Here is a 65,271-nt window from a genome sequence, read left to right on the forward strand (position 1 = left end):
AAATGTCGAAACAAATCTGGCAACGCGAACGGAAACTTCGTTAGAAGTCCCGAATAGAAAAAGTCTTCATCCATCGCTCGAATCTAGGGTTTCGAAGCAAGGAAATTAGCGTCGTCGGACTTCCGAAAAGTGAATACTATCGTGCGTACAGTCTAGAGTTCCGAAATGAAACGCTGGTCGAAGGAAAAATAAAGAAAATCTTTAAATTTTCCAAGGATTCGAAATCTCACTTAAAACGTTGCTCTAAAGCGAAATTAGCCTATTCTGGACACGCTTGCCATAAGGCGGGTGTGCAGACGACTCGCTCTAATTCCTAAAATGACTACGCAACATTCCTCAAGCAATTCCTGAACTTTCTTCTTCATTAATCTTTCTCAAATATCAAACTCCTGTCACGCTTACACTGATTCTACGCGTGAGTCGGAAATTAGCTTGTTTTGAAAATCCAGGTCTTACAGGCCCTCGCCGAGAGGGACTCGCATATCAAGACTTCTCAGGCTAGGTCCGTGGCTGGCGCTGCTATTGAAATTTTGGAGGAGTGAGGTCGTGGTTTCTTCCTTGCCAAAGCTCAAGTTCAACATCTCTACAAAGGAATCAACCTTGATGGCATGGGAGCTTTCAAGAAGATTACCCCGCATGGGCTTGTTGGTCGAGATGATCCCCCAGGCTATTCCGCCGAGCACTTTGCTGAAATTGAGGAAGAAAAGATGAGGGAGAAAAGTTAATGAAACACAGTTATATTCGTACTAATTGTATGTACTTTGCTTTCTTGGTAATTGAATTTTATCTTTGTATTCATTTAACTTGTTTCGTGCATGGTTTTATTCTCGAGTTTTTCGTCGCCGTTTTAGGCTCTGCCTTAAATTCCATCACTTCGTGTTCTCCGTTCGCCTTTTAGGCTTAGCTTTTCCTTTTTCTCATTCGTGTAGCGATTTTGAAGGTGTGCCAAAGAAACTAGGACTTTTGCTCAGCTTTTGAACCGAGGCTTTTCTTCGCACCAATATTTCCCATAAGAGCAGGTGCGGCCTCGATGGTTTTTTCCCGCCAAGGGCTTACACTGCTGGGGGCCCAATGGCCATATGGGTTTACCCAGACTTACGCCTAGTTTATATTCTCACCACATATTTCGGGGAGGTCTCTTAATCCCAGATTTCGGGGAGACTAAGGGGATAAGGGACTTGCCCCATTTTGGGGATAAGTCGCTTTCCCGCACACATCGCCAACGAGAAATCAGCGTTTCGCACTGGACTTCCCTGGAGCAATCCCCAGACATCAAGGTCGTGTTGGGATTGCCACCTTCGGAGAATTTTTCTCACCAGGCGAACGTGATATAATGATCGAATTTTTGCTATCTGGGTAGCGTCGGTTCGCGCCGGACTTTCTTGGAGCAATCCCCAGACATCAAGGTCGTGTTGGGATTGCCGCCTTCGGAGAATTTTTCTCACCGGGCGAACAGAGTTGAATGATTTGAGCTAGGAGTATTTTTGGCGAATGTCCTTTTGTATTTGATTTCTTTGAATTTTTACATCGAGGGATGCCTCATTAAAAAACTCCTGTGTCGGAGAAAAAGAGTGCATCTTTATTTTTTAGTCCTACTTCGTGGCTAACCCCAATCGCCATCCTATTTTCCGCGCCCCTGCTTGCCTAGCTCGTCCCTCAAAGTATGGTGCCCAGCACTTCCTCTTTCGTCCCCGAGGTACTCGCTATCCATTCACTCGCAGAATGCCCATTCACCTCTAGTTCTTTCTTTTGCCTGTTACCCTTGACCTTCTTGTTCCTGGAGGCTATTTCCCTCGCCACGGATTTCCCTTTGTTCCTACCACCGTGTGCCGAGCCTTTCTTCTTCCGAAAGCGGTCAGCACTTTGCTCAACCCTTGTCCATAATCTTCTCGCCGAGATGCTTCCAAGTCCATGCTTCGACCCATCGCCACTTTCCTCTTCTAGTCGCCTGGTCCCATGCTCAAAAGAGCTGACGCTTTGAACCGCAGAAAGTTCCAAAGTGTAGCGTCCTTCAGACTCCAGCTGAAGAGGTCAAAATTTTCCTCTACCAGCTTTTCCAACCATCTTTCTTGCTCAAGGGTGAGCCTAGGATCAATCGCCAACACTCCCCTACTGAACTTATACCTTTCTAGGTCATCCATGATGCCTGCCAGCGTTCTTCCGCTGAAATGTCTGTGAACGGTCCGTCCCATTCTGTCTTCCCGACTTCTTCTTCAACTCGCCTCTGGTTACTCCTCTGCCTTTTCGCCCTCCCATGGTCTATCTTCCGTGTCTCAACCCTTGACCTACTCTGCTCGTTCTGACCTTCCTGTTGGATCTCAATTTCGTGACACTGGTGCCCCTCGCATGCTCCTTTTTTCCCGTACATGCTGAGACAATTATTGTAGCATTCCCTCGCCCTTCTTTGATCCACCACAATTTTCCCCACCTTCCCACAAAGCAGCGGGTACTTTACTGCAAGATGGGCTGTTTAAATGACGGCGCACAAACGGTTTAAGGTATTCCTCCCAATGATAACGTTGTACGAGGCTACAACTTGTATCACCAGGTACCTTACACAAAGGAGCTTGGCATTGTCCTCTACTCCAAAAACGGTGTCTAGATCTATATAACCTCGCACCCACACTTGCTCGCCCGAGAACCCTACTAGCGTTCCTGTATAGGGCATCAAATCCTTATCGGTTAAAAACAGCTTATCAAACGCATCCCTGTAGATGATATCGGCGGAGCTACCTTGATCCAAAAGTACCCGGCGAACATTAAAACTGTTGATCCGAACCATAACGACCACTGGATCATCTTTATGCATTTTGACTCCCTCAAAATCCGCTGATGAGATTACTATATCCGGATGCTGGAAACCAAAAGGAGCTTGGTATTGTTGCACCGAGGTTACTGCCCTGACATGTCTTCTTCTTGCCGAAGCTGTATCTCCCCCTCCGCCGAAACCACCTGCAATTGTATTAATTGTGCCCACTGGTGGGTCGAGATCTTTATTAAATGTTTCTTCTGCGTTCTTTTTCTTGGTAGCCAGTGTTTCCTTCTTTTCTGCACTCGGCGTGCGGCGGCGATCCTCCCGTCGGCGATCATCCTGCTGGCGAGAGTTCCTATACCTATTTCCCTGTTGTCGCTCGCCATTCCAACGCTCATTGCGGTCATTTAGCTGCGCTCACCCTGCTCTTATGAGCTTTTCTATCTCATTCTTTAAAGTGAAACAATTCCCTGTATCATGTCCTGCTGACCGATGATACTCACATCACTTAGTCTTATCTGATTTTGGTCGCGGCGGGTCTACTTCCCTTTCGCCCTCTTCAACGGCATGGGTCGCCTTGACCTCACGCAGCAGCTCCGTTAGATGAGCACTGAGACTCTTTCCCGACTCTCCACGCCGACGAGAGTCAGCTTGGTGCCAGGGTCGGCGATGCTCAGCATTGTCCCTTCTTGGATACAAAGGGTCTCTCGTTGTCTTCTCCGCTGCCCGGTCTTTCCTGTCTCGCCTATTACTCCCTTCAACCTTGTCTTTGCTTGCTTTATCCTCTGGCGACGCGTCCCCCTGATCACCATCCTTTTCCACCTTCGCCCTTCGTCGCTTGAAAGCGTCGTCCTCCTCATCAAGGATGTACGTGTTCGCCCGCGCGCGTACCTCCGCCATCGATTTGGCCGGCTTACGACTCAGTTTGCTGTTTAGCTTTCCAGGTTGTAGACCATTTTTGAAGGCCCGGGCACAGGCATTCGGCTCTGATTCCTCAATCTTTACCGACGCAGCACTGAATCGTTTCACGTGTTGTTTCAGAGTCTCCCCTGCAGATTGTTGCACGTTGTACAAGTCCTCGATCGTCACTTGCTTAGTCTTGCTCGCTGAGAACGAGGAATTTGGACGAAAAATCTCGGAAGTTGGTGATGGATCCTCACGGAAGAGTTGTGAACCACGCCATTGCTGTTTCTTTGAAAGTCGCTGGAAACTTTCTGCACTTGACTGCGTCTGAAGCGGCGCTAATCACCATCTTTGTATTGAAATACAGTAGGTGTTCCTTTGGATCTGCTTTTCCACTGTATGTTTCGAGGACTATATTCTTCATGTTATCTGGAATGGCCACCTCCCTTACCACCGCTGAAAATGGCTCAAATTCAGCCACAGCCTCTGCCTCGCGCTCTCCTTCGTCCTGTTGCTCGTAACGATAGTACTCTAGCTGCTCCTGAAGATAGTCGTTCCGCTGCCTTATCTCGTCGATGTTGCTGATCAAGCGTCTCCAATCTTGTCCGGAGATCGGAGCTTGAGGTGCCTGCGTCTCTCCTCCTGAGTCCTCAGGTGACTGTTCTGGCGACCTTCTTTGTTCTGGTGACGTTGGCGGTGAAGGCAGCGGAGGTGTTGGAGACGGAGGAGGCGGGGGCGGAGCCGGAGGGGTTACTAGAATTGCCTCCTCGCGATGAATCGTCTGGCGGCGCGGTCGGCCCCGAACGCGACGCGGCGGTGAAGTACGTCTTTGCACGGGGTCTTCTTCCCGTCGTCTGCGACGTGTTTCCATCGACACCTACGAATGCTCACCAAAACTCAAGAACTAACGAAATGTCTCACAGAAAACCAGAGAATTTCTCCTTCAATTCACGATCCACGTAGTCTGGGAATCAAAATTTATCGTCCCCACAGACGGCGCCAATGTTCCGGTCTAGAACATAGAATCAAGGCATGGTGCCTAGAGTGAGTGGAGTGTGATCGGAAATCTTAGAGAGATGAACTCCTAACTATTTAGAGAGAGAAAATATAACTGAATTTCAATGTTGTTATTGCCAAATGAGCTAAGAGTCCCTTACAATTGGTAACCGTCCCCTATTTATAGATTTGGGGTTGGGCCTTCGTGCCTTTAATCTGTCTAAATGGGCCGGTTGGGCCTTGGGGAGAGCGGCCCAAGGTCCAGGCATGTTCCGCGCCTAAGGCTGAGTCCCCTGGGCGAGGGACCCTGTGGTCTCGCCCAGTCCACTTGATATGTTTTTTGTTTTGTGAAATGTTTAAGTTTTCATGTTAGAGAAATTTAAGTTGGCTTTTGAACTATCTTTTACTAAAGTTTTAGTCTTGCAAAAGAGATTTTGAACCAGATGTTTTATACTAAAAAAGCTCAAGTTTTGATGGTTTAGAAGTTTTTAAAGTTGAGCTTTTGAAGTTGAATATTTTTTTAATATTGTTGTTGAGCTCTTGAGCTCTGGAAAAATGTGTTTGATGTTGAGAAAACTTAAGCTTTGAAATGAGATTTAAGGAGTAGAAGAAATACTCTAAGTGTTTCGAAAAAAAGTTATTCACACTAAAAGGACTTAAGGAAAAATGAAAGTAGTTTCAAAAGAATGAGTTTTCCTATCATTAAAATTTGAGGGGTTTTTGTTCTTGAGTGAGTATTTTCAGCAAGTTGTTGTCTTGAATTTAGACTCTCCAATCTTCAAGCTTGTTACCCTTAGAGTTAGGACCTTGAGACTTATCATTGACCTAGAGTCTTGCTGGGGCTAGAAACCTTGTGTAGTTGCTTAAGTTGGTGTAGCCATGTGGGTATGCTATTGAATTGAATATGTGATTTTTGTGAAGGTGTGAAACCCTTGATCATTTCTACTTTGGGAGTTCTAAGCGGATAGGAAAGCGAACGAGGTAAGGTTGTCTTGTTGGAAATCATGTTATTCTATATGTTGTTCGGAGTGTTGTTAGGGCACTTCAGTCTTAGAGTTTTTTGCGTGACATATTTCTTGATATATTCTATGTAATGTAGGCCATGTGTTTTGTAAGAAATCATGTTATGCTTTATGTTGTTTGAAGTGTCGTAAGGGAACTTCGAGTTTTCGACCATATTGTGCAAATTGATTGTTAGGGTTGTATGATTTTGAATGATTAATGACTTAAGCATTTTAAAATGTATGGAATTGTTTTTTAGAAGCATTGTATGAGATATGAAACTTGTATGTTGTTTTGGGTTTAAAAATGAAGTCAAATGGGTGAAAAGTATGAAGTTCGGAGCTGGGAATGAAGTCCCCGCGCACATGGGTGAGGCCATGAGTGGGGCTGAGGGGGCACACATGTGTTGGCTTGCTTCCCTGAGGGCGCATGTGCGTGAGGAGGATGGCGCACAGGGGCCAACCAGCCCTCTATGTTCTCAGCACCAATTGACGTTTTGAGCCATGTTTTGGGCTGTTTTAGAGGTACTTTTAATTATGGGTTGTAAACTTGAACATTATTCATGATGATGTACATGAAACATATGAGTTAAGAATATATGATTTTCATGAAAAAATTAAATATAAATGTAACGACTTATGAGTTGATTATGTGTTCTTGAAGTTATTACTAAAATGAAGCTTGATGATATGATTGGCTGAGATTGAATGATCGATTGAGATCATATATGATCGTGTAAGTATGGACTTGTTGTTGGAACCATGGTTGATTGTGTTCATATGTATATGTTGTGCTTGTAATGTTGATGTTATGGACTTTCATGTTATGCTTTACGGAGTGAAAGTTAGCACTAGTCGAGCGAGAAGTCGTTTCGTACTTCTATATAAGGGTTTGTTTGGAACGTAAACATAAGGTTTTGGAAATATTATGAAGAGAGAGTTTTAATTATAAAACCTAATAAACATTTTCAAAAACTGTTTTCAAGAGTAACAACGACTATGGCTGAGAACCTTTCAAAAAGAAACAAATTTGTCCTAAGACTTTCTCGAACTGAAACTCAGAATGCACTAAAGGAATACATCAACCTATTTTATAAACTAAGGACAAATATACGATCTTCGTAATGCAAGTCACGTCTTTCTTAAGACACAACTTTGGAAAAAAGAATTAAAGATTTTCCTGAAAGGAATCATAAGACATGTTTTCCAAAAAGAATCACAAAGCTTTTATGAAGAGAATTATACTTTTTTAAAAAAAAAACTTGGATCATAACAGAATACATGATTTAGAAAATAAGCCGCTGCATGAAGAGTACGTTTCAGTGTTTATCCTATCGAGTCTTAATAATATATGTGTAGGGCTTATACTGTGCTCTTACTTTTTGAACAAAAAAATCTTTCCAACCAACTCTTTTCTTAGGACAAGACAAAATACCATATATTTGTAAACAAAAATATTCACCGTAGAAGATGTTGAGGTAAGATTTTCAATATGTACCAAGCTATCAATGAGCTTCAAAAAGAGATTCAAGCAGTGAGAGACTCAAAATTGTTCTCATACCACAACTACATAATTAGTCGCATTATCTGTGACAATATGAACAATGTCCTTAAGTCCAACCCGCTCAATTGTTTTTTATAAGCATTCAACCCACTCAATAAATTCAAAAAAAATTTTGAAAAATGGTAATCATATTTTACAATATCAAATGCATCCACAAATTTCATAAGTGGCATGCCAATACCATAATAAACAAGTGAATTAATCAAAGTTTCAACATTATAACAATATTAAGTAATTCATTAACAAGTTTTATAAATTTTATACCAGCAGGATATTAAAACATAAAGTTTGCCGAAGTTTTATGTGATTGATCACTCCATCCTCCATGATTGTACATCTAAAACTATCTCAATTGGCCCGATGTCTTTCGATAAGTAATTGGCATTTTTCTTGAAATATCATAACAAGATAATCCAGTGGCGGAGCTTGAATGAAAACTTTGGGGGAGCTTTTGTACACAAACTAAGAGCAAATTTAATACTTTCATAATAATTTTTCATCTCATTCTCACTTACTTTTTATTCTCATTTCTTTTTCAATCATATTACTCACTATAATTTACTTCTCTTTTCAAGTGATTAGAAGTTTAGAACGAGTAATAGATGTGATACTGTGTGCATTACATGGTGGATGATAAAAATATACCTACAGCAAGAGAAAGATAAGAAAAGAAGATAGAGAAATAAGAGATATGCTAAAAAATATATTGTAAAAAAGTAAGTGAGATATTACAAGATAAAACGAGTGAAAATTAGTTGGAAGGATAAAGAATATTTTGAGATATCAAAATCTTTTTTAAGACTTTATATTGATTGAAGCAATATCAAATTAACAATAAAAGATAATTAGATAAATGACATGAACACTCTTCAGATTTCTTTTCACCCATACCTAATATATGAGGTCACTTGTTAGTAGTTCAGTAAATGGCTAACAATAAGCGTAGAATTGACCAAAACAACTAGTAAGTAGTAACATTTCTTGAACTTCACATACATTCTTCTACCCACATATGTAATAGTTAATAACTTTAGAAATGTTTGGGGGAGCCAAGGCTCCCGTTTTTTATATACAAGCTCCGCCACTGAGTTAATCCTTAAATCATCATAAGGTGGACATTTCAAACTAGGGCCAATAGTAGCAATTGCATATAAGTCTTACTAAAAATATGGTTGCATGAAATGGAGTGCAAGCATCATAAAACCATCTACATTATCCATCTTAGCTTTGTGTATGGCTTTCTTGCTAGACATAACACTTCTAAGAGTTGGTTGGAAGACATAAGTTGTTCTTCGAGCAAAGTAATTGCCAATTTTAACACTAGCTCTCACTTTTCTTTGAGTAGATGTTGGTGTTGTACTTGGGAAACCATCAAATTGATGACCTTCTTTAGGATTAAATGAAAAAACTCTTGCTCCTCACTTTTATGTTGAGTATTCGAAGCCGTTTGAATCTTTCATTATGAAGCTTTTATCTTCAAAGTTAAATTTGAAGCCTTTCTCAAGCAATTGTGCAACTCTAAGCAAACTTTGAGTAATTTCAAGTACCCACAAAGCATCAGAGACATGGTTTTTCACCTGTATAGCTTGATATAGCTATTGTTCCCATGCCCTTTATTGGAATATTTTCACCATTCCCAATTTTGACCTATTTAACTTCACTGTTGTCCAAACACTAGAACAATTCTTTGTCATAGATCATTTGATTAGTGCAAACACTATCGATCAGCCAAGATTCAGTTGAATTGTTGTTAGAGAAACAAGCAGCAACAAAGAGGATATCTTCCTCCTCTTCTTGTGCATTTTCCACTTCAACTGTAATTTCTTGGATTTTGGCTCTGCAAATCACAGCTTCATGACCCATCTCATTGTTGGATTTAGAAATGATCATCCTCTAGTATTAACGATAAAACTTCCAGTGATATCAAAGCTAATATCAAAGTTTTGAAGAAATTATGTTGAACTATTTTGCTGTAACATCCTAAAAGAAACAAGGTCAATTAAGAGAAAAAGAAGATGTTGTTCGGAAGTGCAAATAATGGGATCATGAAGAACACTTTACAACATTGAAAAAATAAGAAGACGTTGTTCTAGATGAAGAATCTTCTAATAAAGGAAGATTATCAAAAAGAACTTGGTCTTTCAATCCTCAACTCAACATTTACTTAATGCTTGAAGATTGAAGAAGAAATTTAGAGTAGAAGTTTTGATCGACGGAAACTCTTAGATTAAGAAGAAAATCTTAATGAAGATATGATCAAAGTTCAGAAAAAAGTCTCAATTGAAAGGAAACCTTAGTGCTGGAATCGCTTTAAGAAGAAGACCTGCTTGGAAGCCGACCAAATCATCCATGCCAATAGTAAGATCAGTATCAGCTAAAGAAAACCTACTTTGAATCCTTTTTCTTGCTTTTACTTTATCGCAATTGAGTTACAAACCAACAATCAATCATCGTCTATTTTATTCTTATTTTTACGTCTTATCATTACAAATTCAGATAACTTAGAGCATAAACGTACACAATCATTGTGGTACGATCTTTTTATTACTTCATACAACTATGTACACTTACAGAGAGACTCTCACTCATGTTGTAAGGAAAACTCCTCACATGAGGCACTTCATGTTCCGGCGGCACCTACACCAACTAACCCATTCAACATGATAATTATGCGTTCATGAATTTAAAAAACACCTCATTTGAGGCGACGTCTGATGTGAAGAAGGTACTCCATGTGAAGAGCTTTCCAAAGATCAGGTCAACTCAACGGTCTACATGCATCCCAAGTTGGCAAGTTTTTCGAAAGAGTAATGATACATACACAACCTATTTTCTCTTCCATCTCATTTTCACACATTTTCTTCATACTCTCTCTGCATTTTCTGTCACATTACAAATTATATCACTCATTTTTCTCTCATTTCTACCTTATCTCATAAGGTGGAGGTGGAATTTGTTTGCAGACTAAACATTATTCTTATCAGAATGCACTTTTTTTTGCATTATTTAATAAGAAGCCATTTTTCCTACTTCTTTCATACGGTGCCAACTGCCAAGTGAAACTTTTTCCTTGTTTTTTTTTTTGTTAGGATGTCATAGTTGGAGGAGGGCCCATAAAAATCTACCAATAAAATAACTGAAGTTTCTTATATTAGAGGGAAGAAGAAATACCACTAGCTATAATCTTCCCTTAAGATTACGGCAGACACATCATAATCATTGCCTAATCAATAACCACTCCGCAAAACATCACATCCAACAAGAATGAATGACACTGTTTTTGTTTATACACTACTATTATCAACTACTTTCATTATTTCATTATTCATCACCAAAATAAAACCACTTTCATTATTGATTGGGCCCGCTTCCATTTAGCTAGATTCTATCACGAGGGAGATAATCGAGGTGCTATACACAGTTTAGATTTTTCCAGAATAGATAGGTGACTGAAAATAATAATTAAATAAAATTTGCTAACAATTTCAGTATGATTTACATATAGCATAATAAATATGAAGTCTTCTCTCATTCAGAAAAATCGAACTTAGTAATTTAATAGTTAAAATATAGTTTTCTAAAGGTGGTATTTAGACAAACTAAAATAGAAAATGGCATAACCAAATTCATATCACTTACCAATAAACGCGTAGATCAATATCTTACAATTTATTTTGATTGAAAACATTTTCTAAAGTCATTTAGAAAACTCCATAAAAATGAATTACATATGACTCTCATCTTAGTCAACTTATTTTATTAAAACATGTGTCTCAATGTTAATCTTCTTCCTTACTCTTTAAGGCTCTTATAAGTAAGTATAATTTTCAACTTGAATCTCGTTTTAGACAGTTTTTGTGGAGGGAAGTTAATTTAAAGCTTGTCGGTATAGAAGGTCAAAAGACGTCGATTATGAATCATTTGAAACAGCTTACTGACGATCACATCACTGATGATAAACACTTTATCAGTAAAAATTATTGACGGGTTTTACAAATGGCCCATATCGTCACTACTTATGGCTTTATCTTACTTACTAGAAGCTTTGTCTGTCCGTAACTTATTGACAGTCATCGTCAATAAGTGTGAGACTTACTGACAATAAGTCGTTGGTAACTGATTTGGCTTGAATGAGAGAAACTTCATCTGCTGCTAATGAAAATTATCACTGACCTTCATGGAAAGAATGTTCATATTTTAATCTGTTAAGTCATTCAAGTAAATACTGTGATCCTCACTCCTCTAGGTTCCATATTTTCATATATATATATATATATATATATATATATATATATATATATATATATGTGTGTGTGTGTGTGCGCGCGCGCACATGTGAGTTAAAAATATAATCATTCGTGTCTTTTCCCAAATAGCATAAACTTTTAAGATAATTGGTTTTTGCATGTCAAGCTTAAGTTGTTAGATAAATACCACAGTACCTAGGTTCCATACTTACACGTTATTCTCAAATACAAATTCATTAATTATTTAAACGCAATTCTATCAAACTTAATTTCATTCAAGTGTAATTTTATTCAGCGGGAAACCAATCATATAGGGAATTGGATTTGCCACCCCAGAGAAGAGATTTGGCACCCTAGATATTTTTAAAAAATGCTAGAAGCACCCTTTGGAAACTTAGATTTCAAAGTACGTGGGAAGTACTTCGCAAACTTAGATTCCAAAGTACTTCGGAAACTCAAATTCCAAAGTACCCTTCTTTCAATTTTCTCTAAAAAAAAAATGTTTCCCTATTTACGTGTTTAAGTACTTTGGAAAGTCAAGTTCCGAAGTACTTAAAATTCTGGGGTATCAATTCTAGTTGCAATTACTTCGGGAACTGAGTTCCCTAACTAGCCATCCTCCTTGTTCGGAAACTAAGTTTCATAATTACTTCGGAAACCGAGTTTCCAAAGTGCTTTGGAAGAACTTTGGAAAGTGAGATTCCAAAGTACTTTAGAAAGTGAGATTCTGAATGTGCTCGAGTCAGTAACCAACAATGGGGCGAAAAAAAAACCACAATATACTGAAACTTAAACACATTGAGTATATTGTGCAAAAAAAACTTACCAACAAAAGGAAGTAGTGGTGATGCAAGCAAATGGTGGACGGTGGTGCAATATAGTGGGAAGAAGAAGAAAAGTGAAGGAAGAGTAACGGTGGAGGAAGGAAATGAATCAGAGGGCGTAATGAGGTTGGTGGTGGGATTGGTAGTGGAGGAGTAATGGTGGAGATATTGGTGGTGGAGGTGTAATGAAGGAGTAAAGGTGGCGGTGTGTGACCCGATGGCTTTAAAAAGTGAGTTTTTTAGGTACTTTGGAAACTCAGATTGCGAAGTACTTATAGGTTTTAGATTTTAAATACTAAAGTATTTAAGTGCAAGGCATTCCTGGATGAGTAATGATATATACACACCTCATTTTTAAAACACTTCATTTCCACCTCTTTTTGTTTCTATCTCTCTCCTCTTACCATCTATCACATCTCATACTTTCTCTCCCTTACTTTTTCTTTTCTTCCTATCTTTCTCATCATTCCACCTCACACACCTCAAAAGAGAGGTGTGTGAGTAACATTATTCTTCCTGGATTTCCCCACTTTATCTCAATCTCGTTTTCAGTGTGTTCTAGAGGATATAATTATATTCGTGCGATGTAAAAAATTAAATGAGTACTTTATGCAGTATATAGTTAGTAGTAGTACTATACTAGTATGAAACATGCAACTTTGTCTTTTCTTTTGGCCACGTTTTGCCAGATTAGTAAAAAATTAAGATTGAATGGTGTGCATTAAACCAGATAGCGACGCAAGATGAATGAGTGTCAGCTTATCCTATTTATTACAGATATGGCAGGATATAGAATGACGACTCCAGTTCAGATTTCACAAGATTTTTGTCTCCTGCACGCACGTGTATGAAGACTGAAGTTGTGTATTGTCATTTTACCCGAGTCACTCTTTTCCCCCTTCCTGTATTTTATTTCAGTAACTTTTTTCCCGTTCCTGTATTTTATATTACATCCTCCGGTTACTATTATAAGCAAAAAACAACATTTAGATTCATTGAATAAATGATGTATTTTGTCATTATTATAGACTAGATACATCATTTATTGAATGAATTTCAAAACTTGTGTTTTGCTTATAATAGTGACCGGAGGGTGTATATTTTAGTATCTAACATAATAAGCTTTTAAATTATAGGTTTTTTTACCTTTAAATTGATACTTATATTAATGAAAATGAGTTTCCAACCAAAGCAAGTGCTTGCTTGCTTGATGTGGTACTTTAAATCGGATTAAAATAATGTATCTAAAATGAGTTGCAATAGTTATAATGACTCATGTATTACACGAGTCACCAATTGTATTTTTTCAATAATGTAACTTAAGATTAATGCATCGATTAGATTCGTGTTAGGTCTCTCCCTTAACCGAAACTATGTCGCTAAGGCTGAATGCTAGGAGGATTGAGATTTCCGGCAATCGCTTCAAGGTCGTAGTGGACGCCAACATAGGTCGCCTGAGGATAATTGAGTTGCCCAGTGAATGAGAGCACTATTGCACCAGAATTATAACTTTCAGAATTATAATTTCAATTACCATATGTCTTTAATCTACTGAACCACCCAATGTGGGTATCACACATAAAAAAAATGCAGGTACTACAAAATTCACCATAATAGAATCTCTTGTGAAATCTCTTTAGGCTACACATATCCGTTAATAGTAAACGATAATTTAGGACATTTTACCTGACCAAAAAGTATGCATAGGAGCATTCATCATAAGAACATTTTGAATGACTCAGGAGAAAATATTCTGCTTGTCTGGTGTCAACTCGGTCACATGATGACTGAGACACAACGAACTGAGGGGGATGACAAAAGGCCATTTGCCCGCTTGGGGTCCAACTTTAAGGGTCGTTCTATATGCTAGCAAAGATAGCTACCATGAACCCGGAGCCTATAAACACAAATTATCGTTCATATACATAATATGTTACTCATTCTTAGCATTTACACTTGAGTTCTAACTAAGCCTTTGAGATTCTCCACTCTACCTTCTTGGGAGGTAGAAACATGTTGGACAACGTGGTGATTGTGAATGAAGTAATCCATAAGGCTAAGTTTATGGAGAAACTTATTGTAGTGTTCAAAGTGGTGTATATATATATATGAATACATGTACGACTCAGTCAAGTGAGAGTTTTTGTTTTAAATGATGAAGGTAAATTATGCAGTTTATTAATGATACACTCTTCATAGGGGAGGCATCATTACTAAACATTGTGGTGCTTAAGGGCTTTGTACTTTTATTAGGCCGTCTATTAACACAGAAAAGTTACTTTGTCTGACATTATCATTCAGATGTTTTCCAAGATTTTTTAATTTAGGAAAAATGTTCAGTTTATCTGAGTTTTACTTGAGATAGTTGAAATTCAAAAAATAACAATATTTCCACTTGTTAATAGATTAATACGTCTTGTTTTGACACTTCCTGACTCAACCACATCCATAGAGCGATCATTTTTCTGCAAAGTCGTTAAGACTCGACTTTACAACAAGATTAAAGAGACCTTCTCATAAATTTATTAGTTGTAAATATAGATAGGGAAATTGTTGAGAAAATAATTATTGATACAATAATAAATTAATTTAGTACTATGAAAGAATGAAGAGTTGTATTTAAACAAATTTTTAATTATTTAAAGTTGATATAATATTTAATGATAATATTTTCAGTATTTTATTTCGACCCCAACAAATAAATCCTGAATACGCCGTATTGTAATTAAATAATACGAGTAGACAATCTCAATTGTCCTTGTTGTTCAGGAAATGTCTATTATCCCTATCTTTTAGGAAATAGAAAATGTTTTCTTCACACCTCATTTTGAGGTGGAAGGAGGTGGAGGAGGAGAGAGATAGGAAGAAAAGAAAAAGTAAGAGAGAGAAAATATGAGATGTGATAGATGATAAGAGGAGAGAGGTAGAAACAAAAATAGGTGAAAATGAAGTGTTTAAAAGATGAGGTATGTATATATCATTACTCTTAGGAAATATCTATTTTCCCTGTCCTATGGTAAATTTCTATATATTATCCTTGTCACTTTGCAAAACTATGACTGATTATAAGTTTAATAATAATTGACTTCATGTCCAAATGGATATACACCTCCTGGTCTCAACTGTGCAAGTTAATTCTGCTTAAGTGTTTGTCATGAACATGCTCACCTAGTAAGTATTATAATTTTAGTGTGTGAAATTTTCACCTCTCTTACTGATTTTTTCTAGTTTTGTCCTGCAACAGTTGGTATGACAAATAATCGTAGATTAGTCAAAAATACACTTTCAATTCATCTGAGTGAAGTAAAATACACACAAAGGCGAAGAAAAGAAATCTCAAATTTTGTCTTCATGCAATATTGTCAAATCCCGGAAATATCAAGCGTGCAACAAATGTAGGACAAGAACAGGAGGAGCACACACGTGCAGGAGTATAGTGGCTGCAATAATTTAAGAGCATTAATATTTTAACAATAAGGGAGTAGCTATAGCTATCTAACAAGAACCAATATTCTAGGGACATGCATCTAATAATGTCTTTTTCCTTTCATTTTTGCTATTTTCGTTTTGGCTTCTAGTGAGCAATGTCTTGACTTGCATGCAGCTGCGTGTGTGGTTCATTTATTCACCGTCATAGCCACAATGACATAAGAATTGGACATGATGATATATAATAACCACAGGGAAATGAAAGCAAAACCCAGAATCTGCGGATTTTATGCTACTATCATGTTTTTATTGCTGTCGGTACATTGTGTATTAATGTATTATGTTCAAACTGCCTGTGTGGTCCAAAATTACCAGTGACAAGGTCCTCCATTGCGGCTCGTATGTAGACATCCAACATACGAATATCTTTTGGATTGTATTATGTCTGTGACTGTGCTAAATCTTTGCTTTGTGACTAGACCATGCTAATCAGCATTTTCTTTTCAGCTTTATCTTTACTGTAATTGATTTTTTTTAGAGGAATTAAAACAACTTTAACAAGCTCATTTAAATGAGATAGATTAAAATAAGATTATAACACCAACCAATCTTATAAAACGCCAACAAACGCCCTGCCTCTGTAGGCGTCCTTATCGGCCTCTTTAGGCGTCAGTGCGTCGCTCTGTAACTTTCTCTTTCCCCAATGGTAGCCGGAGCTCAGACAGGTGCATGCAAGTAACTTGAGTGCCTTACCCGTCACTGAAACAAAAGCGAAAGATGGTGATTTATCGTATAGAAGAAAAGATCGGCAAACCAATTGATTACATCAGATGAGAATACTACTGCAGTGGCGGAGGCTGTGGTAGTATGGAGGAATTCTATCCTCGAGATAGTTAGTATAGAGTTCATTGTCACCCACTCGAGTAATTCGTGCAATTTTTATTTTTTGAGGAGATACAATAGAAGCAAAGAGTGTCATCCTACGAACTCTATCATTGATGATATATATTTAGCTAATTATATAATATGATTAGGATTGTAACGTGGAAAACGAGGAATTGGCAAGGCTAGCTGCAACTCTTGATGTAGAAGTAGGGTTCCTTCCTATTCAATACCTCGGAGCACCTTTAGGGGGGAATCCGAAGAGGAAGGACTTTTGGAAGCCTACTCTGGAGCGGCTGAGAGTTAAATTAAACTCATGGGACTCTAAATACCTCTCATTAGCTGGCATAATGGTCTTACTGAAATCAATACTCAGTGCAATTCTAGTTTACATCATGTCCGTGTTCTTGGCCCCAGTTGGTGTGGTAGGGGAGATGGAGAAATTGATGCGAACCTTTTTGTGGGGGAATATTGCTGGATCAAGAAAGATACACTGGTGCTCATGGGAACAAGTGTGCAAGAACCACAAGCTAGGGGGCCTTGGATTAGGATTCTTGAGCTGGCATAATAAAGCTTTACTCTTAAAATGGCTTTGGAGATTTGGGAATGAAAGGCAAGCTCTATGGAGAAGAGTCATGTGTGAGAAATACTGCTTAAATGACAAACTCTTATTCTTACACTCCCAAGTCGATGGTATGAGACGTCTCTCTCCGACCTTACAAGATATCCTCAAAGTTTCTATGGAAGACACACTAATTGCAAAGGCCTTTAGAGACTCTTGCTTCTGCAGCCTGGGTTCAGGACACAATATACGCTTCTGGAAAGACTCTTGGGCTGATTTTGAGCCGCTACATCTTCAGTTCCCGAGGTTGTTTGCTCTTGCTGTGGACAAAGACTCTATGGTAAACTCATGTGGATCTTTTAGCAACGGAGCTTGGGCCTGAAATATTGATTTTAGAAGGAATTTTTTTGGCTGGGAACTAGATGTCCTAGCTACCATGTATGCTTTGATCAACAAGGTGATCCCAAACCGCACATAGGATAAATTAATTTGGACTGGAGACGTATCAGGTCTATTCTCAATGAAAGAACTACTTTGGGCTGCGGAATCTAAGATATACGAAGCAAGCTCCAGCTTGGTCCATCCCACCCAGAATTCGAAAAATCGCCCCTGCCAAGGTAACTCAATTCTACTGGCAATTACTGGAGAATCGAATCGCTACTCGTGCAAATTTGATGTCTAGAGGGGTCCTTATTGAGAATGGGGGACTATGCACTTTTTGTGGATTAGAAGTGGAAACCGCAAGTCATCTGATGCTTCTTTGCCCTATATCTTGGAGGATTTTCAACTCAGTAATGACTAGAGAAGGCCTACAGGGGTGATGTCCAAAAGGGGTTCAAGAACTGATGAATGAATGGCCAGAACTGAGGAAGAAGACTGATAACCTTTTGTGGGATTTAACCCCTTTCTCAATTTTCTGGTCCATCTGGCTGGAACGAAATCAAGCCATGTTCAACAACGCATCCTTCTCGTTCGATACTATATGGGATTACCATCTTTCTCGGATTTCTTCATGGATCCATGGATGGTGGAAAGAATGCCCATTCTCTTCCTACGATTTTGACCAACACTTTAGGGACATTAGAATCAAACCACCTACTCCAAAAATTCGTTCAAGTATCTGGATTGCTCCAGAAAGAGGGATGCTTAAAATTAATGTAGATGGTTTTCATCAATGGGCAACTCTGGCCCTAGCGGGGCAGGGGGTGTGATCAGGAACCATGTCAAGGAGTTTGTAGGTTGCTTTTCGGAAGCAATTGGCCACAAATGGGCTTTCGAAGCAGAGGTAATTGCGATCCTAAAAGCTCTACAATTCTGCAAGGTTCATTCTCTTCGCCGTCTCATGATAGAGTGTGATTCCACATTGGCTGTGGGCTGGACTAATAACGATTTTAATAGATCATGGAAACTAAGTAATGAACTGAATTTGATTGATATATTAAGAGAGGAGTTGGAAGTTGTGGTTGTGAACCATATCTTCAGAGAAGCCAATCCCATTGCTGACCATCTTGCCAAATCGGGAGTGGAGAGAACGCGACCTCTTCAAGTTTTCTTTGGTCTTGGCTCGTCTTGATTTTTTTAGCCCTTGTTTTGCTCTGTTGGCTTCAGTGTATGTTTTAACTGTTGCCTGTGTGCCTTTTTCAGCATGGCATTGTGTTTGAATCTTTTGTTTGCTTTTCTAGTCGTACCTTCTTTGCCTACTTGAGAGAGCTGGTCTCAAGTTTCTTATTATCAATATATTATATTTCTCCTTTAGAAAAAAATAATTAATAGAGAAAGGGAAGAGAGAAATCAGAGGGAAATGATCCTACTTATGTTTGGTTAGGGAGGAGAGGAGTTGCAAAGGAGGTGGGTCCACCACCTTTTGGGTATATTTGGCATATAGAAGAAAAGTAAGAAAAGAAAATGAAATGAAAGAAATGGAAAAGAAAGAAAGAGAGAGTATAAAATAAGATGACTTTTTAGGTTGTTTGGTTGAAGAGAAAGTGATAAGAAACGCGAAAGAAAAGAAAATTGTATTTTTATAAAATAACATAAATATAAACTAAAAATCAGATATAAATTTTTTTAAAAAAAATAATTACTAATACTATTTTTTATAAGCACTATTTTTTTTACTAATACTATTAATAGCAAAAAAGTATAATTGTTGATATCCTTAATATTTATTACTTTTATTATTATTATTATTTATAACTATTTTTATTATTTTATTATTATTTAATAGAGATGGCATTTTGATAAATATATAACCTCCCTCACGTTTTCTTGCTAATATGGTAGAGAAAATGTTAGGTGTGAGCACCTTGGATTGTGTGTTTTCTTTGCTCAATTTTCTTACGTTCCAAACAAAGCCTTTTGGTTTAGGAGAGAAAGAGAGCAGAGCGCATTTTCTCTACATTTTCATTAATATCTACAAGTAGATTAGTAAATCTCAGAATATAACACAACTATATAACATAGATCAGTGGGTGAGAGCAGAGCGCAGTTAGTGAATTTTTCTTTGTCTAATTGCTTGTTCCTTTCGGTTGGTATGTATGCACGGTTGGGGAAAACAAAAATAAATTGCAGTTGATAACACTGAAACTCAATTGGTGTTGGTGACCACTCACCACACGAATATTAAAGATCTGCACCGAAATTCCTTTGATTATAACACCATACATACGACGTCACAGGGAGGTTAAATTAGGCAGGGTTGTTGATGTTCTTAGAAATTCTGTCTTTTGCTGACCAAACTCTCAAATCTTTTTTGTGTTATATTAGCAAAGAATATATATAAAAATTAAAAGAAATGAATTATGGGATTTACAATTCATGCCTTTGGTGCTATGGTCAAGTATAATGCTACGTGCCTTATTGGGAAACCACTGCTGCTTCACCCCACATAAAACCAAGACTTTAATGGGGAAAGACAGGTTAGAAAGTGAAACTGTCATATAAAGGGTTCCATACGGTGGCTTATAGGGTGTAAGTTGCACCCTGAGTTTTGCACCATACACTATAAATGACCCATAATAGTGGGTAAGATGACTTATTGATAAAAAAATTAAAAAACAGAGTTTATAAAAACACTCTTCAAACTCTCCTTTCTCTCTTTGGTGAAAATTTTGATTTAAGACATAGCGACGGAATATTTTCATCCCTGACATGTGACGGATAATTTGGTCGCAATAGGGACGGATTTGAAAGTCACTACTTGTGTGAACGATACAAGGGGATGATGTTGATGCTTGATAGGGATTCTCTTGGTTTTGAACACCTCAGCTTGCTTCTCTTCGGCCTTTCTTTCTCTTTGCTTATCACGTGCATTTCTACTTTTTCATGTTGATTTTCAGTAGCTACTTTCTTATTTTGTTATCATTGAAACGCATCTTCTCCTTATGTGGAGAAACGCTTTAGACCTTTCAATACATACATTTCTTACCTGAGGTATGTTATCTTGAATTCTTGATCATCCCACTGTGGAATTGATTGTGAACACTCTGCATACTGGATACGTTTTTCCCTGTTTTGATTATAGGTACTTCTATCATGCTGTTGGCTGTTTGTAATTTACAAGCTTCATAAGTTTGGGAGATTTATAAACATACTAACCTTAATCATTTAAAATTGAATGATGAGATTAATGTTTTGTTTCTTTACGTAGATGGTATATGATGTTCTGTTTAATTCTGTCTGCGGGTAGTTGATTGATGAGATTAACCACAATTTACCCAAGGCAAGTTGGTATTTAACTTCAAAGCAATATCAATACCTAAATATATTTAGAGTTTATTTCAAAAGACTTCTTAAATTAGCTTATGAATAAATGTTTATGCGATGATTATTTTTTGTTATAAGTGCTTAATTAAGTTGTTACTCAAACTATGTTACTATACGTTAAAAAAACTCAATTTATAGTCCTTAAAAGCTCACAATTAAAGCCACTGCCACAGCCACTGCAATTCTTGAAAGATTAAAAAAAAAATACAATCCATTTCGATTCTTACAAGACTTAATAGCACTTTTCGTCCCTCACTTATCATGATTTGGCAGTTCTGGTCCTTCATGAAATTTATTAGCCTACAACGTCCCTCACATTTACTAACTGATGCAGTTTTGATTTTTCTTTAACTTTCATCCAATATATAACGGTTTTTAATAAAAAAAATTAATTAAAAATAAGGCTTGAATGACAGTTTTATGTTTTATTATTAACAATTTTGTGGTTTCTAGTTTTTTTAATTAATTTTTTAATCAAAACCCATTAAATATTGGATGGAAGTTGACGGAAAACCAAAACTGCAATAATTAGTAAACGTAAGGGACGTTGTAGACTAATAAATTTCATGAGAAACCAGAACTGCCAAATCGTGATAAGTGGGGACCAAAAGTGCTATTAAACCATCTTATAATGACTATATTTAATTATTTATAGAACATTTTTTTTTCATTTTCAGGTACTATTTTATGTAAGGTTCACATGAGTTCTCACTCTAGAAGAACATATAATCTTATATGTTTTAATGATGACAAAAACAATGGAGACTGACAAAAAGTCATGAAGACCATAGCAATGCTATGGAGACCACGAGAAGTAAATGAAGACAAGAAGACCGATTCAAAGGAAAATGAGAAAGTTTAAGCTTCAGGACAAGATAATATACCAATGAGGAGGGCATAAAATATTCAATTGAAACTACTCATAATAACAAGATGCATCTTCTTTTCGGGAGTCCAACTCATAAAAACTCTAAGTTTAAGTGTGCTTTCTTGTAGCAATATTCGGATGGATGACCTCCTTGGAAATTTTATTGGGAAGCGCGTAAGCGGAGACAAAACGTGCTGGAATTTAACTCGTGTTGTTACTGTGAAGTCAACTGTCAGATCGGGATGCCAAACTCTCCCAGTACGGTGTGGTTCAAGAACGAACCAAGCAGAAGCTGGTGGGCATATAACACATGGGGCCAACAAGGGCGGGGAGTGTACCTCGGTGCATTGAGGTATAGACAAGGAGAGGCTCCTAGCAAGGCTTCTAGGTGCAGGGGTGCTGGAATGAACTGATCGCGCACCCGAACAAGAGGTATTCTAAGACTGTATATGTATGAGACTATACGGGTGAGGAGAGCATAACAGATTTGATTGGAACTACTCAAGACAATAAGATGCATATTGTTTTTGGGAGCCCAACTCATAAAAAAACTCAAAGGTTAAGTGTGTTTGCCTTGCCCCAAAAATGGGATGGATGACCTCCTGAGAAGTTTTCATGGGAAGCGCGGGACTGAGGACAAAACATGACGGAAAGACTCGTGTTGTTACTTTGAGGCACCATCTTTTCTCCTTTTACTCAGAACTTTTCATCTGAGATGCAATGCTCAAGAAATATCCCTAGAGCTGCACCTCTCCTCTTTTTTTATGTCGGCAACTCTTGGGTCCACATGATGAGAGTAACACTGAATTTCCGCTTATCACAAATGAGTTCATAGTAGCGAACCATCATCACCTGCTGATATTCCATTAGGGTTTCAACTATCACAAGTTCCCTCACGGATTCCATGGGTGGCCATCCATCTTGTTTCACTACGATGGATGGGTCACAAATTTCGCATCTTCCTGGGGAGACGATTGGAAACAATGGGGCATATATGACATGATAAGGTATCCCCGCGAGGACGTTCCTTTTCACCCGAAACTCCTAATCATTTTACTGGCTTTTGGTCAACGACTTCATCTTCCCTGCCTACTTGATAACCTCACTCTCCTCAACGTGGTCAACATCCTCAAATTGCCAATGAACGGGATAAAGCTTCTTCCTATTGCGCATAACTTTGAAGGAAATCCTGCCATGCTAGGAATTATTTACTTAGAGGAAAATAGTCGCTTCATCACTTTCTTGGGGGTCAATACTTTAAAGTTCTCTCCAATTGTTATGACAATGATCTCGTCGATGTTCAGGGAAAGCATGTGATACAATTCTTGGTAAGATAAGATCTCGTCAATCCGGGTGAAGTCTGTAGTTCAAAAGAAGGCTAAAACTTCATAACTAGATAAGAAAGAAAAGATTATTTTCCTCTTCTTATGATTAATACATTCATATGAGTAAGACTTGTTGACTTTCTCTTTTTGGGAATGACATGTTTGGCACTCAGAAAGAGCCTAACCCAACCTCGGGGATGTTGGCGATGAGACTAATATCCGAGCTATCAACTAAGTTTTCTCCTATCATGGGCTTAGAAGAATCTAGATAGGGAATTGAGGCTTGGGTAGAAGAACGGTGCGGAAGGCTACTATTAACAAGGCTGTTATCATCCTTTTCACTCGGCTCAGGTGACATCGACCGGGGAGAGTATTTTTTTAGGTCAATAACCATCTTTGTTTGTCGGTTTAGGGTAGTGAAGTTTCCTTCCAAGCGTCTACAGACGTTGGAAATGTCGCGTCGAAGTTCACATGTATTTAAGCCAATTTGATTTGCCATTTCATCAAAGTTTATGGAGAGGAAGTAAAAAGGAAAACCAAAATAATATGGAAAGAGATCCATTGAAACGAGAAACTACTTAGATGACGAATCGATTTCCCAAAAAGAGCTTGAAGCAATACTTGGCAGGGAAAGTACTTTTTCATCTCTTGAACAAACTTCAAGATTAATTCAAGATAAGTGTCTTTACTCTTTAGGCTTAAGCTCGCCTTCAACAATCAAATCATTAGCCTGCCTCCAGTTTCAAGGGATAACATTTATCCCGTCCTTGCGACCTTGTCCCTTCAAAATGGAAGGATATATGAAACTACATTGGAGGTTGAATTTAATAAAAATAAACTCGTCCATGGACCACCTATCTTCGAGATACTGTTCCAAGATCTTCTTAAATTTTCATATCTTGAGACAGGGGGATCCTTTCTCACTTGGTCATCTGATTTGATAAGCTGAAAGTGGTGAACGAACAAAGAATGGGAAGTCATAATTCCAAGGAAATCACACATCACTTAACAAGACTCCAAGAGGTTGGATAAATTTCAAAAGGTGAAACGCGGAGTTAGGAAAGAGTATGACATTCAAATTCAGTAAAGGAGATATTTTGAGCCCTAATTCGGAAAAAAAAATAAAGGTGTGCACAAAAAACTCGTTAGGATGTTCGCCTTTAGATTGGATAACGATGGAATAAAGGCTAGTTTTTTCTTTATTCTTAGTCACAACGAGGTCACCAACATCTGCAAGGAAGTTATATCAACATCTTGTGAATAGGATTTCCCTAACAATCCAATTGAAACTTCCTAAGTCAATAGGAATCAAGAAGGAATTTGTTTATGTTTCTTACGAGCCATGGAAGATGGATCTGCAGTATTCGAGATGTGAAGTTTGTTAAAAGAACTTCAACAAAAGTATTTTCCACAAAATCATTCCAGAAAGATTTCAAATCATCACTCGAAAAAAAACCCATGCTAGGAAGGATCAAGATTGATCTCTGATCCCTTGAAAAGAGGGATCTTGACGGAGTCATCTAGAATTGCACAAACGAGAGATAAGAAGGGGAAAGGGAAGAAGATTTTCATCTTCAGGATCCTTTATTCAAAAGGGTGGAGAAGAACCATTTTTTGAAATTAAAAAATAAAATCTGGAACTGGGTTCAAAAGGGGAAATATTTCGTTAAAATGGTTGAGGATGAGATCATGAGGAAAAGGGCTTTAGACGCAAAGCAAAGCGAACACAGCATTATCACCTCACGAAGTTTTCTTCTAACATAAATTTGAATGCAAAAGGAGTATATAGAAGAAAGATTTCTTTCAAAGATTTGAAATCGAAGATATGGGAAGCGTTAGAGACTTCTTTCATAACAAGGGAAAAATAGTTATTTAAGCGAGAATCAAAAGAAAGCAGGAAGTCAATATGGTTATTTACCCCAAGAATCCTGGGAACTACACTCAGTGAAGTAAAAGCAGTATGGGAGGACAACAGGTTGAGCGAAATTCGACATGGCAATCGCCCCAAAAGACTTGCTCTTAAGTAAGTGCCATAGGGGCGAGTTAGATGTCTTAGAATGGGAACGCCCCGTCTCAGCTAGTGTCCGAGCAGCCAGACAAACACCGAGATATAACAGACAAAAGCAAGGTGGCCTAAAGTCAACCATGTGTTCGGAAGCTCCTTCGTAGGGACTTCCTCTCTTGACTTGTAGAGGTAACGACGATGTGTTGCAAACCTATAAATACAGGTGTGGTCATTCATTTACTTAACATGTTATTCATTGTAACATTCCTTTGAGTTCCTATAAGACTCAAAGCTTCTCTCATTGCTTTCACACTGACTTGAGCGTTAAAGTGTCTTCTGCAGGTACACTCTCTACATCGCAGACCTGCACTGCCATGCACTCAGGTCCAGTCTTACCGTGATTTGCCGCAAAGATCAAGAAGAAACTTCATTGTTATTTTATTTTGAGAAGGACAATACTAATTAAATTTATATAATATTATGTTCAAACTTTTTTACAGTGACAATTAAGTTACTAAAAAGAAATGATGGTCCAGTTAGAATCAGAGGAAATTTTTCAAAAAAATGATTAATTAATTTGAATAAAGTTAACTTTTCCTCATCATTTGATCGTTTTTTGTCAAATTAGCCTCCATTTTGTCCTTGAACGTGACAACAACGTCAAAGCTATACCTATTCAAGAGCGGGGTAATACTTGTATGTCCACATAAAAGAGGCAATTCTATAGGGATAGTTCAACTGTTCAAGGCAAAATTTAGCAAAATTTTGGACCTCCCTTTAATTAGGCTTTTGAGAAAACCGTGTCAACTATTTATCCCACTAAATTAGAAAACCAATATAAGCCTAGGGGCAGGGCACATGACAAAGTCCTAACCAAAATGGTTAAAGTCAGCATCAGCTTTTGTAACAATCGAAGTAACTTTTCACTTTCAAAATCAAACTTCCACCAATAGACAAGCTTCATGAAAATAAAGAGCTTTATATTTTATTCCACGGTTCATAGAGCTTAACGTAGCTGGAGCACTGTGTAGCAATTTGAATTCTGATGTTCATGCTCAGAAAAATTGTTCATACATTTCAAAATAGTGTACGGCATTGAAGGTTTCTCAATGTGTGTGTGTGTGTTGAGGTGGAACATGAGCATGCGAGATCTTAAAGGCTGCATGGTCTGGCTTGGGGATAAGCACAAAACCCCTTCAAAATTTTGGACAGGAGACATGAAATCTAAAGCTTGTACTTAAAGGGTAAGTTCTTTTGGTTAAAATAAATAAATAAATATCCAATTATCAATGGAAGAAGGTGTCAGTTAATGCAGATAATGCTTGTGAGGGCCCCCGGCCCTTTGGTGCAAACTATTTGTACAATTTTGTGCAGTTCTATGTCTTGTTCTCAAACTCCTTTAGGTTCATGAGAAGGTACTGAATTTCTGATGCAAATTTACTGCTCTAAACTTTCTTTTAAAAGATGACTGAAAACCAACACGCCCCAGATATTTTGCCTTTCAGGAAAGGAAATAGACAATCTCTGTGACTAGCTAGAATTTTGCACACGTTTACATGCCCATGACCTGTCCCTACAATCTTTATGAAGTTTCTGCATCACTTAAATGAAAAATGAATCCCCTTTTTGAAACAAATTCACTAATCCCATTTTATGAGAGAAAAAATTTCGACCTACATCAATTACATTTGCTTCAACTTCTTTTTCATTAAAATCGATTTTGGGACTCAGAAGTACTGACGGACTCAGAAATTACTCAATTCTTGAAAGAATTGATTCTGACTTGAGAATTATAGATATTCCAAATTCAATTTTACTATCACAAAAGGTGTCAAGAGTAGCTTCTCCCAAAATCAATTCTCCTCCCACCATGAAAATCTACGGTATATCCTGATTGGACGAATCCGACCAAATCGGTTGTAGTGAAGTGATATATGCGCCCTCGTTTTGGCGATCGGTTGTGAGAGCCAGCTAGACAAGGGTGGGGATGGTAATGATCGGAGATGGGTTGATCGGCATGAGTCAATCGAATCCGTTCCAACAAATCCAAACATGTTCTAACTCAATTTGGAATTTTGAATTGAAAACCACAACTTTCTAAACATAGTCATTAGAGGGAACCAAAGATATATTACTATAATTATTATGATTATTTGTAATTATTATTACATACATATGAAGATTAAGAAAATTTAATGAACAAACTAACTGATTAAGAATTTTGTCTAAGGGAGAGGTTGTTAGAATGTGAAGGAGATGATAGAAGAAGATGCAACAGAGGTTTCACATTTCTCTCTCTCTACCTTGTCAAATCAAACCAAATTTGCTTGAACACCTTGATGATGAGTTCATGATACTGGTCTGAATTCAGAGAAAGGTAACAAGCAAGAAGATCTTCCAAGTCCTTCGACGCCCTGATGTTGTTCTGCACGATCATCTCCACCATTGACTCCCTGAAATCCTTCTGCGGGTTGAACGACGACTTCACGACGGCGCAGCTGCCGGAGAAGCTTCTCCGGGAGCCAGTCGTCGACGACCTGCCATGAGAGTAGTTGTGGACCTTTAAGCTAGCAATTCTCGGCGAGTTGACCCGGAGTTTCACTCCCGGAGAATTTGCCATGTGAGAAGCAGAGGAGAATCTCCGAAAAACAGAGCCAGTGCTTCTCTGTCCTTTCACTGATGCTGCAGTTGAATCTTCCTTCACAATTCGAACCTTCAGATACCCTTGTTCGTTTGTTTTGGCGATTCTGCTTCTGGATTTTGGTTCTTTCTTCCTGCAATCGCTCACAAAGTTGTTGATTTTGGGTGTTTTGGTTATGATTGGAGGAAGTTCTACAAGCTCTGAAAATGCATCAACATCATCATCATCATCATCATCGTCACAGCCTTCAAGCTTGTCATCTTTTCTGGCAAGAGAATTCCCTTCAACATCGATAACGATGTCTCTGGTGCAGGCACAGGAGGTGGATAAGGAAACCATTTCATCAAATGATGATGACTCAGAGGGAAGAAGAACACGGTCTGTTCTGAATTCTGGGTCAGGGGACTCTGTTTCAGCAGAGCTATCATCAAATGGTGAATGAGATGAAGAGTGTCCTGGTGGGGAATTCGATTTGATCCAAACAGATTCGATGGTGGGGCGGCAGTTACAACCTGCTGAGGTAACAAGCTTTGGGGTAGCAGAAGAAGCTGTTCTTCTTCTTCTTCTTCTGGTTCTCTGTTTGGATGATTTTCTGGGTGGTTCAGGTTCAGGTTCAGGGGAATTGTTGGGTTTGTAGGTGGTTGGGTAAGGGTTAACCTCTCTTGTGAAATAGTAAGACCTTCTGGGATTGGAATGGTGGGTTTGTTTTGGTTTTGATGATTGTGTGGTTGAGGATGGTAAGGATTGTTTCTTGTTTCTGGAAAGAGTGTGTGTTTGCTTGTTCCCTCTCCCCATGTCTTTCAGCTTGTAAAACCAGGCATTGGGAATCATGTCTGATAACTTGAACCTGTAATTCCCCATTAATGCACTCTTACTCTATATGTTTGTGTGAGTGAGTGAGTGTGTGTGTGTGTTGTGTTGGTGAATTGTGACTGTGGTGAATGGGGTTGTTCTGGCTCAGATATCAGATAACTCCATCTCCATGAGAGAGTAGTCTGTGTTTGCACTCATGGTGGAGTAGGGATATAAATAAAAAGGTTTTTTGGACATGGTAGTAGGCAATGGGTCCACAGGAGAAGGAAAGGGTTGGCGTAAAGGAAAATTGAGTGGGGCAGAGGTGGTGAATGACACTGGATGATTGTGACACTAATTAAATAACAACACCTAAACCAAACAGTATATATATATTCTGTCAAATAATTAACCAGAAGAGTCACTAGTCACTCCAATCCCAAGAAAATATGAATACATATTGATATTGATTTGCATTTATATCACACTCACAATCACAATAAGTGAGATATTGAAAAAGAAAATAAAAAATATACGATGTGATTGGAAAAAAAATAAAAGAAAAAGTAAGTCAAAATGAAGTGAAAAAAATTGTGAGTTGTATATATCAAAACTCTAAAATATATCATACTTTTTATTTGTTCTTGAGTAAATTGTCTGAAAGATTTTAAAGCTAGTAAGTTAGTCCAAGCTAGTAAATTAGTCCATGTAGAAGCTAGTAAGCTAGTAAGTTTGTCATCAGATTTTATCAACTAAAGCATCAATCAAGTTTATCCACATAAAAACTAACTTGATTGATATTTTACATAAAATTTTCGAATGTATTTTCTTCTTTCTGATAAGCTAGCTTAACAGTGGTTAAATTAACACTCTTTTTCCCTTTACAATGAGAATTTGCATAACATAATAAATGAAAGCCTACTAAATTGGGTCATTTTTTAAATTTACATTAATTGTATTTTCATCTTTCAATTACTAAATTAATTGTGTGAGACTATTCTATCTATTTTTATCTTTTAGAGACTATGTTGGCCAACCCAATATCTTTTAAAATTAAAGTAGGTAGAGAGATAAACATGAAGTTTGACCATAAAATAATGAGAAATTTTTTACCAATAATGTTTTATTCACCAATCATTTCCATCTCCACCTTGGGAGGTAGTGAAGGAATGAGAGAGAAATTAGTGATATGATATGTGATGTGACAGGAAATGTAGAGAGAGATAGGAAGAAAAATAGGTGGAAATGAAATGGAAGAGAAAGTGAGGTGTGTATATATCATCGCTCAAATTTTTTTTGCATAACACGATTTTAGATTTTATGGACTATAACCAATGCTTATCCCAGTTCTGCTTTGCTCCTTTAATACCTTTCCACTCCACGTAGGTGATTCCCCAACAGAAATTTTATGCCCTCTGGGCTTTTGGCACAGCTTCTTTCTCCACGTGGTTTACATGCTGACCAAATGTCTCATAGCAAAACAACAATTAGCCCATATAAAACGTGGCCCATTGGAGATCTTTCACTTCTAGACGTGGGAGTACCATAAAAGCTTGCACTAATGTACTAACGAGAAAAACTAACCAAGGCAAGAAGTGGTTCTTCAGTAGTGTATAGCAACTGATGAGTGTAGATGCCTGATTTCCCTAATATCACAAATTCACAATCTTCGAATTTCTAAATGAAAAAAAAAAAATTGTTGCTAGGAGACCTAACTTTTTGAATATGGGAAACTTTAAATTAAATCATAGCCGGCATAGAAGGTAAAATATCAGTTTTCCGATGTATTAAAAAAAGGAGTCAAAATATTTGCATGTAACCGACAATACAAACTCGGAGGACTCTCCCCTACCCAAACCACATTAGAGAGGGTAAAAGCATTTCGAGTCATAAAATCAGCTCAAGTATTTCTCTGTCTACGGACAAAAGATAAATCAATAAAATCAAATAAACCCAAAAAACTCATACAATCCTAGATTATTGAAAACAAAACAAACTGTCCACCCCTTCTTCCAAGCATAGTACTACTGCACAAAAATTCGTCTCAAACTGGACTCGTCTGAAACCTAATTGAGAAGATATCTCCATCGACCTAACTGAACCATGATGTTGGTGTATTAGAATATAAACACGATATTTTATAATCTTCTATATATATATATATATATATATGTAAAGCACACTTGTGCTTTTTTAAGCATTAAATGTGTATATGTACAAGAGACTTCATCATTGTATTAAATACAAAGATTGAATTAAAATAATAATATACATTAGTTTTTTTTATAAGCATGATAATTCACATTAGTAAGTTGGCATATGAGGGAGTAAGGATTAAGAAACTGACAGAAATGAAAAGTCTCCAATAATGGTTAAATAAATAAATAGATGAATATGTATAACCAACATACAATGAATAATGTACTCTTAGAATGTATTTGTGTTTTCCGATGTATTTTCATTTTTCTTTTAATGAAAGGTCAATGAAATGAACTCGCAAAAAATTATACTACATGCATATCCATAGAGATGTAACCGACTAAAAAAATTTAAGTATCAGTTATTAGAAAATAATGAGTTTATAATCTGAAATCGTGTGGCATACCACAACTCTAAAAACTTAATAAAATTGCAATGTTTAAAGCCATTAACTAATTAAAAAACAAAATTATAAGACAATAGTGAAGGAAATAGTGTCTCTTCTTCTATTTAATATATTTCTTATATTTATAAAAAATTATAATTTATAAAGAACTTACAATCAAAAAATACAAATAAAAACAAATATGTGTATTTAAAATTATTTAAGTTTTTCATTTTACAAATATTAAAAATTAATCTTATTTTAAAATTAAAAAATGCTGCTACAAGGTATTTAATACTAACCATAACATATATGTGCATTATTGAAAAAGAAAAATTCATCTATGATATATTAATAAAATTACTCAAGGAAGCATAATAGAGAAAATAATAATGGTCAAAGTTGAATAAATGTTTGCTATGAGAGGCCTGGTATATCTACTTAACGTGATCGTAGAGCCTCAAGGAATTAGTCTCATGGCTATCGGCTGTGAGAAAATACTCCCAAGTCAAATAAGTTGAAAAAAATTAAATTCACAAGATAATATTTTGGGCTTTTTTTTTTGTAAAAAGGTTATTTAAGTTATCATTATAATTCAAAAAGTTAAAATTAATTTATTCTTCTTGGTCTTGACATGTCACACCAAATGGCTTTTCCAGGTAAAAAAAATATAAAAAATGATATTAAAACTTATTTCATGACATTAAACACTTACTACTTAACATTTTTTTAGTAATTTAAATATTTCAAATTAACTTAATAATTTTTCATATTATTAAATAAATAAATAAAATTAATTGTTAAAATTATTTTACCTAATAATTAAATTTGAGTAATATTAATTATTTATACAAAATGAACTATAATAATATTTATTGAAATGTCTTGACATAATTTTTTTATATTTATAGTGAAAAATATTTTAATTTTAATTATTTAACTATAATAATTTTTATATAATATTAAACAATATTTTAACTAAGCCCGTGCATCCCACGGGTATGATATCTAAGTATATTTATCATATGTTAGAGTATGTTATTATATTCTCATCTTATTTAAGTTATTGCTTTCATATCATGACCATTGCTTATATTGCTTCGTTATTTAATTCGGAAAAGAGCCTACTCATTACTATGACTATGTGTAGGTATTTTATCTTTTAGTTAACAATTATGAAAAGTGTAACCCTAATGCATTTCACTTCCCATTTCTTCTCTCTTTTTCTTCTCCCTCTTTTCTTTGTATTGCTTCTCTTAACATGGTATCAAGAGTCAAATTTGATCCAACTTCGCTGGTGTAGTGGAATAGATCTGTGCTTTTCCGGTAGACACACAGTTGGTGTAACTTTTTTCATAAACCTTGTCTCATCTTTGGTTTTCGGCTTCTCCCTTTAACTTCCACTTCATAAAAAATCTACGAAAACTTAATGCACTTCATCGATATATATCATGAAAGTAACTTTAAAAAATTGTACATTTTTTATTTGATTTTGGTCCTTGTCGACCTACAAGTTGGCCTCGGTCACTACTCCCAAGACTTCGTATCAATGAGGTTATCTCCTCCTTCATTCCCGATAACGACATGAGGCCGCATTTTTTCTCCTGCGAACCACCACACAGAGATCGCACCATAACGAGTTTCAACGAGGATGTGAGCTCCCCTACTTCTCTCTAACTCAAGGCTTCACTTTTTCTTGCAATGATTTATCTTCTTTTCTCCTCTTCTCTATGACAAGGACAATTGTAATGGCATTGATGGCAATGAAAGTGACAATGCACCTTCGTTAGTTTTTTTTCATTTCTAAAGGGTATATTTGTAACAAGCTTAAACTAAGTTAGCTTACGCTTGAGAAGGAGTGTTAGAATATGAAAAAGAAATTTTATCATCTCTTTATCATATGTTAGAGCATTTTGTCATATTTTGATCCTATTTAGATTATTGCTTAGATTTATTTGTTTCCTTATTTATTTAGGATTAGGAATCTACTCATTACTATAAATATGAGTAGATGTTTTATCTACTTACCAACAATTATACATAATGTAAACACTATTGCATTCCACTTTTTCTTCCCTCTGCTTCATCTCCTTCATTTTATTTGCATTGCTTTTCTTAACAGTTCCTTACTTAACAAAATTATCTTTCATGAAGAATTGTTGGGCCAAAGAATTGCATAAAACTATGGGATCTTCACATTGGGCTAAAAAGAAGATTAAGCTAAGTGGATTGAACATCACACCTTTCGCCCAGAACATTAAGATATTAGGTGTGTGAGTCACATAAAGCTGGTCTTCACATTCTAAGAGTTGACCAGTTATTGTCAGTGAGGTGTTGGGCAAAAAAAAAAAACTACGACAAATCTCCACATTGGGTTAAAGAGCGAATGTGTATCGTACACACATGTTTCACTCAAAACCTTGATGTATTAAGTGTATGAATCACCTCATCTATAAATTGTTTAGTATTTACTTGTTCATCTAATGTGGCCCTTACTCGCACTTCATATTACAACAAAATATTTGTGGTGAAAATTTTGTGTCAATATACATTATAGAGTGAAAATATTGGTAAGGGAAAACCTAGTGTTATAAAGCTCCGACCAGTGGCGGACCTACCACAGGGCTTGGTAGGTCCAATGCCCTGGCTCAAAGTAAAAAAAAATACAAATTTCTTTGGACTAGGTAGGTTTTTTGGCCCAAAAAAAAATTAGAGAAAAGACAAATTTATAAGAAAATGCAAAGTTTAGGGACTTAATCATAAAATTTGCCTAGGCTTCCTAAAATTTCTAGTTCTGCCACTGGCTCCGACTATATGTGCCTGTAAGATTTAAAGAGAGGCCGGTCCCATTTTATGAATTTGATGTAGGCGGTCTTACATTACAATTTTACAAGAGACTGGTTCCACAATTTGAACAGTAAAGTCACATAATTGCAACATTACTATTGTGCTGGCGCTCGCCCTATTATTTATAATGCTCATTTGCTAGCTAGATATTTCATTGCAAAATCCAAAGGAATGCTGATCCCGTTAAATATTTGTTCTGCCAACAAAGGGTGAAACCTTGATCAGAATTCGAAAGGTGAGAAAAATGAAGAGGCTTTTGGGAGTATAGAAACTTGATGTGGGTCAGGATTACATGCATCTAGCTAAGTGCAAAATGTTAGTGGCCCATGCATCTAGCAATAGAGATCGTATAATTTTGGATTACTCTACGGTTTTGTAATGTTCTTGATTATTTCATGCTTATGGAAACTCTACAAGTCTACAACATAGGTTTGTTATGTGGTTATAACTTTAGTTCGACCCCATGTGTATCGGTCCATCGTTTTCTTGCCAATTCTTTGACGTACCATGTCTCCTAGGAAATGAAAACGAAGTAAAATGTCAACAATTTCCACAGTGCAAAGAATGAAATAGTACAAAGTGCCGTGAATTCCCATCTTGCAAAGGGGGAAAGAAAAAGAAAGTTCAGGTGCAGCTGTTCAGAATGGATGGGTGACCAGGATCTTGCCCCAGATCTAAATTATTAGATATTGTTGTCTTTTCAAACTCCCTAGATTTTTCAATGATATTGGTAGCTCACTATTTTTGGTGGTGGGGAGAGAGATTGTGAACCATGAAAAGAAAAATTGTTGTGAGAAAGAGTAAATTTTGTAAGTTATTTGATATGATAGAAATGAGATGAAAGGAGAGAAGGAGGAGAGATAGAACATGAAGTGGACAGTGTTTTAGACTTGATATAACTAAGATTAGAGACCATCAAAAAGGAAACCTTAACAAACACATAAAGAAGAAAATAGAAACTTCAAGTAACAATAGATAGATCCTTTTTACAATGACATTTTTACCCTTTATAAAAATATTAGGAATTAATTCTAAAAATATTTTTAAAAACATGAATATACTTATATATTTTATAGAAGTGCTACTGACACTCTTTTTTTAATTCTTTCTAACACTGCATATCTTTGATTGTTTATGTCTGACCAAATTGGGAGTGAAACTCATATACTTTAGTGGACTATACATGAATTTTAATCAATTAAAGAGAAAGTGTTAGTAAGAGAGTATCAAAGAGAATATTGGTATATAAATATATTTATTTCAAATTTATAATAGCATAAATATTTAATATTCTTTTTTAAGAAATAATTTTTTATAGTATAATAATTCTTTTATGTATAGCAAAAATAAATAAATCATGCACTGCTTGTGAAATATACACATGTGTGTTTAGACTGATTAAGTGTAATGTGAGTGTACTATTATCTTTAGGGGCGGATCCACCGCCTAGCAAGCCTAGGCCATTGCCTAAGCGTGGCCCAGGCTCTAGGAAAAAAAATTTGGATCGGGTAAGCTTTTGGGCCAAAAACAAAAAGAAAGAAAGAGCAAAATTTAAAGGTTAGAGTAAAATTGAGGGACTAAATCATAAAAAAAAATCTCCAGCCTTCTATGTTTCTCTGGTTCCACCACTGATTATCTTACGAAATTTTTTGCACGTCCTCCCTATTGCGAAGAGCTACCTTCATCCTAATCAATCTTTTTTAACGGTCTATATATATTTGTAACTAATGGTTATTGAACTAGCTAGCAAAGTTAAATAGGTCACTTAATCTATATACTATAGAAAAGAAGAACACTGTGAGACCCACTTAGATGAGTTAGCACTCCCAAGTTCACTCTTATCCACCCTCCCTCATTAGCTGACAAGTGTCAAGCTCTAAATCATTCTGACAAATTTATGGTGAGACAATTTCTCCTTAATTTTGGTTTTGTGACCCATAATTGACAATCTATTGAATAATTATAAAAAATCTCATTAATTGTTGATTAATTTTTTTAACTGTCCATTTATGCTGAATCAAAAGTCATCACCCATCATTAACTACTTATGGAATAGTCATTCAAAATATTATTAATTGTTGTTTAATTTTTTTTAAACTCTCCATTAATGCTGTAACAAAAGTCATCACCCATCATTGACTACCTATGGAATAATCATTTAAAATCACATTAATAGATGTTTAATATTCTTATTCATACATAAGGCTTAAAAACAAAAACTTTCTCACTTTTGTTATACGTATTTTGCTTTTTTTTTATGTGATTAAAACTGATTTTGCTAACCTTTCAAAAAGTACGTTTTTGACATCAAGATTCAAATTTTAAAATTTTGACAACCTATAAATTCAAATTTTGAATATTCTTTTTGGAACAATATTCTCCTTCCTTTTTTCACATGCAAACAACATAAACCCTAATTGTTTTCATCTATATAAACTCTCTTATGTAATTCTTCTCCTCTATCATTCCATTATTTAACCATCATCTAAGAGTTTTGAAATAACTATTGTTGTGATGACTGGAAAATTGAGAAGCAAATGTTGAAAAAGCAAAAAAAGTTCAGGTATTGCTTCTGATTCAACCAGTTTCTTGCCATATCATAAGGGTATAGTTACATTTCTATGAACATTATGAAATGATCTGCAACGTGTGTGATTTATTGAAATGATTTTGATTGGAGTGATGCTTTTTTACTTTTTCTTCTGTAATTTCATAGGCCTCATCACCATGGGACTTTTATTGTGAATTGGAATTGGGGATGGTGAGCTTATATGGAAGATTCTTCAAGAGTGAATACAACATGTGAGGTTTTTGCCCTCTTCCTACTTTCTGTTAGATTTCGCTGAATTTTTTTGTTTGTTTTTCCAGAGTGGCTTGGTTGAGTTTTGTTCTACAATTAAAAACCAAAGAAGAGATACGAGGAAGGAGAGGTAAGCCTTATGAATTTTTTGATTCACATTTATTTTGAGCAAAGCATATTGAAACATATAACTCAGGAAAACATATACATCTTTATATTTTAGGCATGAATCTTCATCTACTGTCTACTGACCTTGCTGCTTGATTTAATGTTTAGCATGTTACAATTTGGTTATACTCTTTTTCTTTTGGTGTTCACAAATTTTGGTTGATGATGACAGTGTTGAACAGTTGCGGCTTACATAATTAGTATTAAGTGATGTAAGTTAAAATAAAATTAAATACTATTATATATGCACATGCTATCACTATAGATAGTTATGTATTGTGAATTTTAATTTTTACTCTTATTTCAGGATAGTTCAGATCCGTTCATGACAACTACTTCTAGATTAAAGGCTGATGCATCTTCTTCCAACTTAGCAAAGATTGTCGTTTTATGTTGTAATTTATTTATTTATTTGTGCACTTTGAGTTATTTACTGTTTTGCGTTTAGATTATGGTGTGAATATTATATTTTTTTAGGTCATATAGAATTTTTTAGGTCATAATATTATATTTAAGTTAATGGAGTTCTTTTTTTATAAAATGTAAACAAAAATTGAGATTTGAATTTGAAATTTTAATTGCGTACTAAATAATAGTAATTGGAGCCTAATTTTCAGTCAGATTTTAAAACACTTGATACTTTTTTTAAACAAAATAAGCAAATCAATAATAAATATAATGGGTAGAGATTAACTTTCTTATGCAAAATCAGATTTAGTTTGTGATCAATATAAATAAGAGAAATCCGTTTATTTAATGAAAAGGAAATGAATAATCAATTTAAAAAAAATCATTTTGATTGGGATACATTTAATTTCAAGGTAAAATAAATTAAAAAATGTCAATTCTGTTTTAGTGAATAAATTTGATTTCTCCTTTAATAATAATTAATGGAGTTTCTTTAACTTTTTTATGTAATAAATATAAAATTTAGAATAATTCCATAGATTATGGTGTGGATATTCAATTTAATATTGAAATTTGAGTTTGAAATTTGAAATTGAAAATTGGTTGTGAATAATAGTACTTGCGTCAAAATTTATGGCGTGATATTAAAAAAAATGTAAACGCTTAATCCTTTAGTTTTAATGAAAAAAGAAAATAAATATTGAATTTAATGAGTGCAGTACATAATCAACTTTCTTAAGCAAAATCAGATTTAGTTAGTTATGAGTATAAATAAGGCAAATCCGTTTTTTAAGTAAAAAGGAAATGAATAATCAATTTAGAAAAAAAAAACATTCTAATTGGGCAACATGAAATTTCGGAGTGGAATGATGAAAAAAAGAGTCAGTTCCGTTTTAATGAGTAGATTTTAATTTTTCCTTTCATAATAATTATTGGGGTTTCTTTTACCTTTTTTAGAAAAAAGGTAAATAATGGAATGATCTCATAGATTAAGGAGCGAATATTTAATTTTATTTAATTAATTTATTATTTTTAAAATTGTAAAAAATAATTTTGCGATTTGAGTTTGAAATTTAAAATGGGTACTAAATAAAAGTAATTTGATCCAACTTTTCACTCGGATTTTAAATTATTTTGCTCAGACACAGAATACGCTTTTCTTTCCACCCTAAATCATTTGTAAATTCATTCATAATAATTAATTAGGTTTCTTTTAATTTTTTAAGAAATAAATATAATTTATAGAATGATCTCATTGATTAATGAGTCAATATTCAATTTAAGTTAATGAATTTCCTTTTTTAAAAATTGTAAAAAAAAATTGAGATTTGAGTTTGAAATTTAAAATGAGTACTAAATAATAGTAATTGAGGCCAAATTTTCAGTCAAATTTTAAAACATTTTTCTTAAATGAGTACTATATACTTATGATTAGATTACATGGTAAAAAAGTTCGACAGGGAAAAACATTCTACACAAGAAATAGTTCATGTAAAAACTAATAATTTTTGCTAACTCTTCATTCCCATCCTTCCCTTATGGCTCCTAGCTTTTACCACTATTGCTAACTCTTGGGAACAATTTTTAATCTAATTTAAGTATATTTTTTATAATTTTAAAAATATTTAGAATTAAATGTATATAAAGTTTTTGTCAAATTTTGCAAGTTGTGTAATACTCATTGTGATTTTGTTTGGTTGAATGCTCATTTTTCAATTTTTCATATCTTAATTCAAGGCTTAATAGCTTTTTTGGTCCCTCACTTATCACAGTTTTGCACTTTTGGTCCCCAATAAAAAAAATTAGCACTTTTGGTCCTCCACATTGTTTATTTATTTGCAAAAATGGTCCCTATTTAGACGAAAACTGCAAAAGTGTGTAAATATGAGGGATTAATTTTGCTAATTTTTTCCTAAAGGGACTAAAAGTGAAAAATTGTGATAAGTGAGGGATCAAAATAGCCATTAAGCCTAATTCATTAATCGTGCTTAAATAATGAGATCAATATTCGCCGTGCAACGCACGGGGTAAAAACGCTAGTTTCTTCTATATATGATTACAAAATTCAGGACTGAGGAATATAATTATGACACTATGATTATTATGGAATAAGATTGGGGCTTTCTGCTTTGTATTTGTGAATGGTGGAAAAATCTATTTAATTTAGTCAACTGGTCCCCCTTCATATTTGCATGGAAAGGTCTAGGTAATGTGAGCGTGTCGAAACCGGAATCTATAATGATCAAGAATGAAATGAATTGATTAAAGATGGGACCAAAAACCATAATTGTCATGGTTGAAAATTGTATTAAGTTTGTTTGTATCTTTAGGAAGGACAAATGATGTGCCTCGTGACAGGGTTATACCTCTTGTTTGTTACCTTTTTTGTATTTATCATGTACTATGCCTTACTTGTTATGCCATGTTAGTAGTCTCTTGAGTCTTGATCTTTTTCTTTCTTTTGAGTACTAGAATTTGTAGAGTTTAAGTGAGGTCACCACTTTTTGAGGGGTGCTTAAGAGATTTAAGAGGCAAAAGAAATGTCTATCTATCTTGAGAGCTACTAGAAATCTATAAGCAAATTTCCCAACTAGTACTAAGAAGGTCTAAATGGTTGATTGATAGCTTAACTCCTTAAGCATTTAGTTTAGGGTTGGATCCTTAAACAGTGTGTATGGTGAGGAATTTTTTGAGAGAAATCTTCCACTTGAAAGCTATTTTTGATTGAAGAGATTAATCTGATGGCTGCTCTTTAGGAAATTTAAAATAAAAATCACATGCATTCAAGTTAGTTAAGCCCACGGGACTCTTCTATTGATATTTGATATATTGGTGGTAGTAATGGACAATCAACTCTTTTGTTTCCTTGTACCAAAAAAAACTCTTTTGTTTCTTTTTGTCACGCTTGATAATCAAGTATGAAATTGTCTGTTTTGTTTTGTTCTCTTTTTTTATTTTTTAGTCGACTTGTTTTGTTCTCTCTTTTTTTTTGGACAAACTTTTTTTTTGGACAAATCTTGTTTTGTTCTCTCAAAGTGTTGCGCATGCAAGGGTGTTGACGCTTGCCATTGGGTAAGGAAAGAAATTACAAGTTCAATCATCATTATTTGAGGCCCATAAGGTTCTGAGGTTGTGAGATGTTGGGCACTTCATATAGGACCACATTAGTGACCCAAAACAAAAAATAGTGCCTCATCGTTCTATGTGAAGGTCAATAAGGTGTTACTATTCCCACCACTCTACTTCCTATTCTATCACCCTCACTTTTTTTTTTCAAATATACCCCTAAACACATCAACTTTGATAAATTACCACTCACTTTCTTTTCTGTCTCACTTCTATCAACTTTTTCTTCCTATATCTCCTTTCTTTTCTTTCTCATAATCACTCATCAATCATCATATCTTTCATTTCTCTCTTTTATATATGTATCTCTAATGAGTGTGAGTTCTGACCCATCCCCTCTCAGCCTACTAGACGCCATTTCTCCCCGCTGTCACCACCCTTCACCCCACCTCTCATATTATTCTTAGACCTCATTCTATTAATATCTATTTTTGTGTCTTTTCTAACTATATTAGTATCTTTGTTGACACTCCACTCGCTATCTTTATAACTTTCTCATTATCAAAATCTAACAAGGGAGATTTTTGAATATCTAATTTTAGACTTGACAAAAGATAGGTGTGTTTTTTAGTATTTATTAAAGTTGGGATGGTGTAAAAAAGAATTAGGGTGGTGTTAAAAATAACACTAACTCAGAGTCAAATTACTACATGAATAAAGCATAACATTGAACTGGCCCGTTAATGATATTATGAATGTGTTGGCCTAAGTCCACTTATAATTTCAACGAGATAGAACTCACTTCTCATTATCTCGATTGACCAACACATAATTCACTTATCTGCGGATCATTTGAAACGACCGGAATATTATGTTTTACTTCACCCTCAAGAGTATTCCAAGGGTTGAGAAACCCTCACCTTGTCCGTTGTTCGCATCCTTTTTTCATCTCTTGATGCAATGTTGACAACACTTGATTTTTTCTATTCAAAGGAGGATACCCCGTTCTCATAAAATTGGTTAAAGTAAAACGAAGACATTTCAGAAGCTCTGAAAAATGCCTTCACAATCTTTCAATGAGAAACCAAAGTAGTGCAATATGGTGGACACTGGACAGTGCGTGAGTCAGTCAATGGCTCAAATGAAAGTTCGATGGCCATTAGTAAGTATTGCAGTCAAATTTCCATTAGAAGCCCATAAAAATTAGTCTCAAAACAACAAGGAAAGAGCATGTTTCAAAACTCAGATTTATCATTCACAATTTGAAAACTCAACTCAAACAAATGAAAGAATGGAAAAATGTTGTATTTCACGAGACATTGCTCCATATATTACATTTTACAGGATCTGAAAAAATCAAATATCAAAATGATACAAGAATTAGTGCTTATTTGAGAAATTTACAAATCAATTGTTTGCCACTGTGGTAGTTGGAACAACCACAGTAGTAGTTGAGGAATTGACAAACGTGGTAGTTGACAATTCTTCACTCTCTAACCCCGCCGCCCCCCTCCTTAGTATCCGCAACAGTGTCGCCGCCTTCCTCCTCCCTCTAACACTCCCCACCGCCATCAACTCCCAAATCACCCTCTCCACTCCAGGAATCGCCGCCAGCTCCGCCACAATCTCCGACCCACCCTTCCTACACATCGTAACAAGCGTCGCCGCCGCACTCTCCCTCGCTCTCTCCGACCCATCCCTCAACACATTCCCCAACTTCTTAATCCCCACATAAGCCGCCGCCACCGCCATCAACCCACCACGCTTCACCACCGCCTCAAGAATCGTCACCGCCTCCTCCGGCATCACCGCCATAACCTCCGCCGCAACCTCCACCGCCCCGCCCTCCACCAATCTCCCCACCGTCTCGCGGTCCGCCGCGAGATTCAGAATCGCCGCCAAAGCGTCCCTCCTAGCCCCCTCAGGCCCACACTTGGCAAGCTCGACCAACCCGCTCAGCACACGCATCTTCCTCCCGAGCTTCTTCCTGTAAACCGGGACCCCAGTCAAGCTGAACACCGTCGCCGCCGCGTTCGCCTTGGCCTCCCACGTGGCACCAGACCGCAGCACCTCCGCGACGCCGTTCAACGCGCCGTCAGTCTCCATGATCCTCGTCTTGTTCGCTTCCAGTATCGAGAGATTGAGAATCGTGGTCACCGCGTTCACCTGGAGGCTCGGGTGGTGCGAACCGGTGGTGAGATACCGAACCAGAACCGGAATCGCTCCAGCTTCGGCAATGCAGGCTCGGCTATCCGAGTCTGTTTTCGCCAGAACCCGAAGCTCGTAAACGACGGCGTTTGATTCATCCAAATCCGAAACGTTGAGTTTGTTGACTAAAAACGTTGACATCATTTTGGTGGCTTCTAAGGCGGTTTTGTTTGTTACGCCACCGTTGATTTTCCCTGTAACGGTTTCCGCGTCGAACGGGATCCTCTGCTCGCGGCACCATAACGCTATCATGTTCCGCAGCGCATGGTTTGGGATGAGGTCAGTGTGGGCCAGGATCTGACCTGTCTTGGGACACGTGTTGTGTCCTGCATCCATCCAGAGCTTGATGGAAACCCGATCGTACGTCTGTCCAGTTGCCACGACGACAGGGTCACGCATCAGTTCTAAGCTTATCGGGCACCGGTAATCCGCCGGCACTGATAACTCCGATGAGGATTCCTTCCGCCGTAGACACTCACTTCGCGGCGGCGTCGACGCGCCGAAGAGAACGCACTTGGCGTAACGAACAAGTCCGATCAACGCGACGATTTCTGATCTCGATTGTTGTTGTTGTTCTTCCTCGCTCCGATTGTGAATCTCTCGTTGCAGGCTCTCAATCTCTGATCTACAAGTAGAAGAATCGCGAATCTCCAATTTCTCGAAGATTGAGGCTAATTGTGCTTGATCAGGAACAATCTCGCTCTTAATTCCGTTGAGGATTGAAACGACGTCGTTCCGGAGCTCTGATTGTTCCGCTCCGAGAACCGGTTTGGATTCGGAGCACTGCCGTCTGATGAGGAGAACGAGTTCTCGAACGTCGTCGTTGAGGTCGACGAGTTCTTGCAGAGGGAAGATATCGAGAAGAGTGGATAACTCTCCGGTGAGCTTGTGGAAGCTATCAGCGACGGTTTCGATTTGCATGAGGAATGAGAATTTGCTTTGATTTGAGCAATCTTCGATGAGCGTTTTGATTCTGTGAAGCACGATGTACATTTCCTCGAGGCAGAGGAGGAGGGAGCTTGAGGTTGGAGAAGATGAAGATGAAACGCGGAGGAGGTCTTCGAAAACGACGCCGAGGAGGTGCGTTTTGCGGACGGTGGAGGAGGAAGTGCGGCTGAGGAGGAAGTTGGTTGCGGCGGTGGCGGTGGAACATATCTGGTCGGTGAGGTGGAGGAGAGAGTGGAGGAGGCTTAAGTCGGCAAGGTTGGAAGAGTGAAACGACGACGTTCGGGTTGGTCGTTTTCTGGTTGGGAACGTTGGGGAAATCGCCATGTTTAATTGTTATGAATAATGCAATAGCCAATTTGTGAAATGTGATTGGTTGGTGTTAGTTAAGAGGTTGGAAGGAATAGAAGGAAGAAGTAAAGGAAGGATATGAAGATGATGATGATGATGACTTTTGATTGATTAGAGATGAAGGAAAAAACAAATAATTGAAGGAAAACATTGAATGTGTAGTACATACATATCCATAAACAATTTGGCTTTGTTTTCTGCGTGTGAAACTCAACCTGTTCAATCAAATAAACATGGGTATGCTAGCTAGCAATGAATGATATAATAGTGGTTTTGAATTTTGACTGTTTTGATTTGTCTGTTTATTTTGGTTTTATTTGTTTGTCAAAATTCACCTGCTGACAATATCTTATCACCAGGTTTAACATAGTTGATAGATAGTTGGAGTCTTTAAACATAATATTGTTAAAAAAAATGTATAGTCACTTAATATAATTTTGGATAATAGATAGAGTTTAATATAAGAAAAATGATTTATTAAAAAAAGTATAGTCACTTAATATAATTTTGGGATCAGGGAATTAATTACATGATTATCGGCTGTAAATAAAGATACTAAGGGGAAAAAAAAAAGAAACCCATGTGGTCAAATTAATTTGGTGATAACGTGTGTGTATGTAATAATAAAAGTATAAAGCACCGCAGCCATTTGTTCAAAGTCAACCACAGGGTGGTTTGCTAGTTGCATGTTTTGACGGCATTGAGTTTTTAAGTGAGAAATAATAAAGGTTAATTAACATTAATTGGAATTTTTATGATGTGTTTAGGGTAATATTTTGGCAAATACTACTATAAATTATTATTTTTATCAGGCTTTTCTTGACTTTGTAATTGTATGAATGAAGTGGTAGGCACTTGGCAGTGGTTTGATCAAAGTTAGTGTGAGGCTGCAAATTGGCAAGGATTGGGTTGTTGTGACTTAGTTGTACATGATAAAGTATAAAATAAAATATTCGCTGAATCAATCAATTATTTTGAGGATCACGCTATGATTTGTTAATTTTATACTATTAACGAAAGTTTCTTTTATTCTAACTTTCTTATTCTGCTCTGCCAAAATTGTTAATTATCATTATAAAGTACCTAAAGAATACGCGTATTAAGCACATTATATGATTAGCAATGATTTTGTCCCGGCTAGCTCAGGATTCTCTTGTAATTGTAATTAATGAGAGAAATGGCCTGGATATGAGGTGGAACCATAGCATAAGATATACATAAACATCTCTGGAATGGAATTGAGATTTATTATTTGGTATAAATTTATACCCTCGTTAAGTCATTTGTTTTTAATACTAAAACACCTTGCGACGCACACACTTACAGTTACAACAAGAGTCTAACTTATAAATTGAATGTATTTTGTCCTATCACATAAACATTAGAGAGATATACAACCAAAAGATACATGGAGGAGGATTTAGTGCTCCATGGAGGAAAGTAGAATGCAAAACAAAAAATTCGAAATATGCCTTCCCTTCACTCCTCCCCTCGCTCCCCCTGCTGCTGCCATCTTTAAACACTACTTTTCCTTTCAACCTTTCACTCAGCTTTGCCAAAATATGCAAAACATATTGTATCTAACAAAGGATGTTGCTCTAGCACAGTCACTGCTTGAAGATGACATTAAGTCTAACACCAAGAATGGCAAAATCGAAGTAAACAAGCTGCTGGGGAGTTTTCAAAATGTCCCTGCATACATATTAAGGTGTTCTTGTTGGGAACACTCTGGTTTTCCAACAGCTCTACAACTATTTCTCCACAGTACCTACAGCTGCTCGAATTCAATGAAATAAATAGTTATGCTTGGGGAGCAGCTGTGATTGCAAAACTAAAGGAATCGATGTGCATCATCAAGAGATCTTTGGACCGACATAATAAATATTCAAATATTTGTAGTTTGTAGGCCCTTGTTTCTATTTTCTTTTATTTTACCTCAACAAGGTGCCAACGTGACAATCGCAAAAAAAAAACTTTACCCTAAATCCCCAAATTGATTTGTAGTGTTTAGGCCCTACTTTTATTTCACCTAAAAAAATGATTGAAAATAATTTCCACAACATTAGTAGGTAAAAATTTGTTATGTGCCTAATTCCCCTGAGAACATCAAGGTCCCTAAATTTAATAAAAAATATTAATAACATTACCTGTTGTTGCGATGCATCATGCGGAGGTTCAGATCCAAGTCAGCTTAGGCTTCCATTTCCGGCATTGTCATCCAAATCGAAATCCTATATCGATGATTAAAAACAATTTCCACAACATTAGTAGTTTACTGTGTCAAAATATAAAAATGACAAAGAAGACAAAATATTTTAATACCTCATTTCCAACATTTTCTGTGCGTTGGTTCTCTCCATTATCCTCAGGAAACTCTATAACTAAGTTGGATAATATGTTGGCCCACATTTTATTTAGCTACAGATAGTTATAGTTACTTTTTCCTCTTTTTATCAATACCAACATAAGATGTAAGATCGAAATTAAGCCCGGCTTGTTTCATCGGAATCCTCGGTGGAACATAAATTTGTTTCACATCATCTTGTACTAGACATAATTGCCTATAACAAATGTCCGGATGAACCATTTGTATGGCATAGAAATTGATGCAGGGCACCACCGCATATTTCAGACGACGTAGCTGATCATTATAACCGTATGGCCTCTAATATACATCATCCTCAGTCATATTATCAAATTTGTCTTTGAACTCTTCTTCCCTTAAAATCTTCTTTGATGACCTTAAATGGCTGAAGATCACTCTACTCCACCTAAGAAGTAAGGGGGTTTCATTTGATAAATCTATTCCTTTGATAATTTCCTCCCTTAAAAATTTGAAATGTTCCAATGCAAATCGCGTTAAAGCCAAAACAAAACAGCAAAGACTTTTTAGTTTTTCATCAACTACGTCATTCTTGATGTCAGCCAACACTACTGCTCCCCAAACATAGTTGTTGATCTCTTCCAAATCTAAAAGGGGCAAATAATGCGGCCTACCAGTCCTTGACCGGGAAGGAAGTACAATAGTTGCTAGGTAGTAAAAGATAAAAGTTTTTGCATGGACCTCAGAAGAATAACCCCCGGTAGTCTTAAAGTGTTTTTATAGCTTTTGTAGATTAATCGCACCTTTCGAATCTTTTTTGTTTTCAATTTCGAGCATACTCTTCGCAGCATCTATTTCCATGCCTAAATGATATACTAGTACTTGGGCAGGATCATCCGATATTTTTCCCGTCACCGGCTTCCCGTCGATGGGAAGTTTGGTTATGTAGAGGATGTCCTCTAACCCGAAATCTAACCCAAACTTGGACCCTTCTGCTCCAATTCGAAAACAATATGATTCAACATCATATTCCCTTTCATGCTCAACAATGTCTCTTGGAGCTTGGGCAAGAACAAAAAACACGTTAGTTCAACCATTGATCTGACTACTCAGTTCCCAATTCTTGATGTTATTTAAATGCATTTCTGATGATTTTATCTTCATCTGTCAAGGAATGACAATCATATAATCACAGAAAGCAGATAGATTACTCAACTGAATTAAACTTATACCATTTTGGTAAAAATAAACTGTTATATAAAATAAATGTTCACTAGTAAACACGAATGTTTCAGTGGCTCATTTGGCAAGACATGTTTGGTGGACACGAATGTTCCATATGGTCACGCGTTCAAATCCTATGGACATGACCTTTTGCTAAAACTTTGAATTCTTAAAAAAAAACATGGACCACAATTCTCTCGTGAGAATCAATGTTCCAGTGGCTCATTTGGGAAGACGCGTCTGGTGTGACTAAGCTTCAAATGCAAAATTGTTTATTTGGGCCAAGCTTATGTTTAACAAAAATATACCTGCGACCCAAACTAATTTTTATTTTGGGCAAGTGCCCAAGCAGACCCAAACCATAAAAATTCCAATCCCAATTTTTCAAAGGACCCTTATTTCCTCGGAGATAGTGAGGTACCATAATAAACAAGAGTTTTCCCCTTGATGAAAATGATATCCCCAAATTCCCTTACCCTAATTTTTCCAAGGACCTTGATTTCTCCAGGGAAACTGAGGTACCAAGGAAAACAAGGGTTTTTTCCCTTGACGAAATTGATTTCCCAAAATTTCAACCATAATTGATTTTCCAAAAAAAATTGTTTATTTGGGTCAGACTTATGTTAAATCCTTAAATTGATTTCTAGAAATATACTAATCACATAAATAAAAATAATAACTTATATAATTATATATTTGGGTTATTTCAAAAAAATTATTTAAGTCAAAATTTATTTAATATTTAATGTACATAAAAATAATAAATTTAGGAGGAAAAAAAAGGAAGCGGGAACGTTTGAAGAGAGTGGAATTTGAAAAGAAAAGAAGAGGGAACGATTTCCCTTCTTTCTTCTGCTTTAAGGCACGCCTACATCTGCCTCCGACCCGTCTTCTCCTCCGACGCGACGTTCTGCCTCTACAACGCTCAGGTAAGCACGATCTCCCACATATCTCCCTCTAGGGTTTTAAGGTTTGCACCGTCTTCTTCCCTACATTGCTGCAATCATTTTTTCGCAATAAATGAGTGCAAATTTTAGGGCACATACATGAGAAGAAATTTGGGCATGAATTGGTACATATATGTGCGGTTGTGATCAGTATGTGAAAAATGGTTTGGTCTCAAATTTGGAGGGGCATAGCTAAAATAAATAACTTCAAAAGAATAAATCCTACCCAAATTTCAGACCAAACCATTTTTCACACCCTGATTACAACCGCACCTATATGTACAAATTCATGCCCAAATTTCTTCTCATGTATGTGCCATAAATTTCTCACTTATTCAGTGCGAAAAACTGATTGCAGCAGTGTGGGGAAGAAGACAATGCATACCCTATAACCCTAGAGCGAGATATGTGGGAGACAGTTCTTACCTGAGCGTTGAAGAGGCAAAGCGTCAAGTCGGAGGAGAAGATGGGTCAGAGATAAATGCAGACGCGCGTGAAAGCAGAAGAAAGAAGGGAAACCGCTCCCTCTTCATTTTTTTCCTTCTAAATTCCCTATTTTTATGTACATTAAATATTAAATAAATTTTGGCTTAAATATATTTTTTGAAATAACTCAAATATATAATTATATAAGTTATTATTATTATTATTTATGTGATTAGTATATTTTCTAGAAATCAATTTAGAGATTTAACATAAGCCTGACCCAAATAAACAATTTTTGGGTAAATCAATTAGGGTTGGAATTTTGGGAAATCAATTTCGTCAAAGGGAAAAACCCTTGTTTTCCTTGGTACCTCACTTTCCCCGGAGAAATCAATGTCTTTGAAAAAATTAGGGTAAGGGAATTTGGGGATATCATTTCCATCAAGGGGAAAACCCTTGTTTGTTTTGATACCTCACTATCCCCAGGGTAATAAGGGTCCTTTGAACAAGTTGGATTGAAATTTTCATGGTTTGGGCCTGCTTGGGCACTTGCCCAAAATAAAAATTAGTTTGGGTCGCAGGTATATTTTTGTTAAACATAAGTCTGACCCAAATAAACAATTTTGCATTTGAAGCTCAGTCACACCATACGCGTCTTGCCAAATGAGCCGCTGGAACATTGATTCTCACGAGAGAATTGTGGTCCATTTTTTTTTAAGAATTCAAATTTTTAGCAAAAGGACATTTCCATAGGATTTGAACGCGTGACCCTATGGAACATTCGTGTCCACCAGACGCGTCTTGCTAAATGAGTCACTGGAACATTTGTGTCTACTAGTGAACATTGATTTTATATAACAGATTATTTTTACCAAGATGGTATAAGTTTAATTCAATTGAGTAATCTATCTGTTTTCTGTGATTATATGATTGTTATTCCTTGACAGATGATGATAAAATCATCAGAAATACATTTAAATAACATCAAGAACTGGGAACTGAGTAGTGATGTCAGATCAATGGTTGAATTAACGTGTTTTGGGTTCTTGCCCAAGCTCCAAGAGATATTGTTGAGCATGAAATGGAATATGCAGATACCCCTGGGTTTCGTAGGTCATCTCATGTTAAAATATGATGTCGAATCAGTTGTTTTCGAATTGGAGTTGAAGGATCCAAGATTGAGTTAGATTTCGGGTTAGAGGACATCCTCTACGTAACCGAACTTCCCATCGATGGGAAGCCGGTGACGGGAAAAATATCGGATGATCCTGCCGAAGTACTAGTATATCATTTAGGCATGGAAATAGATGCTGCGAAGAGTATGCTCGAAATTGAAGACAAAAAAAGATTCGAAAGGTGCGATTAACCTACAAAAGCTGCAAAAACACTTTAAGACTACCGAGGGTTATTCTTCTAAGATCCATGCAAAAGCTTTTATCTTTTACTACCTAGCAACTATTGTTCTTCCTTCCCGGTCAAGGACCGGTCGGCCGCATTATTCGCCCCTTTTAGATTTGGAAGAGATCAACAACTATGCTTGGGGAGTAGCAGTGTTGGCTGACATCAAGAATGATGTAGTTGATGAAAAACTAAAAAGTCTTTGCTGTTTTGTTTTGGCTTTAACGCTATTTGCATTGGAACATTTCAAATATTTAAGGGAGGAAATTCTCAAAGGAATAGATTTATCAAATGAAACCCCCTTACTTCTCTGTTGGAGTAGAGTGATCTTCAGCCATTTAAGGTCATCAAAGAAGATTTCAAGGGAAGAAGAGTTCAAAGACAAATTTGATAATATAACTGAGGATAATGTATATTGGAGGCCATACGGTTATAATGATCAGCTACGTCGTCTGAAATATGCAGTGGTGCCCTGCATGATTTTCTATGTCATACACATGGTTCACCCGGACATTTGTTATAGGCAATTGAGGCTAGTACAAGATGATGTGAAACAAATTGATGTTCCACCAAGGATTCTGATGAAACCAGACGGGCTTAAAGTCGATCTTACATCTTATGCTGGTATTGATAAAAAGAGGAAATAGAACTATAACTATCTGCAGCTAAATGAAATATGGGCCAACATATTATCCAACTTAGTTATAGAGTTTCCTGAGTATAATGGAGAGAACCAACACACAGAAAATGTTGGAAATGAGGTATTTCTTCTTTTTTCATTCTCATATTTTGACACACTAAACTACGAATGTTGTGGAAATTTTTTTTAATCATCAATATAAGATTTGGATTTGGATGTGTTAAGCCAAAATTACAAGCATTACAATTATCGACACCATGGTACAAAAAGTGGTTTCTCGACAGAAGGGGTTGGGCGAAGCCGGCAACTCAGCACACGATGTCCCTCAAGGACAAGTTAATAAAAGCCATAACTCGACACACTCAGAAGATGAAGAAATCTCGATCACCTTAATGGAAGAGGCAGTTACCGAATAACAAGCGATTACAGGCACGTGCGTACACCCACGATGCCACGAATAGCAACGGTTGCCCACGACTCAGAACCATCCACGTGGCAATAGAGTCACGTGCGCGAAGACCATCGGCTAAACGTGGGGTATGGCGCCAAAATTCAAAACCCACGAAGCCATCGTGCATCCAAGGAAAACCGCCAAGAACATGGGCAGAAAGAACAATATAAATAGAGGAAGCAGCAGCAGAAGAAGAGGTTCCCAACTAAAAAACTCTGAAAATTCACTAAAAGCTCTAAACGTCCGCATCAATGAGACTTCGAGAGCAGAACGTGATGATGGAGGAGTATGTTGCAGAACCAACGCTTTAATTTCCTTGCATTGCAGTTTGTTAATTCCCAGTTCTTATGTGTAGCTTGTTTTGTCGAAATTTGCTTTCATGTTATCTTGGTTTGCTTAACTATTTTGTAATCGACTCATATTCAATAAAATCCAGTTTCGTTTGAAGTTGTTTATTGTTGTCGAAAACACATCCGTCCACACACTACACTTTGGCAAAACGTTTTCTCAAAAGGACCCTGAAATCTAAACTTCCTTTAGTCGAACTAAGAGGATATTTGTTTACCAAAAATCCGTGTAAACAAATTGGCACGCCCAGTGGGACCGTTTTTGTGAAAACTAAGTTTTACAGAAGCGTTTTGTGTGTTTTGTTTGCTGCATGCTATTTGGTATTTGCTACTTGCCTGGATTGTGATTTATATGCACCTGAGAAGTGGTAAGACTTTGAGTATGGCAAGCAACCGAGGAAGAACCTCCCCTCAAGGATCTAACGTGGGTAATCAGAGTAGTCCCGGGGGAAGTAGTGGTAATAATAATGAAGAAGTGTCTACTGGAATGGGGCATGGCACCAGTATGCCAACCCAGAACGTGGCAATTTCTGCAGTTGCAGAAATGCCTGTATCTACATCAGTACAGGCACAAATTGTTCCAACGATTACGAGGGACTTGCCTTATGGTATGCCTACATCTATGATGCAAGGCATACAAGGCACGTATTCGACGTTCCCTGAAAATGTTCCCCCATTCAGCATACCCCCTTTTGGGGCAAATGGAACAATGTTAAACTTGGGAAGTCGAGTTAGTCCCCCTATTCCTGGATCTAGTTCACAAATTTATTTATCTACAGGTATGAATAATGGTTCACTTCAAGCCATTAGGCAGCAAGTAGATGATAGTAACCATGAAATGGTTAACATGCTATCTCGACAGATAGGTGAGCTAATCAACCCTGTGCTCCAAAATAATAATGCCAATAATCAGCATTTGGCACGACAGATGGATCGTTTGGCGACAGCCCTGGGGGCACCAGTCGAAGTCCAACCGGCACCAGGGATTAACCAAATCCCGTTGCCTAACCATGTCCCTGCCCCGGTGCGCTATCAAGCGCCGCAACACCAAGAGATGAGGGCAAACCCTTTGTACGAGGCAGTGCAGCCACCATTGCAAAATGTGTATATGGTAAATAGGGAAGAACACGCTGATGGTGTGCTAGAAAGAATTCGACACCAGAACGCTGGGGGGCAACAAAATGTTGCTGCCGTGGTGGAGCAATTGTTGAACCAACATGGTTTCAACGTGGGTTTCGCGAATAGACCCCATTTTGTGTCGGCCTTTACAGAGGAGTTCTCGAATCAGAACTTCCTCGAGGCTGGAAGGTCCCCAAATTCACTAAGTTCTCAGGGGATTCAGGAGAGTCCACGGTAGAACACATAGCCAGGTACCAAATCGAAGCAGGAGACTTAGCCATCAATGAAAATTTAAAAATGAAGTACTTCCCGAGTTCTTTAACCAAAAATGCCTTTACCTGGTTCACCACCCTCGCTCCTAGGTCAGTCCAAACATGGGCCCAGTTGGAAAGAATTTTCCATGAACAGTTCTTTAGGGGAGAGTGCAAAGTAAGTTTGAAGGACCTGGCTAGTGTCAAAAGAAAGCCAGCAGAGTCTATTGATGATTACCTAAACAGGTTTAGGATGCTTAAATCTCGATGCTTCACCCATGTTCCTGAACACGAGCTAGTTGTCTTAGCCGCTGGTGGTCTAGAGTATTCTATTAGAAAGAAGATCGACACTTAGTATATTCGAGATATGTCTTTGCTCGCAGATAGAGTGAGGCACATCGAATTGTTAAAGGCCGAAAAGTCAGAGGAAAGGGCCAAGACTACTAAGTGGCCAAAGAAGGAGAAGGTAGCGTACATAGATGCGGATTCAGTAGGTCAGAGTCCATGTGTCTATCGAGAAGTCCCTGCGGACATCGATTTGAATGACGTCAATCTGGCTGAACTTCAGCCAGGGGATCCTTATGTGTGTAAAGCATTGAAACCACGTGAAAACAAACTTGGGGAGGAAAACCCCAAGAACACGATTCCTGCTGTAAAAGCTTATACTTTTGATGTGGCCAAATGTGATGCAATCTATGATATACTTGTGTCTGATGGTTTGCTTGTGGTCCCCAAAGACCAAAAACTTCCCTCTCCTGAACAAAGGAAAGGGAAGAAATATTGCAAATATCATAACTTTTTTGGTCATTGGACCTCACAATGTGTTCGTTTCAGGGACCTCGTGCAGGGGGCATTGGACTTAGGAAGGCTCAAGTATGACGAAAAAGCCAAAAGTCAAATGAAGATTAACTCCGACCCACTGCAGGTAGCTGAAGCCAACTACGTGGAACCTTTCTACATTGGCATGGTTGACATTTCCGAGAAGCTGAATCTGGGCCTGACACTCGAGGAGGCAAAGGAGGAAAACACGGCTGTCGAAGAACCAGACGTCGTGAAAGAAGTGAACTTGGAAGAGGTTTACCCCAAGGCTGGAGAAACCCTTGTCGAGTTTCTATCCCGCAGCAAAGATGGCGAGAAAGAAGTTATGCTGTGCCCTCGATGCAGCGCTGTTTTCGACAAATCCGCAGCCAAGGCCTATCAAGATTCAGAAATGAAAAGGCATTATCAGAGGAAGGCTCCTGTATCCAGGAGACTGAAGTACCCTCACGAGGAGTGGGTCGAAAGAGACCAGGAACTCGATGGCCATAAAGGCCAGAAAACAAGCAGTAAAGACAAAACTTACCTCCCCAATGCTGGATTGCCAAGAAACCAATGGTTCAGGCCAACGCCTCCAAGGCCAAAACCATACCCTAAGTGGCAGAAAATCGACTTAGGCCAGGGATCCTCTTACATCAACAATTCCCGTGTGTCACGAAGCTACTCCTATGGCTCTGAGAACTACTATGCTCCTGAACAGATGACCAGGACTCAGTTCAGGCGTTTTTTGAGGAAAAGGAAAGCTGAGAGGGAAAGAGGTGGCAAGTTCCGCTCATTATGGGACATAAAGCCAGAAGACAACTCTCGCAATGAACCTAGTGTGGCGTCGATTATCAACCAGCTGGATCACACCATCAAACAGGGAACAACCATACCACCAAATCCAGCTAAGGAAAAAGGGAAGGATGTCGTCGAGGATGAGGATGAAGACATGCTCGAAGATTTCGACGACAGTGAGGGAGAAGAGCTCAACATCATCTGCATCGTGTCCATCCTACCTGCAGAATTCGATAGAATCTCAGAGGTCACTGAAAGCGAGGAAGACTACTATGTCGACGACGAACCAGATGACAATCCTTTGTGTTATTATGTGATGCAGAGAGGATCCGTCGAAGATGAAAGAGCTATCTTCCAAAGGCCAACCGAGCAAATGAAGAGTCATTTGAAACCGCTATTTGTTTGGGCCAGAGTCGAGGAGAAGGGTGTTAACAAAGTCCTTGTCGACGGGGGAGCTGCAATTAACCTCATGCCCGGATTTATGCTCAAGAAGTTAGGAAAAACTGAAGCGGATCTAATCTCACATGACATGGTGCTTTCCGATTATGAAGGAAAGACAGGTTCTTCCCTAGGGGCAATCATGTTGAACATAACCGTAGGAACAGTAGCCCGTTCCACATTGTTCATTGTGGTCCCTTCAAAGGCCAATTACAATTTGCTGCTGGGAAGAGAATGGATTCATGGCGTGGGGGCAGTGCCTTCGACCTTACACCAACGTATATCCATTTGGAAAACTGATGGAGTTGTCGAAAATGTACAAGCAGATCAAAGCTACTATTTAGCAGAAACAAGCTACGTTGGTAAGAAGAATTTTGAGAAGAGTTTAGCCACAATTGCTCCTTTAGACACAGTGGCTAGCCAATACTTCAACCCCTACTCAGAGTATTCAGTAACGTTGGATCCCATCCGGGGCCTAAACCTCAACGAAGCATGTAAACCTGATGCCATGAGCGGATGGCACAGTGATGAAGAGAAAGATGCCACTGATGGGTGGCAAGCCAATGATAAAGATGATTAATTCGAGCATGGCTCGAATTTCGGCTTACGCAGCCGAAAACAAAATAAGAACGGCCCTGGAGGCCGAGAGGATGGCCAAAGAAATGGCTATAGACGAAGCTAATGTCTCAATCCTGCCTGTCGAATTGACACCTCAGGAGGAGGCAACAATAAATAAGGATGACACGTGCATAGAAATAAACGAGCAGAGTGCTGAGGAATGCGGATTCGAGGACCTTTGCAATCTGAGGCTAGATTGCATCTATGATGACGGCCCATTAGGCTTCGAGAAGCCAGTGGTCGAATTTTCCAAGAAAATGGAAGCGCAAGACCCTTTAGAAGAAGTAGACCTGGGTGATGGCTTAGAAAAGAGGCCAACGTATATTAGTGCTCTCATTGACCCGGAGCTAAAAGACAGGATGGTGAAATTACTCAAGGAATTCAAAGACTGTTTCGCTTGGGATTACGATGAAATGCCTGGCCTCAGTCGAGAAGTGGTGGAATTGAAGTTACCCATCAAAGAAAACAAGAAACCAGTCAAGCAACTGCCCAGGAGGTTCCATCCAGATGTGTTGGTGAAAATCAAGGAAGAAATCGAAAGACTCCTCAGGTGTAAATTTATCAGAACAGCTCGATATGTGGACTGGTTAGCCAACGTGGTTCCAGTAATCAAGAAGAATGGAAAGATGAGAGTTTGCATAGATTTCCGAGATCTTAACGCTGCCACTCCAAAAGACGAGTATCACATGCCTATTGCTGAGATGATGGTGGATTCAGCTGCTGGTCATGAATACTTAAGCTTGTTGGATGGTTACTCAGGCTACAACCAAATCTTCATAGCAGAAGAGGACGTGTCGAAAACAGCTTTTCGATGTCCCGGTGCCTTGGGGACGTACGAGTGGGTGGTCATGCCATTTGGGTTGAAAAACGCTGGCGCGACCTACCAAAGGGTAATGAATACCATTTTTCATGATTTAATAGAAACCTTCATGCAGGTTTATATTGATGACATTGTGGTGAAATCCCCATCAAGGGATGACCATTTGTTGCATCTAAGGAAATCCTTTGAGAGGATGAGAAAATATGGCTTGAAGATGAATCCCCTTAAATGTGCCTTTGGTGTTATTGCAGGTGATTTTTTGGGTTTTGTGGTGCATAAAAAGGGTATCGAGATCAACAAAAACAAAGCTAAAGCCATTCTCGACACTAGTCCACCAACTAGCAAGAAACAACTGCAATCACTATTGGGAAAGATTAACTTCCTAAGGAGATTCATTGCTAACCTCAGTGAGAAGACCAAGTCATTTTCCCCACTTCTTCGACTTAAAAAAGAAGATGCGTTCCGCTGGGAAGCAGAGCATCAAAAAGCGTTCGATGAACTCAGAGTGTACTTGTCTAGCCCACCTATAATGGCACCACCTATAAGAGGAAAGCCAATGAAGCTGTACATCTCTGCCACGGATGGAACCATCGGAAGCATGCTGGCTCAAGAAGATGAAGATAGCAAAGAAAGAGCCATATTTTACTTAAGCAGAGTGTTAAATGATGCAGAGACTCGATACACCATGATCGAGAAATTGTGTTTATGCTTGTACTTCTCTTGTGTAAAGCTGAAATATTATATAAAGCCAATCGATGTAATGGTTTTTTCTCATTATGATATAATAAAGCACATGTTATCCAAACCTATCTTGCATAGTCGAATTGGTAAATGGGCTTTAGCCCTAACCGAGTATTCACTAACTTATGCCCCACTAAAGGCAGTTAAGGGACAAGCAATTGCTGACTTCCTGGCAGACCATACTTTGCCTCAAGAAGTCATAACTTACGTAGGCATCCAACCTTGGAAGCTATTTTTCGATGGTTCTAGCCATAAGAATGGCACTGGGATCGGGATGTTCATCGTATCCCCAAGGGGCATCCCCACGAAATTCAAGTTTAGGATTAAGAGTAACTGCTCAAACAATGAGGCTGAGTATGAGGCATTAACATCAGGCCTCGAGATCTTGATAGCCCTCGGGGCAAAGAATGTCGTCGTAAAAGGGGACTCTGAGTTGGTAATAAAGCAACTTACCAAGGAATACAAGTGCATTAGTGAAAATCTAGCTAGGTATTACACGAAAGCTAGTAATTTGTTGGCCAAGTTCAACGAAGTTAGGTTAGGTCACGTTGCCAGAGTGGACAATCAAGAAGCCAATGAATTGGCACAAATCGCATCAGGATATGTGGTCGATAAATGTAGGTTAAAAGAGCTTATCGAGGTCAAAGAAAAACTGAACCCCTCTAACCTCGACATCCTGGTCATTGACAATATGGCACCTAATGATTGGAGAAAGCCAATTGTCGATTACTTGCAAAATCCTGTGGGTACTACAGATAGAAAGACAAAATACAGGGCAATGAGCTATGTCATCATGGGAAACGAGCTATTCAAGAAAAACGTCGACGGAACACTACTGAAGTGTTTAAGTGAAGACGACGCGTTCATAGCGATCTCGGCCGTTCACGACGGGCTATGTGGTGCCCACCAGGCAGGGATCAAGATGAAGTGGATCCTATTTCGACAAGGGATGTATTGGCCTACTATTATGAAAGATTGTATGGAGTATGCCAAGAGGTGTCAAGATTGTCAGAGACACGCGGGGATACAACATGTGCCAGCAAGTGAACTACACTCGATCATTAAGCCTTGGCCATTCAGGGGTTGGGCTTTAGACCTAATTGGTGAAATTAACCCATGTTCTTCTAGGCAGCATAAGTACATCATAGTGGCTATAGATTACTTTACCAAGTGGGTAGAGGCAATTCCTCTACAAAATGTGACCCAGGACACGGTGATCGAGTTCATTCAGAATCACATAGTGTACCGCTTTGGGCTACCTGAGTCACTTACTACAGACCAAGGCACAGTGTTTGTAGGCCAAAAGGTAGCATCATTCGCAGAATCTTGGGGTATAAAACTCCTAACCTCGACCCCCTATTATGCTCAAGCGAATGGTCAAGTCGAAGCGGCCAACAAAACGTTGATCTCCTTGATTAAAAAACATGTTGGTCGAAAACCTAAAAACTGGCATCAAACGTTAGGCCAAGTGCTTTGGGCTTACAGGAATTCACCTAAGGAATCTACCGGAGCAACGCCTTTTCGACTAGCATATGGTCAAGAAGCGGTACTACCGGTAGAAGTATATTTACAGTCATGCAGAATTCAAAGGCAAGAGGAAATTCCAAGTGAAGATTATTGGAGTATGATGCTTGGCGAGCTAGTCAATCTCGACGAAGAAAGACTATTGGTGTTGGATACCTTAACCAGGCAAAAGGATCGCATTGCTAAAGCTTATAACAAAAAGGTTAGAGCTAAATCTTTTATGCTTGGTGATTACGTATGGAAGGTCGTCTTACCAATTGATAAAAAAGATAAACGTTACGGAAAATGGTCCCCAAACTGGGAAGGCCCTTTTTCAGTCGAGAAAGTACTTTTAAACAACGCTTATTCGATTAAGGAATTAGGAGGTAATCGACAAATAACGATAAATGGCAAATACTTAAAAACATATAAGCCAACATTGCATGAGATAAACATCGAATAAAGAAGTAAAAGAGAATCAATTGCCAAATGCGAATGTTTTATTGAATAGAATAGAGCATTACAACTATGGCAAAGAAATTTTAAAAAGGAGGGTCGGCCCTACAACTATTGTATCTGGCCCTAAGAGGCTCCATGCGCCTCAAGACATCTTCTTGTTGGGATTCCAGTCGCGATTTCTCCTGTCGAATATCCAGCTCTTCACGGGCAGTAGAAGAAAGCTTGTCCACCAAGGGTTTCAGAGCTCCCACATTCCCCTCGAGGTTCGCCTGGCTAAGAGCAGCCTTCAACTCTTCATACTCCTCCATCTTCTCATCAATCTGGTGTTCGGCAAAGAACACTCGAGCAGTAAGCTCCCGATGTTCTTCATATAGAGGTACAGCTTCGTGCAGGAGGCCCAAGAACTCCTGAAGAGGAATTCTTACCGAGGCAATAATATTCCTCGAAAGAAGTTGGTTAATGAGCCCCGTAAGCTCTTCAGCCAAAGGGAGGAAAGAGTGCAACTCCCAGAATAAGTCTTGATCAAAAGCCAAGTTCCGGATCTGGTTAAGAACACGACGGCTAGCCATGGCTGAAGGGAGTTATGAAAGCAGGAAAAGAATTCTGGAAAAGAAACAAGGGAGAGTTTGGAGAAGTTACTGAAAAGGAGTAACCAAAAACGCTCCATTTATAGGGTAACAACCAAGGAATGCATTAATAAGTGGCAATCAGTTGCCAACTCTTCATCTTACGGTTATAGGCCATGCAGATTACCACCACCATCGTGAATAGCTTTGGCTTTTAATGAACAAAGACTTGCATTGAATCAAGAAAACGTGGTATAAGATTGCAATAAATTGGTTCATTCCCCAGAAACAAAGCGACGACTGTGTGAGGGGGTGCAAGGAAGTTTGAGCGATGCAACAATAGATGAATAGCCGTCAAAATAAATGCGTAGTGGAAACTGAAAAGACTTGGCAAATTAAACGTCAAATTATATGGCTTAGGTGCCAAAACCATTGTCGAAATATTACACGCAATTGGCATCGAAAGCCATGGTTAGAATTGTGCCATCATTACATATTAATAAAGAAAAAAGTCCTACAGCAGGGTCTTAAAAGAGTTCAAACAATCAGCAAAGGTGGCAATCTTGGCATCGAGACCCTTCTTCACAGCCTGATCAATCTCCAATTCCTTGATAACCTCTTTTGTCGAGATGATCAGAGCCTTGGAGTCTTTAGTAAGCACGTCCAATTGATCCTTCACAGTAGGGCCTTCCTCGACCAAATCAGCTCGCTTTTTCTCCAGTTTGGTAATCTCTCGATGCAGCTCTTCAAGTTTGATGTCGACTTCAGAGATTTCATCTGCGATCAAAACCTTCCTAGCAGTGAACTTCTTGAAGTCCTCTTTCATTGCTGCAACTTGAGCTTTACCAGCAGAGACTTTTGCTTCCTTAAAGCTGACAGCTTGACCAACGTCCTTGATTTGATGAAAGGTGGCCGAAGCATCCACTAAAAAAGATTGAAGGTTAGCCAAAGCAGCAGCCTGTTGAGAATCGAGTTTTTGGCCAAGAAGAAAGACAAGCAATTCCTTAGCAGCATGGCTTGCTTGAGGATCAGCTTGGATCTGGTCGAGAAACCCATTGGCGAAGACAATAGCCTTCAGCCGACCCATACTCTCCTCGATCTGCTGAGAATTGGCTACCCCACTTGATTGAGCAGTCTCAGCAGTAGCATCAGCTTGACGGGGTGGAGAGTCCCATTCCAAGGTGCCATCGAGGAAGCTATCTAAAGCTGCCAGCGGGTCCTCCTCAAATAAAGTGTCGAGCTTTTCACTAGACACATGAGATGAAGAGCCACCCTTGTTATGAGGCGAACGTTGCACAGTGGCAGTCGATTTTGGAGGAGGCATAGGGCTGTCATCCTTGCCTGGAAGGGGCTCTGTTTCGCGGATGGGAGAAGTTGTACCCTGAGTCTCCTGCAAGAAAAACCTCTTTTATGCCCTTTCGATAAAGTAAAACGCATATTAAAGGAGTCAACAAAACATGAAAAGTATAAAGATACCTGGCAAGCAGAGTCTTTGGAAGGGCTCGAGTTGGTGGAGCTTCTGGAACGGTGAGGAGACTTATTACGAGATTTGCTCCTGATCTTCCTCCTTCCCTCAGATGTGGAGGTCTTCTTAGCTGAGGATGCGGCCTTGGGAGGTTTCTCGACACCTTCAGTTTTGGATTTTGCAGGAATGGGAACTGGAGAATTCTCACGGGATGGAGGATTGGAGGTAGAGTGCTCATGAACATCAGTCTAAAGGAAACAAAACAAACAAGAGATGACTCAGATTAGGAAACCACGGGTTAAAAATATCACAAGGTACCCTCGAGAATGGAGAACATACCTGAATGGCGGCGCCGCCACCACCCTCTTTGTCAGCGACTTCTGTTTGAGCATCAGATGCCAACTTAGAAGCCCCACTAGGGGTGGAAACACCAACCCCCTTGGCCCTCTTCTGACTGGCCGAAGCAACAGGCTTAGGTTTCCGTTTCCGGCTCTGTCGAAAAATACGTCAGCCCATAATCCAAGGAAATCGAAAAGGAAAAGGTAAAAGCATGAGGAAAGTACCTTGAGCTTGTCAGCAAGACTGACATCATCATCCTCATCATCATCATCATCATCCTCAATCACGACCGGCTGGTCCTTGGAGGAATGAGCCACTGGGGAAATAACTTGAGGAGCTGGTCGAATAATGACTTCAGCTGTAAACAAAAGAAAAATTAAGAAGTAAAACAGGAAAACCAAGGCCAAGTCGAAGTATTACCTTGACCAATACGCATGTTCAGCGATATGTGGTTGAAGATTTCGACGGGCACATGATACGGAAAGTTCCATAGGTGGTACTTAGTCCAAGTCACTCGCTTTCGAGGAGGTAGAGCTTGATTGGCCAATACATTTATGTTTATATGGTCAACCCATTTAGGCAAGACCGGTGGAAAAGCCAATGCAAACTTACTCGTAGGCAAAGACGGGAACCTAAAGCCAGTTTTTCGAATAACAAAAGATAGACCTTCCTCACCAGGAGGAACCACTAACTTGGATTTCTTGGCTTTAAGTTCCCATTTTTGCCTTAATACTTGAGCTGCTTGCGCAACTGTATCTCGAAGGCGAAGAGTTGGGTAATATACCACACCAAAGAACTCTTGAAAAGATCGAATTTCTGCCAGGTGCATACCTTTGGTCTTCTTCGGATCCTGCTTCTGCAAAAGAAAAGCATCTGTCATGCATTGCAGACAATCGACGAGGGGCTTCGAAATTTGAGCCCAATACTCAGACCACCAGGCTTTGAAAGCATTAGTGGCATAATATGAAGGAGCGTAAGTGAAGGGGCTCAGGTTGAGGAGTTTCTTGTTATAAAATTGAACAGTCTTGTCGAAAACAGAAACCCTCTTAATAGTTCCGGGGTACAGGACTAGACTCTTGTCAAATAGAGTGTTGGGTAGAACTTGGCTAAGCCCAAACTGTCGAGAAACCAATTGAGGGTTGTAGCCACATAGAGTGTAGTCACTGCTAGCAAAGCCCACAGTTAAAACCCTAGGAGATAAGAGGGTCCTCCAAAGTGTGATGTGGTGCTCCTTGGGCAACGCAGAATCAGAGGCATTAGGATAAGAATTCCTCAGCCAGAAAGGGCCACGAATAGCCTTGCTGTAAGGAGAGAAACTGGAACGGTAGTGTTTCAGCTCGAGAAACATGGTAAAGTACTTCCTGAAGTCCGCTTCGAAACTCGACGCATCATAAGCAGGGGTCAGGGTCTCGAGCCTATGGGCATCAATCCTGGTGTTAGAAGCAGTTAGAGGATTATCTTGTACCGGCAGAAGAGATTCGAAGACTGCATTCAACCAAAGTTGAAACAGCCAAAGTGGTCCAGCCGCATTCAGAGAGACGGTCTTGGTGTTCCGGATATCCTCGACAGCTTCATTCAGCATTTGATACAGGTTGCCAAGGACGAGCCTAGCCATAGCAAGTTGTCGACCCTCGTGAAGCAGATTGGCTAAAGGCAAAAGCTTGGCGGGTATGCGCAAAGATTTGGTGCAAAAGACATAAGCAGACAGCCAATACAGCAAGAAAGCGACATGTTCAGCATCAGACACCTCACCACTCTCGACATAATGGTCCTTAATGAATCGACTAAACGAAATGTTGTCAGTAGGAATCGAGATGGGTTTAACAGGAGCAGGTGCAGAATGATAATCATCACCAATGGGCCACAATCCGGTGATAGCAGCAACATCCAAAAGGGTGGGGGTGATCATACCAAAGGGAACATGAAGGCAATTAGTGGACCTCTCCCAGAAATAAAGTGCACTCAACAGCATAGCAGGGTTATACGAGATTGGAGATCTCGACAACTGAATCAAGTCGAAAATCCCTACATCCTTCCAGTGTTGTTTCTTATCTCCCTCAACCCTATCTAACCATTTCAGGTAGGCCTTGTCGTTAGCAGAAGGGTTAGGAGGGGCCGAACGAAAGGCTCGTTTCGGGTCAGAAAGAAATGGCATACGGTAAGAGGGTTGAAATGCCAAAATGAGCTCCTCTCCCCTAACGCTAGGGTGAAATGATTCATGTTCTTCAGGGAGACTATTGGGCCTATCATGCTTCACTACTTTCAAAGGGCCCAAAATGGCGCGTAAAGTACCATTAACAGAGAAAGGAATGAGTACCTGGGATTTCCAGATAGCTCTCTTCTCTGCTTCGTTGGGAGGTTCTGGGATTGGCACGCGTTTGGACTCATCCAGCTTAAGCTCGGTGGCCAACGGAATGGTTTGCTCAGGATTGGAAGCCATTGAAAGACGCAGCAAGTATTTCAGAGAAGACGGAAGAAGATGAAGTGATGAAGTCTGGAAGAAGAAGTTGCAGGTTGGATGAAAGAGTAAAGCTTGAACAAGGAATACCAAGAGGGTATTTATAAACGGAAGGGGAAACGGAACCCAAGCCGCATTGAGCAGCAATTTATAAAAACTTTGGGTTCCAAGCGATTATTTTATTAATTAATTCATGTCACCTCTCAGCTTTTTGGCATAGGTGAAATCATGGCCCTAAAAAGGCTATAACTGTCAGCTAGTGGAGAAGTCACCAGACGTTATGGCTGCGATTGGACTTGAAGATCGAATGGTCGAGAGCACAAAGCATTTGAATCGTTGGAATTGAACGGCTGCGATAAGAAAAAAATGCTTGGTGTCTTTGAGCTAAAGCAGTCGACAACCAACATTTTTGGGGGGCAACTGTTAAGCCAAAATTACAAGCATTACAATTATCGACACCATGGTACAAAAAGTGGTTTCTCGACAGAAGGGTTGGGCGAAGCCGGCAACTCAGCACACGATGTCCCTCAAGGACAAGTTAATAAAAAGCCATAACTCGACACACTCAGAAGATGAAGAAATCTCGATCACCTTAATGGAAGAGGCAGTTACCGAATAACAAGCGATTACAGGCACGTGCGTACACCCACGATGCCACGAATAGCAACGGTTGCCCACGACTCAGAACCATCCACGTGGCAATAGAGTCACGTGCGCGAAGACCATCGGCTAAACGTGGGTATGGCGCCAAAATTCAAAACCCACGAAGCCATCGTGCATCCAAGGAAAACCGCCAAGAACATGGGCAGAAAGAACAATATAAATAGAGGAAGCAGCAGCAGAAGAAGAGTTCCCAACTAAAAAACTCTGAAAATTCACTAAAAGCTCTAAACGTCCGCATCAATGAGACTTCGAGAGCAGAACGTGATGATGGAGGAGTATGTTGCAGAACCAACGCTTTAATTTCCTTGCATTGCAGTTTGTTAATTCCCATTCTTATGTGTAGCTTGTTTTGTCGAAATTTGCTTTCATGTTATCTTGGTTTGCTTAACTATTTTGTAATCGACTCATATTCAATAAAATCCAGTTTCGTTTGAAGTTGTTTATTGTTGTCGAAAACACATCCGTCCACACACTACACTTTGGGCAAAACGTTTTCTCAAAAGGACCCTGAAATCTAAACTTCCTTTAGTCGAACTAAGAGGATATTTG

General features: G+C 38.2%; 2 protein-coding genes across 2 annotated transcripts; both read right to left on the reverse strand.

Moving 5' to 3' along the window:
- Positions 1–27,233: 27,233 nt before the first annotated feature.
- On the reverse strand, positions 27,234–28,783 carry LOC130749053 (transcription repressor OFP1-like). The gene has a single exon (XM_057602330.1). The coding sequence runs from the start codon at positions 28,623–28,625 to the stop codon at positions 27,423–27,425; it is 1,203 nt and encodes a 400-aa protein (XP_057458313.1). The 5' UTR covers positions 28,626–28,783; the 3' UTR covers positions 27,234–27,422.
- A 12,930-nt stretch (positions 28,784–41,713) lies between these two features.
- Positions 41,714–44,194, reverse strand: LOC130747208 (U-box domain-containing protein 16). The gene has a single exon (XM_057600068.1). The coding sequence runs from the start codon at positions 43,907–43,909 to the stop codon at positions 41,837–41,839; it is 2,073 nt and encodes a 690-aa protein (XP_057456051.1). The 5' UTR covers positions 43,910–44,194; the 3' UTR covers positions 41,714–41,836.
- Between the last annotated feature and the right edge of the window lie 21,077 nt (positions 44,195–65,271).

The sequence above is a fragment of the Lotus japonicus genome, chromosome 3 (genome assembly GCF_012489685.1).
Source record: "Lotus japonicus ecotype B-129 chromosome 3, LjGifu_v1.2".
NCBI lineage: Eukaryota > Viridiplantae > Streptophyta > Magnoliopsida > Fabales > Fabaceae > Lotus > Lotus japonicus.

Bases quoted from the DNA above. Each gene is read 5' to 3' on its own strand.
- LOC130749053 (XM_057602330.1), bottom strand. From the start codon at position 28,625: ATGGGGAATTACAGGTTCAAGTTATCAGACATGATTCCCAATGCCTGG.
- LOC130747208 (XM_057600068.1), bottom strand. From the start codon at position 43,909: ATGGCGATTTCCCCAACGTTCCCAACCAGAAAACGACCAACCCGAACG.